Raw genomic sequence first — 72,089 nt, forward strand, 5'->3', positions numbered from 1 at the left:
TATTTATATAGGCTAACAGATACCCGGGAGTGAGTTACAGATTAGAATCTAATAGACGTTTTCGGGATGGTTTAAATATAGATAATCAGATAGGTGAGAATGAGTTACAGACTGGAATCTAATCGAGGTGTTCAGGGGGTTTAAATATAGAATCACAGATAACCAAGAGTGAGTATGACTGGAATCAAATCGAAGGTTTTGTGGTGGTTTATATATAGAATAACAGATACCCGGGAGTGAGTTACAGACTGGAATCAAATCGAGATGTTCGAGGTGGTTTATATATAGAATAACAGAGACCCGCGAGTGAGTTACAGACTGGAATCTAATAGAGTTGTTTGGTGGGTTTATATATAGAATCACTGATGGAGGAGAGTGAGTTACAAGCTGAAATCTAATCGAGAGATTCGGAGTTTAATTTATACAATCACAGATGCCCGAGATTGAGTTACAGACTGGAATCTAATTGAGGGGTTTGAGGGTTTTATAGATACAATCACAGATTCCCGAGATGAAGTTACAGACTGGAATCAATTCGAGAGGTTTGGGGGATTTATATATAGAATAACAGATACCCGGGAGTGAGTTAGAAAATGGAATCTAATCGAGGGGTTCGGGGTTGTTTATATATAGAATAACAGATACCCGGGAGTGAGTTACAGACTGGAATCTAATCGCGGGGTTCGGGGTGGATTATATATGGAATAGCAGATACCCGGGATTGAGTTATAGGCTGGATTCTAATCGAGGGGTTCGGTGGGTTCATATTTAGTATATCAGAAACCCGGCAGTGAGTTACAGACTGGAATCTAATCGAGGGCTTCGGGGTGGATTATATATAGAATAACATACCCGTGAGTGAGTTACAGACTGGAATCTAATCGTGGGGTTCAGGGGGTTTATATATAGAATAACAGATACCCGGGAGTGAGTTACAGACTGGAATCTAATCAAGGGGTTCGGGGTGGATTATATACAGAATAATAGATACCCAGGAGTGAGTTACAGACTGGAATCTAATCGTGGGTTTCAGGGGGTTTATTTATATAGTAACAGATACCCGGGAGTGAGTTTCAGACTGGAATCTAATCAAGGGGTTCGGGGTGGTTTATATATAGAATAACAGATACCCGGGAGTGAGTTACAGGCTGGAATCTAATCGAGGGGTTCAGGGGCTTTATATATGGAATAACAGATAACCGGGAGTGAGTTACAGACTGGAATCTAATCGAGGGGTTCGGGGTGGATTATATACAGAATAACATATACCCGGGAGGGAGTTACAGACTGGAATCTAATCGAGGGGTTCGGGGTGGTTTATATATAGAATAACAGATACCCGGCAGTGTGTTACAGACTGGAATCTAATCGAGGGGTTCGGGGTGGTTTATATATAGAATAAAAGATTCCCGGGATTGAGTTACAGGCTGGAATCTAATCGAAGGGTTCGTTGGGTTCATATTTAGTATAACAGATACCCGGGAGTGAGTTACAGACTTGAATCTAATCGAGGGGTTCAGGGGGTTTATATATAGAATAATAGATATCCGCGATTGAGTTACAGACTGGAATCTAATCGAGGGGTTCAGGGGGTTTATATATAGAATAATAGATACCCGCGATTGAGTAATAGACTGGAATCTAATCGAGGAGGTCAGTCAGCCCATCAAACTACTTTCGACACTCTGCAAGGAAAGTTTCACTGGTCTCACTCGTCCGTCCTTTCCCCGAAACCCTGAAAATATTTTCCCTTCAGCTTCACACCCAAAATTTGCTGAAAAGGGAAATTGGGGATGGTGGGGAGAGGGGGAGGCTGATGGAGTGAGAGAGAGAGTGTGAGAGAGAGAGAGAGAGAGGCAGAGAGATGGTGAGAGAGAGAGACAGATTGAGATAGAGAAAGAGAGACAAAACTCGCCGAGAGAGAGAGATACAGGGCGAGATAGAGAGAGGGGCAGGGTGTTGTAGTGAGAGAGAGACAGTGAAAGGCGAGGGGAGAAAGAGAGCGATGGAGAAAGAGACAGGCGTGAGAGAGAACGAATGTGACAGAGAGACAGTGGCAGAGCGAGGGAGAGAGAGAGCGACAGAGAGAGGTGGTGACAGGGATAGAGACGGGGCGATAGAGAGAGGGTCAGAGAATGACAGAGATAGAGTGAGAGACAGAGAGAGAGGGTGAAGGGCAGAGAGATGGGGTGAGAGAGAGAGGGAAATAGTGACAGTGAGATGGGGTGAGAAAGAAAGAGGGCGCGAGATAGAGAGGGAAATAGTGAGAGTGAGATGGGGTGAGAAAGAAAGAGAGAGAGGGCGAGAGAGAGGGTCAGAGAATGACAGAGAGATGAAATGATAGACAGAGAGGGTGAAGGGGAGAGAGATGGGGAGAGAGAGAGGGAGATAGCGACAATGAGATGGGCTGAGGGAGAAATAGAGAGAGGGCGAGGGAGAGAGATAGAGAGAGGCGATTGAGTGAAAGAAAAATGGGTGGGGTGAGGGAGAGGCAGAGAGAGGGGAGTGAGTGTCCGAAATAGCGATGGGATGAGAGAGAGTATCAGAGAGACGAGTCGAGGGAAGGAAAAAGCGGTAGGGGGAGAGAGACCTGATGAAATGGGGCGAGAACCATTCTCAATATTTAAAATGGAGGCAGATAACTTCTCCACCGTTAAAACGGAGGGAGTTCCCTTTTCCGTCTTTAAAATGGACGGAGATATCTGTGTCTCTGTCACGTTGAAAGTACTAATTTTCCATTCGTGAGGGGTCAACTCTGTCCTAAATGTCCCATTCCTGTGGGGACATAAAATGGCCACTGGGAACAAACCTAACATGTCTGCCTGGTGTTTGTAGACTAGATTCTCAGAGGAAGAGAGACAGGGAGAGAAGACACAGATCGAGTGAATGAGAAATAGAGACTCTCAGACCAAGTGGGTGACTGAGAGCCAGACAGTGAATAAAGGATATTGGTCATAGCACATGGAAAGAGCAAGAGGCCATTTAACCCTCCAACCCTGTTCCGACATTCAATGAGATCCTGGCTGATCTGTGATTGAAGCCCTTGGTCTCATATCTCTGCAGCGTGTTAGCTAACAGAAATCTATCAGCCTCAGTTTTAAACATGGACTAGTGGCTCAGCATCAATTTCCGTTCATGTGAGAGAGATCCAAACTAATACCACACTTGGTGTTTTAAAGTGTTTCTTAGTTTCTCTCCTGAAATTCTAAAATTCTAAACATAGTTGAAAAACCATGACCCCAAGGCCCAGACTCCCCAAACCAGCGGGAATAGTTAGTCTTTTTCAAACCTCTACTTCCATTATTATCCTGAAATATTTCATCAAATCACCCCCTCACCTAAATTCCAGTGTAAAGCTTCATCTACACTGTTCAACAAACACACCCAAACCAAATACAGTATGGGGTTCGATAGAGAGTAACATTCCCTCTGCTCTGTCCCATCAAACAGGCCCAGGGAAAGGGCAGCACAGGGTTAGATACCAAGTAAAGACAGGGCCTATTGAGTGATAAACAGAATTTCTCCATCTTTAAAATGGAGGGAGATATCTGTGTCTCTGTCACGTTGAAAGGACTAATTTACCATTCGTGAGGAGTCAACTCTGTCATAAATGTCCCAGTGCTGTGGGAACATAAAATGGCCACTGTGAACAAACCTAAAATGGCTGCCTGGTGTTTGGGGATTTTTCTTACAGAATCTGAGAGGGGGAGAGAGAGAGAGAGAGAGAGAGAGAGCAGACGCGGAATGAGGGAATGTTAAAGAGAGAGACACAGAGTGAGAGGGGATGAACAGGCAGACGATCAAAGAATGATATCGGTCATAACATTGGGACATTTCTGACCGAGTTGAATTATGGCAAACTAGTGGCATTCTATCCTATTATCTTAAATTGTTAATAAATACTGAGAAACAGACACAGACACGGGCTTTGCAGCAGCAGAAAGAATGTGAATCATTCCATCCCGGGGGTTTTTACTTCCAGATTCAGTTTTAGAAAATTCAGAATTCAAAATCACAGCAGCAAAGTGTGGGACTGAACCCCCGGATCCTTCAATATTCCAGGGAATACACATGGAATTTATGTCTCCATACCTGTGTCTCTGTCACGTTTAAAATACTAATGTTACATGAGTCAACTCTGTCCTAAATGTCCCATTGCTGTGGGGACATGAAATGGCCACTGTGAACAAACCTAAAATGGCTGCCTGGTGTTTGTAGACTAGATTCTCAGAGGAAGAGAGACAGGGAGAGAAGACACAGATCGAGTGAATGAGAAATAGAGACTCTCAGACCAAGTGGGTGACTGAGAGCCAGACAGTGAATAAAGGATATTGGTCATAGCACATGGAAAGAGCAAGAGGCCATTTAACCCTCCAACCCTGTTCTGACATTCAATGCGATCCTGGTTTTTATGTGTGTGTGCCTGCGTCTATGAGAAAGTATATATCTGTGCAAGTGTGTGCGTGTTTTTGTGTGTACATGAGAGAGAGAGAATGTATATATGTGTGTGTGTGTGAGAGAGCGTGTATGTGTGTGAGTTGGTGTGTGTGTGTGTGTTTGTGTGTGAGGAAGAATATATGTGTGTGTGAGATTGTGTGTGTTTGCGTGTATGAGAATGAATAGATCTACGAGTCTGTGTGTGAATCGGTGAGATAGAGAATCAGTGTCTGTGTGAGAGAGGATGTGTGTGCGTTTGAGAATACATCTGTGTGATTGTGACTATGTCTGTGTGAGCATGTGTATGAGAAAGAATATGTCTTTGTGAGTGTGTGAGAGAGAGTGTGTGTCTATGAGGAATAATATATCTGTGTAGCGTGAGTGTGAGAGAGAATGTGTGTGTGTATGTATGTGTGAAATAGAGAATATATGTGCGTGAGTGTGTCTGTGTGTGAGAGGGTGTGTGTGTGTGTCTGCGTTTATGAGAAAGAATATATCTGTGCAATTGTGTGTTTGAGAGCGTTTGTGTCCAAATTGAAATGTAGTGGATTCCTTCCACATCATTAAAATGGAGGGGGATCCCTTCCCCATTTTAAATTGTACGGAGATCCCTTCTATATATTTTAAATGGAGGGCGACACCTCCTACATCTTAAAAATAGAGTGAGGTCCCTTTTCCATCTTTAAAATGTTGGTAGATCCCTTCTCCGTCATTAAAATGGAGGGAGATGTTTTCTCAATCTTTAAAATGGAGGTAGATCCCTTCTCCGTCTTTAAAATGCAGGGATATCTCTGTCATAGAGTCACAGAGGTCAACAGCACAGAAAAAGGCCTTTCGGCCCATCAAGTCTGTGCCGATCGAACAAGAACCTAACAATTCTAATCCTATTTTACAGCACTAGGCCCACAGCCTTCTATGCCAAGGCATCGCAAGTGCACATCCAAATATTCTTAAATGTTATGAGGGTTTCTGCCTCTAACCCCCTTTCAGGCAGTGAGTTCCAGATTCCCACCACCCTCTGGGTGAAAAAATCCTTCCCTACTTCCCCTCTAACCCTCCTGCCCCCTGCCTTAAATCTATGCTCCGTGGTTATTGTTCCCTCCACCAAGGGGAAAAGTTCCTTCCTCTCTACCCTATCAATGCCCCTCATTATTTTATTCACCTCAATCATGTCCTTCCTCAATCTCCTCTGCTCATGGAAAAATAATCCAAGTCTATCCTATCTCTCCTCATATCTAACATTCTCCAGCCCAGGCAACATCCTGGTAAATCTCCTCTGCTCTCTCTCTAGTGCAATCACATCCTTCCTATAATGCGGACTCCAGAACTACACGCAATACTCTAGCTGTGGCCTAACCAGCGTTTTATGCAGTTCCAGCATGACTTCCCTGCTCTTATATTCTATGTCTCGGCTAATAAAGGGAAGTATCTCATATGCCTTCTTAAACACCTTATTTACCTGTCCCACTACCTTAAGGGACCAGTGGACATACACACCAAGGTCTCTCTAATGCGCATTAGATCCCAGGGTCCTACCATTCATCATATATTCCTGTGCCTTGTGTGTCCTGCCCAAGTGCATCACCTCACACTTATCCGGATTAAAGTCCTTGAACCACTGACCAGTCCGTCTATATCCGCCTGTAATCTAAGGCTCTCCTCCTCACTATTTACCACACCACCAATTATCGTGTCATCCACAAACTTGCTGATCAACCCTCCTACATTGAAGTCTAAATTGTTTATACATACCACACACAGCAAGGGACCCAACACCGACCCCAGGGGAACACCACTGGACACAGGGATCCAGTCACAAAAACACCCCTTGACCATCACCCTCTGCTTCCTGCCACTCAGCCAATTCTGGATCCAAATTGAAAAATTGCCTTGGATCCCATGGGCTCTTACCTTCGCTTTCGTTCTCCCTTGTGGGACCTTATCAAAAGCCTTGCTTATGTCCCACTAGGCTACGTCTTCTCCATCTTTAAAGTGGAGGAAGATCCATTCCCGTCTTTAAAATGGAGGGAGATCCATTGCCCAACTTGTGATGTGGAGGTGCTGGAACCTACAATGGAGGAAAGAGTGAAGCTTATTCGAGAATGAAATGTTAACCTGCGTGTGTAACACAGAAAGTTTACAACACAGAAGGAGGCCATTCAGCCCATCAATCTACTTTCGACACTCTGCAAGGAAAATTTCACTGGTCTCACTCGTCTGCCCTTTCCCCAAAATTATTATAATTGTTATTGAAGGTTGTTGCTCAGAAGCCAATGAAGACAAGGACAAGGCCAATTGTGTGAGGCATTTCTCATCATCTCTGACCTTATGAGGAAAGGATTCTGATTTTCTTATGAGGAAAGGTTGGACAGGCTGGGCCTGTATCCATTGGAGTTTAGAATTTGGAGAGGTGATCTTAGTGAAAGATGTAAGTTCCTGAGGGGTCTTAACAGGGTGGATGTGGAGAAGATGTTTCCCCTTGTGGGAGAGTTTGGAACTAGGGGCGAAGTTTAAAACTATTTTCAAACAATTTAAAAAATGGATGCTAAGCTCCAATTCACACTCAGTGATGCAGTCTATAAAAAAAGGGAATTATTTAAAAAGATCTGAAAATGTCTACGAAACACAGCACACCCCAAATGAAGCTGATTCCAACATCAAACACAGAAGGGGTGTAAATCTCAATTCCATCCCACGTAATCACACTGCCCCGGGAATCATATCCTTCCTATAGTGTGGCTCCCAGGACTGTACACAATACTCCATCTGAGGTCTAACTAGCGTCTTATATAAATTCAGCATAACCTCCCTGCTCTTGTACTCTAAGCCCCTATTAGTAAAGTCCAGGATACGATATGCTTTATGAACCACTCGCTCAACCTGTCCTGCCACCTTCAATGAAATATGCACATCTTCACCCAGGTCTTTCTGCTCCTGCACCCCCTTCAAAATTACACCGCTAATTTTGTTTTTCATGTCCATGTTTCTCCTACCAAAATGCATCACATCAAACGTCTCCACATTGAATATCATTGGCCACCTATCTGCCCACTCTCCCAACTTGTCAATGTCCTTTTGATGCTCTACACTGTCCCCCTCTCTGTTTATCATTCTCCCAAGTTTTGTGCCATCCACAAACTCTCAAATGGTCCCCTGCACACCAATATCTCAATCATTTATATACAGCAGGGAAATCCAGGGTTCCAATACTGACCCCAGTGAAACTCTACTACAATCCTACATCCAGCCGGAAAAATATCCGTGAACTCTCTGTTTCCTATCCATCAGCCAATTCTGTATCCACATTTCGCTGGTCTGAATCATCTGCCTTTTCACGGGACCCTGAAAAAAATTTCTATTCTGCTTTATATCCAATTATGGCACAAAAGAAGTGGGAGAGGGAGAGAGGGAGAGAGAGAGAGGGCGAGATAGATGGGATGAAAGAGGTACAGAGGTAGAAAGAGAGACAAGGCGAGAGGGAGAGAGATGGGGGCGACAGAGAGAGGAGCAGAGCAACGGAGGAAAGGAGTGAGAGAGAGGGAGAGATGGCCGGAATGAGAGATAGAGAGACAGAGCGGCGGAGAGACAGGGTGAGAGAGAAAGAGAGCTGGGGCGAGTGAGTGAGATAGAGAGAAGAGATAAAATGAAAGGAAAAGGGATGAGGTGAAAGAGAGAGAGGTGAAGAGAGGGGAGCGAGTTTAGGGTAAAGTGATGGGGTGAGAGAGAGAAACAGAGGAATGTGGTAGAGTGGCAGAGAGATGGGGTGGAAGAGGGAGAGAATGAAAATGATGGTGAGAGAAAGAGAAAGTGTAGGGGGAAACTGAAAATGTTCCGAAATTAATAAACATTTTTGAGTATAAAGAACAATATCCCGTGACATATCCCTTCTCTATCTTTAAATTGGAGGGATATCCTTTCACCATCTTTAAAATGGGGGGAGACCCCTTCCTCAACTTGTGATGTGGAAGTGCTGGAATCTAATCGTGGGGTTTGTGGGGTTTACATATAGAATAATAGATACCAAGGATTCAGTTACAGACTGGAATCTAATCGAGGTGTTCAGGGGGTTTATATATATTATAATAATTACCCGGGAGTAAGTTACAGGCGGGAATCTAATCGAGGTGTCAGGGGGTTTATATATAGAATAATAGATACCAAGGATTGACTTACAGACTGGAATCTAATCGAGGGGTTCAGGGGGTTTATATATTAAATAATAGATACCCGGGAGAGAGTTACAGACTGGAATCTAATCGAGGGGTTCGGGGGGTTTATATATAGAATAATGGATACCAAGGATTGAGTTACAGACTGGAATCTTATCAAGGTGTTCAGGGGGTTTATATACAGAATAATAGATACCCGGGTGTGAGTTACGGACTGGAATCTAATCGAGGGGTTCAGGGGGTTTATATATAGAATAACAGATACTCGGGAGTGAGTTACAGACTGGAATCTAATCGAGGGGTTCAGGGGGTTTATGTATAGAATAATAGATTCCCGGGAGTGAGTTACAGACTGGAATCACGAACTGTTGAAAATATCATTTTTCTTGTGATGTGCTGAAGTGCAGGTTACAGAGGCTGATTCATGGAATGGGTAGTGTGAGTTTTTAACCAGCTTTATTCCAAATATCAAATTTAATTTCTCATTGGAACTGTTTGATGTTTTCTTGGTCTTGAGACAAATGGTTAAGGACTCTTTGGACCCTCACTGTTTGCAGCTTTTCACCATTTATAATGTAACCTGTTCCATCCTTTTTAAAGTGGGCAGCCACACATTTGACTATAATGAAATCCATCTTTCACTATTTCACTCATTCACTTAAGGTGTACATATCTCTTTGGAATTGGAAGTGCAGGTTACAGATTGGATTGGATCTTTCTGCTTTCTGAATCATTAGCCAAGTATCACAGAGTTAAACATCAAAACTGACATTCTGAAACAGGAGAGGGCCCCACAACTTCAATTCTGTGATTCTCTGGCATCTCATTATCTGTATCTTACAATATGTCTGCCCCCTTCATGTCTCTGAAGACTTGGGAAAGTGTTTCAGACATTGGGGAACCATTTCTCTCTCTCGGGACATTTCCTCTGAAGCATTTCATTGTCTCGGGACATTTACAGTAAATGGCTCCATCAAAGGACATCATTAAAATTCACTCTTTAATCATCCAAAACCTTTTGTCCATTCAGACTCCCTGGCCCTACATCCTATTGTTTCAAAGCTAACTAACATTTCACAATGTAGGAATGTATGAATGCAAAGACTTTCTTCACACGTTTCCACAATACTAATGCTCACACTATTCAGGGTGAAATTTTCAAGACAACATTCATCAACTGACAGATTTCCAGCTCCAAATAGAAGCTTCAAGATACAGAAAGTGACACAGAAATGAAACATCCGATTTATCTGAATCTGCATCCGTTATTGGGCAGCGCGGGGTTAGATAGGAATTAAAGTTGTTATTAAATTGTACCCATCAAACACTGCCAGAACAGGTACAGCACGGGGTTCCATACAGAGTAAAGCTCCCTCAACAATTGAGTTATGAGATTAAAAAGCGTCATTCACATTTGAATTTGAGTACAATTTAAAAAGTGTTCAAATTAAAAGTTCATCAGCTGGAGAAAAGGGTAAAGCTCCAAATATTTTTCAACATGCCTGGCTATAAAAAACATGATTCATTTACATTAGTATCTTGAAGCATTTGATCAAATCACCCCTTAACCTCAATTCCAGTGTTTCAGAGTGAAGCTTTGACTACACTGTTCATCAAACACTCCCAACCCAATTACAGTATGGGGTCCATACAGAGTCAAATTCAAAAAATTGGTTCGATGGTGACAGGGGGAGAGACAGGGTGAAGGTTTTGAGAAAGGGATGAAGGGGGGGGGATGTGGTGAAAATCTTTTTAAATCAGCGAGTGGTGATGACCTGGAACCCGTGCAAAATGCGGTGTTTGGGGGATGAGTGTCTGATCAGTGTCTCCATAGTTGTGTCTCTGTCACGTTGAAAGTACCAACGTCACATTCCTGAGGAGTCAACTCTGTCAGAAATGTCCCAGTGCTGTGGGGACATAATATGGCCTCTGTGAACAAACCTAAAAGGCTGACCGGTGTTTGTGTCATTTATATAGATTCTGAGAGAGAGGAAGAGAGAGAGAGAGAGACAGACCGAGCGAGTGAGAAGAAGACAGAGACACAGATGGAGAGGGAGACCGAGAGACAGAGATTGAAGGAAGGATATGTATCATAGTACATTGGAAGAGGAAGATTCCATTTCACCCCACACCCTGTTTCTGACATTCAATGAGATCGTGACTGATCTCTGATCGACCTCCATATCTCTTTACACCTTTGCCTAACAAAAATCTATCATCCTCAGATTGAAACATTAACAAGAGACTTTGTGTCAATTGACGTTTGCAGAAACCTGTTTCAAATTAAAGCTTTGGCTACACTGTCATCAAACACTCCCAACCCAAATACAGTATGCGGTTCGATACAGGGTCAAATTCTCTTTGCTTTGTACAAGAAATTTTTAATTGTAGATTTTTATTTTTAATTTTAGGCTAACAGGACTGAAATTGTACGGCTTCCCAGTGTGAGATTTAAACTCCTGTTTATTTCAATCTTTAGCTCAGGAATTCACATTAAAACATGCAGAGAATTGAAACCTTCCTCATACAGTTGCCTGTTTGTTCCAGTGTTGGTATATTCCCGCTTTCTCCTGCGTTTTCACTTGTCAGAAGAAATTGAATTGTTGACATTGGATAATCAGCCCTTTCCCAAGAAAATATAAACTCCTGGGAAACTGCAACAGACACAATCTTATGCAGTGATCAAAATCCTGCACCTTTATTCATCAATCCCATTTCCTATCTCTGTAGAAACTCCCTTCCACTGACAGATTCTGAGATCCATACTCAATCTCAAAAACCACCACAGAAAAGTGACTGCTTATTTTAAACAGTGAATCTGAACTATTTGAAGTTCCGACTCAGACACAGAATCGCAGAAATTTTTACTCTGTGGGATGAAAATTATCAGAATAACTTTGCAACATACAGGTAACATAAATAGGATTTGACCATTTGATCAAGTCAACCCTGATGCTACTAGATTTCAGGGAATACAACCCGAATTTGTGCAATCTCACTTTGCAATTTAACCCTTGGAATCCAGGTCTCATTCTGGCAAAGCTGTGATGCACTCGAACTATCTAAAATGTCCCTGGAGTGTCGGATTAACCCGGGTCACTCACATACACCCAGGTCAGGCTCAAGACTCACCTGTCTCACTCGCTGAGACGCTCCTGTATCACTGGCCTTATTGTAGTCGGATGCCGCATTGGGAGCAGGACAGGTAGACGGGATTAGGATGACTGCTCATGTGGAGGGTAAACATAAGCAATCTATCAGAGATTCAGAACAGACCAGGGAGAATCAAACAAGAAACTGATGTTCAATTTATTAGGCCTGATTTGTGGATTGTTTTTGTTTTGGGCGACAATGTTGCCAACAAACACTCCCAGAAAGGATGCAGCAGGGGCTAGATACAGAGTAAAGCTCTCTCGATATTGTCCCCATCAAACACTCCCTGGACAGGAACAGAACAGGGTTAGATACAGAGAAAAGCGCCCTCGATACTGTCCCCATCAAACACTCCCAGGACAGGTACAGCACGGGGTTAGATACTGAGTAAAGCTCCATCTGCACTGTCCCCATCAAACACTCCCAGGGCAGGTACAGCACGGGGTTAGATACAGAGTAATGCTCCCTCTACACTGTCTCCATCAAACACTCCCAGGACTGGTACAGCACAGGGTTAGATACAGAGTAAACCTCCCTATACACTCTCCCCATCAACACACTCTCAGGACTGGTACAGCACGGGGTTAGATAGAGAGTAAATCTCCCTCTACACTGTGCCCATCAAACACTCCCAGGACTGGTACAGCACGAGGTTAGATACAGAGTAAAGCTCCCTCTACACTGTCCCCATCAAGCACTAACTGGGCAGTGACAGGACAGGGTTAGATACAGAGTAAATCTCCCTCTCTACTGTCCCCATCAAACACTCCCAGGACTGGTACAGCACGGGGTTAGATACAGAGTAAAGCTCCCCCTACACTGTGCCAATCATACACTCACAGGGCAGGTACAGCAAGGAATTAGATACAGACAAAAGCTCCCTCTAACCTGTCCCATCAATCACTCCCAGGACTGGTACAGCACGGGGTTAGATACAGAGTAAAGCTCCCGCTAAACTGTCCCCATCAATCACTCCCAGGACAGGTACATTACGGGGTTAGATACAGACTAAAGCTTCCTATACACTGTCCCAATCAAACACTCGCAGGACATGTACATCACAGTGTTAGATACAGAGTAAATCTCCCTCTACACCGTCCCCATCCACCAATCCCTGGGCAGGTACAGCACGGGTTTAGATACAGAGTAAAGCTTCCTCTACACTGTCCCCATCAAACACTCCCAGGACAGGTACAGCACGGGGTTAGATACAGAGTAAAGCTGCCCCTACACTGTGCACATCGTACACTCCCAGGGCAGGTACAGCACGGGGTTAGATACAGTCTAAATTTCCCTCTAAGCTGTCCCCATCAAACACTCTCAGGACGGGTGCAGCACAGGGTTAGATACAGAGTAAAGCTCCCTCGATACTGTATCCATCAAACACTCCCAGGACTAGTACAGCCCGGGGTTAGAAACAGAGAAAAACTCCCCCTACACTGTGCCCATCATACACTCCCATGGCAGTTACAGCACAGGGTTAGATACAGAGTAAATCTCCCTCTAACCTGTCCCCATCAAACACTCCCAGGACTGGTACTGCCCGGGGTAAGATTCAGAAAAAAGCTCTGTCTACACTGTCCCCATGAAGCACTCCCAGGGCAGGTACAGGACAGGTTTATATACTGACTAAAGCTCCCTCTAAACTGTCCCCATCAAAACCTCACAGGACAGGTACAGCACGGGGTTAGATACAGAGTAAAGCTCCCTTTACACCGTCCCCATCAAACACTCCCAGTGCAGGTACATTAGGGGGTTAGATACAGAGTAAAACTTCCTCTACACTGTCCCCACCAAACACTGCCAGGACAGGTACGGCACGGTGTTAGATACAGAGTAAATCTCCCACTATACCGTCCCCATCAAACACTCCCAGGCCTGGTACAGCTCGGGTTTATATACAGAATAAAGATCCCACTGCACTGTCATCATCAAACACTCCCAGGGCAACTACAGCACTGGGTTAGATACAGAGTAAAGCTACATCTATAATGTCCCCATCAAACACTCCCAGGACAGGTACAGCACAGGGTTAGGTACACAGAAAAGCTCCCTCTGCACTGTTCCCATCAAACACTCCCTGGACAGGAACAGAACAGGGTTAGATACAGAGTAAGGCTCCCTCTATACTGTCCCCATCAAACACTCCCAGGGCAGGAACAGCATTGGGTTTACATACAGAAAAAAGCTCCCTCTACACTGTCTCCATCAAACACTCCCAGGACAGGAACAGGACAGGGTTAGATACAGAGTAAAGCTCCCTCTATACTGTCCCCATCAAACACTCCCAGGACAGGAACAGGAAAGGGTTAGATACAGAGTAAAGCTACCTCTACACTTTCCCCATCAAACACTCCCAGGACTGCTACAGCACAGGGTTAGATACAGAGTAATGCTCCCTCTACACCGTCCCCATCAAACACTCCCAGGGCAGGTACAGCACGGGGCTAGATACAGATTAAAGCTCCCTCGATACTGTCATCATCAAACAATCCCAGGACAGGTACAGCACGGGATTAGATACAGAGTGAAGCTCCCTCTACACTGTCCCCATCAAACACTCCCAGGGCAGGGACATCACGGGATTATATACTGAATAAAGCTTCCTCTGCACTGTCCCCATCAAACACTCCCAGGACACGTACAGCACGGGGTTAGATACAGAGTAAAGCTCCCTCTATACTGTCCCCATCAAACACTCCCAGGACAGGTACAGCAAAGGGTTAGATACAGAGTAAAGCTTCCTCTACACTGTCCCCATGAAACACTCCCAGGATAGGTAAAGCACGGGGTTAGATACAGAATAAAGCTCCCTCTGCACTGTCCCCATCAAACCCTCCATGGACAGGTACAGCAATGGGATAGATTCAGAGTAAAGCTCCCTCTACACTGTCCCCATCAAACACTCCCAGGACACGAACAGGACATGGTTAGATAAGGAGTAAAGCTCCCTTGAATCTGTCCCCATCAAACACTTGCAGGACCGGTACAGCATGGGTTTAAATAAAGAATAAAGCTCCCTCTACACTGTGACCATCAAACACTCCCAGGGCAAGTACAGCACGGGGTTAGATACAGAGTAAAGCTCCCTCTATACTGTCCCCATCAAACACTGCAAAGACAGGTACAGCACTGGGTTAGATTCAGACTAAATCTCCCTCTACGCCGTCCCCATCAAACACTCCCAGGGCAGGTAAAGCACAGGGTTAGATACAGAGTAATGCTTCCTCTACACTGTTCCTATCAAACACTCCCAGGACTTTTACAGCACTGGGTTAGATACAGAGTATAGCTCCCTCTACACTGTCCCCATCAAACACTCCCAGGACAGGTACAGTGAAGACCCCCGACCCCTTCAGAACCTCAGAAAGACTGAGCGCTTTGCAGTGAATGAATGAATGTTTAAAATGCTCTCATTGTTAGTGAGTCACTTGCTTCACTGTCCCTGGATTCATTTTCGCAATTCGGCCATTTCGAAAAGATGTGACTGGGAGCTGGGCAGAGTCTACACATTGGAGACCCCCAGATCCTGTGTCTATTCACACCCCTTCCTCTTGTTTTGCTACCTCAGCCCCTCTGTTTCGACCCTCTTTCCAGACATTATGGCAAACTTGTGGCATTCTATCCTATTATCTTAAATTGTTAATAAATACTGAGAAACAGACACAGACACTGGCTTTGCAGCAGCAGAAAGAATGTGAATCATTCCATCCCGGGGGTTTTTACTTCCAGATTCAGTTTTAGAAAATTCAGAATTCAAATTCACAACAGCAAAGTGTGGGAGTGAACGCCCGGATCCTTCAATATTCCAGGGAATACTTGTGGAATTTATGTCTCCATACCTGTGTCTCTATCACGTTTCAAATATTAATGTTACATGAGTCAACTCTGTCCTAAGTGTCCCATTGCTGTGGGGACATATAATGGCCACTGTGAACAAACCTAAAATGTCTGCCTGGTGTTTGTAGACTAGATTCTCAGAGGAAGAGAGGTAGGGAGAGAGGGATAGAGAGCTGGGTAAGCGAGTGAGATAGAGAGAGGAGATCAAGCGATAAAGAAGGGATGAGTTGAGAGAGAGAGATGAAGAGAGCGGCGCGAGTGTAGGGTAAAGATATGGGGTGAGATAGAGAAACAGAGAAATGTATAGAGTGGCAGAGAGATGGGGTGGGAGAGGGAGAGAAGGAATGAGACAGGGTGAGAGAAAGAGAAAGTGTAGGGGGAAAATTAAAATGTTCAAAAATGTGTTAACATTAGTGAGTGTAAAGAACAATATCCTGTGAGATATCCCTTCTCCATCTTTAAATTAGAGGGAGAGCCTTTAACCAACTTTAAAATGGGGGGAGACCCCTTCCTCAACTTGTAATGTGGAAGTGCTGGAATCTAATCGAGGCGTTTGTGTTGTTTATATATAGAATAATAGATACAAAGGATTGAGTTACAGACTGGAATCTAATCGAGGGGTTCGGGTTGGTTTATTTATAGAATAAGAAATACCCGGGAGTGATTTACAGACTGGAATATAATCGAGGGGTTCGGGGTGGTTTATATACAGAATAACAAATACCCGGGAGTGAGTTATACACTGGAATCTAATTGAGGGGTTCAGGGGGTTTATATGTAGAATAATTGATTTGCGGGATTGAGTTACAGACTGGAATCTAATCGCGGGGTCGAGGGGGTTTATGTGTAGAATAATTGATTTCCGGGATTGAGTTACAGAGTGGAATCTAATCGAGGGGTTCAGGGGGTTTATATATAGAATAACAGACACCCGGGAGTGAGTTACAGACTGGAATCCAATCGAGGGGTTTATGGGGTTTATATATAAAATAATAGATTCTCGGGCTTGAATTATAGACTGGAATCTAATTGAGGAATTCAGGGGGTTTATATGTAGAATAATTGATTCGCGGGATTGAGTTACAGACTGGAATCTAATCCAGGGGTTCAGGGGGTTTATATGTAGAATAATTGATTCCCGGCATTGAGTTACAGACTGGAATCTAATCGAGGGGTTCAGAGGGGTTATATGTAGAATAATTGATTCCCGGAATTGAGTTACATACTGGAATCAAGAACAGTTGAAAATATCATTTTTCTTGTGATGTGCTGAAGTGCAGGTTACAGAGGCTGATTCATGGAATGGGTAGTGTGAGTTTTTAACCAGCTTTATCCCAAATATCAAATTTAATTTCTCATTGGAACTGTTTGATGTTTTCTTAGTCTTGACACAAATGGATAGGGACTCTTTGGACCCTCACTGTTTGCAGCTTTTTACCATTTATAATGTAACCTGTTCCATCCTTTTTAAAGTGAGGAGCCACACATTTGCCTATAATGAAATCCATCTTTCACTATTTCACCCATTCACTTAAGGTGTACATATCTCTTTGGAATTTGAAGTGCAGGTTACAGATTGGATTGGAACTTTCTGCATTAAGAATCATTAGCCAAGTTTCACAGAGTTAAACATCAAAACTGACATTCTGAAACAGGAGAGGGCCCCACAACTTCAATTCTGTGATTCTCTGGTATCTCATGATCTGTATCTTACAATATCTCTGCCACCTTCATGTCTCTGAAGACTTGGGAAAGTGTTTCAGACATTGGGGAACCACTTCTGTCAACCAGGATATTTCCTTTGAAGCATTTCATTGTCTCGGGACATTTACAGTAAACGGCTTCTTCAAAGGACATCATTAAAATTCACTCTTTAATCAACCAAAACCTTTTGTCCATTCAGGCTCCCTGGCCCTACATCCTATAGTTTCAAAGCTAACTTACATTTCACAATGTAGGAATGTGTGAATGCAAACACTTTCTTCACACGTTTCCACAATACTAAGGCTCACACTATTCAGGGTGAAATTTTCAAGACAACATTCATCAACTGACAGATTTCCAGCTCCAAATAGAAGCTTCAAGATACAGAAAGTGGCACAGAAATGAAACATCCGATTTATCTGAATCTGCATCCGTTATTGGACAGCGCGGGGCTAGATTAGAATTAAAGTTGTTCTTAAATTGTCCCCATCAAACGCTCCCAGAACAGGTACAGCATGGGGTTCCATACAGAGTAAAGCTCCCTCAACAATTGAGTTTGAGATTAAAAAGCGTCATTCACCTTTGAATTTGAGTTCAATTTTAAAAGTGTTCAAATTAAAAGTTCATCAGCTGGAGAAAAGGGTAAAGCTCCAAATATTTTTCAACATGCCTGGCTATAAAAAACATGATTCATTTACATTAGTATCTTGAAGCATTTGATCAAATCACCCCTTAACCTCAAATCCAGTGTTTCAGAGTGAAGCTTTGACTACCCTGTTCATCAAACACTCCCAACCCAATTACAGTATGGGGTCCATACAGAGTCAAATTCAAAAAATTGGTTCGATGGTGACAGGGGGAGAGACAGGGTGAAGGTTTTGAGAAAGGGATGAAGGGGGGGGGATGTGGTGAAAATCTTTTTAGATCAGTGAGTGGGGATGACCTGGAATCCGTGCAAAATGCGGTGTCTGGGGGATGAGTGTCTGATCAGTGTCTCCATAGTTGTGTCTCTGTCACGTTGAAAGTACCAATGTCACATTCCTGAGGAGTCAACTCTGTCAGAAATGTCCCAGTGCTGTGGGCACATAATATGGCCTCTGTGAACAAACCTAAAAGGCTGACTGGTGTTTGTGTCATTTATATAGATTCTGAGAGAGAGGAAGAGAGAGAGAGAGAGACAGATCGAGCGAGTGAGAAGAAGACAGAGACACAGATGGAGAGGGAGACCGAGAGACAGAGATTGAAGGAAGGATATTTATCATAGCACATTGGAAGAGGAAGATTCCATTTCTCCCCACACCCTGTTTCTGACATTCAATGAGATCCTGACTGATCTCTGATCGACCTCCATATCTCTTTACACCTTTGCCTAACAAAAATCTATCATCCTCAGATTGAAACATTAACAAGAGACTTTGTGTCAATTGACGTTTGCAGAAACTTGTTTCAAATTAAAGCTTTGGCTACACTGTCATCAAACACTCCCAACCCAAATACATTATGGGGTTCGATACAGGGTCAAATTCTCTTTGTACAAGAAATTTTTAATTGTAGATATTTATTTTTAATTTTAGGCTAACAGGACTGAAATTGTACGGCTTCCCAGTGTGAGATTTAAACTCCTGTTTATTTCAATCTTTAGCTCAGGAATTCACATTAAAACATGCAGAGAATTGAAACCTTCCTCATACGGTTGCCTGTTTGTTCCAGTGTTGGTATATTCCTTCTTTCTCTTGCGTTTTCACTTGTCTGAAGAAATTGAATTGTTGACATTGGATGATCATCCCTTTCCCATGAAAATGTAAACTCCTGGGAAACTGCAACAGACACAATCTAATGCAGTGAACAAAATCCTGCACCTTTATTCATCAATCCCATTTCCTATCTCTGTAGAAACTCCCTTCCACTGACAGATTATGAGATCCATACTCAATCTCAAAAACCACCACAGAAAAGTGACTGCTTATTTTAAACAGTGAATCTGAACTATTTGAAGTTCTGACTCAGACACAGAATCACAGAAATTTTGACTCTGTGGGATGAAAATTATTAGAATAACTTTGCAACATACAGGTAACATCAATAGGATTTGACCATTTGATCAAGTCACCCCTGATGCTACTAGATTTCAGGGAATACAACCCGAGTTTGTGCAATCTCACTTTGCAATTTAACCCTTGGAATCCAGGTCTCATTCTGGCAAAGCTGTGATGCACTCGAACTGTCTAAACTGTACCTGGAGTGTCGGATTAACCCGGGTCACTCACATACACCCAGGTCAGGTTCAAGACTCACCTGTCTCACTCACTGAGACGCTCCTGTATCACTGGCCTTATTGTAGTCGGATGCCGCTTTGGGAGCAGGACAGGTAGACGGGATTAGGAAGACTGCTCATGTGGAGGGTAAACACGAGGGATCTATCAGAGAATCAGAACAGACCAGGGAGAATCAAACAAGGAAACTGATGTTCAATTTATTAGGCCTGATTTGTGGATTGTTTTTGTTTTGGGCGAGAATGTTGCCAACAAACACTCCCAGAAAGGATGCAGCAGGGGCTAGATACAGAGTAAAGCTCCCTCGATACTGTCCCCATCAAACACTCCCTGCACAGGAACAGAACAGGGTTAGATACAGAGTAAAACTCCCTCGATACTGTCCCCATCAAACACTCCCAGGGCAGGTACAGCACGGGGTTAGATACAGAGTAAAGCTACCTCTACACTGTCCACATCAAACACTCCCAGGCAATACACCACGGGGTTAGATACAGAGTAAAGCTCCCTCTATACTGTCCCCATCAAACACTCCCTGGACAGGAACTGGACAGGGTTAGGAACAGATTAAAGCTCCCTCTATACTGTCCCTATCAAACACTCCCAGGACTGGAACAGATCAGGGTTAGATACAGAGTAAAGCTCCCTCTACACTGTGGCCATCATACACTCCCAGGGCATGTACAGCACGGGGTTAGATACAGAGTAAATCTCCCTCTACACTGTCTCCATCAAACACTCCCAGGACTGGTACAGCTCAAGGTTATATAAGAGTAAATCTACCTCTATACTGTCCCCATCAAACACTCCCAGGACTGGTACAGCACGGGGTTAGATACAGAGTAAAGCTCCCCCTACACTGTGCCCATCATACACTCCCAGAGCAGGTACAGCACGGTGTTAGATACTGAGTAAATCTCCCTCTACACCGTCCCCATCAAACACCCCCAGGGCAGGTACAGAACGGGGTTAGATACAGAGTAAATCTCCCTCTATACTGTCCCCATCAAAGACTATCAGGACAGGGAGTGGTGATAGGGAGAGTGGGTTGGTGTGAGAGGGTTGGGCTGAGAGGGAGAGTGGGATGGGATGAGAGGGAGAGTGGGTTAGGGTGAGAGGGAGAGTGGGTTGGGGTGAGAGGGAGAGTGGGTTGGGGTGAGAGGGAGAGTGGGTTGGGGTGAGAGGGAGAGTGGGTTGGGGTGAGAGGCAGAGTGGGTTGGGGTGAGAGGGAGAGTGGGTTGGGGTGAGAGGGAGAGTGGGTTGGGGTGAGAGGCAGAGTGGGTTGGGGTGAGAGGGAGAGTGGGTTGGGGTGAGAGGGAGAGTGGGTTGGGGTGAGAGGGAGAGTGGGTTGGGGTGAGAGGGAGAGTGGGTTGGGGTGAGAGGGAGAGTGGGTTGGGGTGAGAGGGAGAGTGGGTTGGGGTGAGAGGGAGAGTGGGTTGGGGTGAGAGGGAGAGTGGGTTGGGGTGAGAGGGAAGGTGGGTTGGGGTGAGAGGGAGAGTGGGTTGGGGTGAGAGGGAGAGTGGGTTGGGGTGAGAGGGAGAGTGGGTTGGGGACTGTGATTACTGCCAGTGTTTTGGGGGTTTGTGTGAGATCAGGGTTTGGAACTGGAGTAACACAACCAACAGGGGAAAGAAATATAGATTTATTATTAAACCAAAAGTAATGATAGGCCCTTGTTGAAACCAAGTCTGTCCTGGGGTTAACCCTCAGTGGACAGGAGCAGCAAGGGGTCCTGTCTGGAAAGAGAGAGGTAGAGCGAAAGCTGGAGTGACAGAGACAGGGAAATTCCACCTCCTCCCCCAGAAACGTCGTGTGTTCCCTGCTGCAGTTCAGGAAAAGCTGCAGGCCGTTTCTGCACAGGGGGATCCCACAGGCAGCAATGTAATGCTATCCGGATGGGAACAGGGAGACACATTTCCTTCCCCAGCCTCATGCCTGCTGTAACCCTCCCTCTTCCCCCTCTCCCCCACCCCCCGGGCACCATGTGTGCTCTGAGTCCGGACACATCCCCAGAAAGGTCTAAACTCCTTCTCTTCAAACCGGGAACAAGCTGCTGCTTCCTGGGGGAGACTTATGAAACTCCGTCCCAGCATCGATTTTTACAAACCAGGCGTCCCCGGGAGGGTGTGACTGAGGCTTTTCTGCAGAGACTGGGAGCTGGGTACTGACTCCACACTGGAGACCCTCCCCTAACCCCCCCCAGACCCTGTGTCTCTTCTGCACCCCCAACCCCTGCCTCTGTTTCACTGTCTTTTCCTGTTTCCCTCAATCTCCCCCCTCTCTCTCTGTTGTAATGTAGGGACACATCCTAGAGAGACTGAATTCAAATGACTGTTCCACCTCCCAATTCATCGCCCTGCCTAAAACACCAGCATTATTCAGGAATTAGCACAAACTTTTACACACTCTCACAGTTAGGACTTGGTAAAGGGCTCCTGAGGGACAGGAAATCAGTCCAATCAGCACATTTTTAATCAATTAACTGGTTGTGGCACAGTATGAAACACTGCAGGGAATTTGTGCACAGCAAGATCCCAAAGGGTGCAGTCAGCTCTGCACAGCACTTTTTAAATGGGGCAATATTTACACAGAGAGAGAGAGGCAGCAAGTTGGGGAGGGACCAAGACAGTGAAGACCCCCGACCCCTTCAGAACCTCAGAAAGACTGAGCGCTTTGCAGTGAATGAATGAATGTTTAAAATGCTCTCATTGTTAGTGAGTCACTTGCTTCACTGTCCCTGGATTCATTTTCGCAATTCAGCCTTTTCAAAAAGATGTGACTGGGAGCTGGGCAGTGTCTACACATTAGAGACCCCCAGATCCTGTGTCTATTCACACCCCCTCCTCTTGTTTTGCTACCTCAGCCCCTCTGTTTCAACCCTCTTTCCAGACATTATGGCAAACTTGTGGCATTCTAAACTATTATCTTAAATTGTTAATAAATACTGAGAAACAGACACAGACACGGGCTTTGCAGCAGCAGAAAGAATGTGAATCATTCTATCCCGGGGGTTTTTACTTCCAGATTCAGTTTTAGAAAATTCAGAATTCAAATTCACAGCAGCAAAGTGTGGGAGGGAACGCCCGGATCCTTCAATATTCCAGGGAATACACGTGGAATTTATGTCTCCATACCTGTGTCTCTGTCCCGTTTAAAATACTAATGTTACATGAGTCAACTCTGTCCTAAATGTCCCATTGCTGTGGGGACATAAAATGGCCACTGTGAACAAACCTGAAATGGCTGCCTGGTGTTTGTAGACTAGATTCTCAGAGGAAGAGAGGTAGGGAGAGAGGGATAGAGAGCTGGGTAAGGAAGTGAGATAGAGAGAGGAGATGAAGCGATAAAAAAGGGATGAGATGAGAGAGAGAGGTGAAGAGAGGGGAGCGAGTGTAGGGTAAAGATATGGGGTGAGATAGAGAAACAGAGAAATGTATAGAGTGGCAGAGAGATGGGCTGGGAGAGGGAGAGAAGAAATGAGACAGGATGAGAGAAAGAGAAAGTATAGGGGGAAACTGAAAATATTCAAAAATGTGTTAACATTATTGAGTGTAAAGAACAATATCCTGTGAGACATCCCTTCTCCATCTTAAAATTAGAGGGAGAGCCTTTAACCAACTTTAAAATGGGGGGAGACCCCTTCCCCAACTTGTGATGTGGAAGTGCTGGAATCTAATCGAGGGGTTCGGGGGGGTTTATATATAGAATAACAGATACCCGGGAGTGAGTTGCAGACTGGATTCTAATCGAGGGGTTCGGGGTGGTTTATATATAGAGTATCATACCCGGGAGTGAGTTACAGACTGGAATCTAATCGAGGGGTTCGGGGTGGTTTATATATTGAATAACAGATACCCGGGTGTGAGTTACAGACTGGAATCTAATCGAGGGGTTCGGGGGGGTTTATATATTGAATAACAGATACCCGGGAGTGAGTTCCTGATTGGAATCTAATCGAGGGCTTCGGGGTGGTTTATATATAGAATATCATACCCGAGAGTGAGTTACAGGCTGGAATCTAATCGAGGGGTTCGGGGTGGATTATATATAGAATAACAGATACCCGGGAGTGAGTCACAGGCTGGAATCTAATCGAGGGGTTCGGGGTGGTTGATATACAGAGTAACACATACCCGGGAGTGAGTTACATACTGGAATCTAATCGAGGGGTTCGGGGTGGATTATATATAGAATAACAGATACCCGGGAGTGAGTTACAGACTGGAATCTAATCGAGGGGTTCAGGGGGTTTATATATAGAATAACGGATACCCGGGAGTGAGTTACAGACTGGAATCTAATCGAGGGGTTCAGGGGGTTTATATATAGAATAACAGATATCCGGGACTGAGTTACAGACTGGAATCTAATCGAGGAGGCCATTCAGCCCATCAAATTACTTTCGACACTCCGCAAGAAAAGTTTCACTGGTCTCACTCGTCCGCCCTTTCACCGAAACCCTGAAAATATTTTCCCTTCAGCTTCACACCCAAAATTTGCTGAAAAGAGAAATTCGGGATGGTGGGGAGAGGGGAAGGCTGATGGAGTGAGAGTGAGAGTAAATGAGAGAGAGAGGCAGAGAGATGGTGAGAGAGACAGATTGAGATAGAGAAAGAGAGACAAAACTCACCGAGAGAGAGAGAGGGACAGGATGAGATAGAGAGAGGGGCAGGGTGTTGTAGTGAGAGAGAGACAGTGAATGGCGAGGCAAGAAAGAGAGCGATGGAGAAAGAGACAGGCTTATCTTAAACAGTTAATAAATACTGAGAAACAGACACAGACATGGGCTTTGTAGAAGCAGAATGAATGTGAATCATTCCATCCCGGGGGTTTTTACTTCCAGATTCAGTAATAGAAAATTCAGAATTCAAATTCACAGCAGCAAAGTGTGGGGCTGAACGCCCGGATCCTTCAATATTCCTGGGAATACACAGGGAATTCATGTCTCCATACCTGTGTCTCTGTCACGTTTAAAATACTAATGTTACATGAGTGAGGAGTCAACTATGTCCTAAGTGTCCCATTGCTGTGGGGACATAAAATGGCCACTGTGAACAAACCTAAAATGGCTGCCTGGTGTTTGTAGACTAGATTCTCAGAGGAAGAGAGGTAGGGAGAGAGAGAAAGAGAACTGGGTAAGCGAGTGAGATAGAGAGAGGAGATCAAGCGATAAATAAGGGATGAGTTGAGAGAGAGATGAAGAGAGGGGAGCGAGTGTAGGGTAAAGATATGGGGTGAGAGAGAGAAACAGAGAAATATATAGGGTGGCAGAGAGATGGGGTGGGAGAGGGAGAGAAGGAACGAGACAGGATGAGAGAAAGTGTAGGGGGAAACTGAAAATGTTCAAAAATTTGTGAACATTATTGAGTGTAAAGGACAATATCCTGTGAGACATCCCTTCTCCATCTTAAAATTAGAGGGAGAGCCTTTAACCAACTTTAAAATGGGGGAGACCCCTTCCTCTACTTGTGGTGTGGAAGTGCTGGAATCTAATCGAGGGGTTCGGGGGGGTTTATATATTGAATAACAGATACCCGGGAGTGAGTTCCTGATTGGAATCTAATCGAGGGCTTCGGGGTGGTTTATATATAGAATATCATACCCGAGAGTGAGTTACAGGCTGGAATCTAATCGAGGGGTTCGGGGTGGATTATATATAGAATAACAGATACCCGGGAGTGAGTCACAGGCTGGAATCTAATCGAGGGGTTCGGGGTGGTTGATATACAGAGTAACACATACCCGGGAGTGAGTTACATACTGGAATCTAATCGAGGGGTTCGGGGTGGATTATATATAGAATAACAGATACCCGGGAGTGAGTTACAGACTGGAATCTAATCGAGGGGTTCAGGGGGTTTATATATAGAATAACGGATACCCGGGAGTGAGTTACAGACTGGAATCTAATCGAGGGGTTCAGGGGGTTTATATATAGAATAACAGATATCCGGGACTGAGTTACAGACTGGAATCTAATCGAGGAGGCCATTCAGCCCATCAAATTACTTTCGACACTCCGCAAGAAAAGTTTCACTGGTCTCACTCGTCCGCCCTTTCACCGAAACCCTGAAAATATTTTCCCTTCAGCTTCACACCCAAAATTTGCTGAAAAGAGAAATTCGGGATGGTGGGGAGAGGGGAAGGCTGATGGAGTGAGAGTGAGAGTAAATGAGAGAGAGAGGCAGAGAGATGGTGAGAGAGACAGATTGAGATAGAGAAAGAGAGACAAAACTCACCGAGAGAGAGAGAGGGACAGGATGAGATAGAGAGAGGGGCAGGGTGTTGTAGTGAGAGAGAGACAGTGAATGGCGAGGCAAGAAAGAGAGCGATGGAGAAAGAGACAGGCTTATCTTAAACAGTTAATAAATACTGAGAAACAGACACAGACATGGGCTTTGTAGAAGCAGAATGAATGTGAATCATTCCATCCCGGGGGTTTTTACTTCCAGATTCAGTAATAGAAAATTCAGAATTCAAATTCACAGCAGCAAAGTGTGGGGCTGAACGCCCGGATCCTTCAATATTCCTGGGAATACACAGGGAATTCATGTCTCCATACCTGTGTCTCTGTCACGTTTAAAATACTAATGTTACATGAGTGAGGAGTCAACTATGTCCTAAGTGTCCCATTGCTGTGGGGACATAAAATGGCCACTGTGAACAAACCTAAAATGGCTGCCTGGTGTTTGTAGACTAGATTCTCAGAGGAAGAGAGGTAGGGAGAGAGAGAAAGAGAACTGGGTAAGCGAGTGAGATAGAGAGAGGAGATCAAGCGATAAATAAGGGATGAGTTGAGAGAGAGATGAAGAGAGGGGAGCGAGTGTAGGGTAAAGATATGGGGTGAGAGAGAGAAACAGAGAAATATATAGGGTGGCAGAGAGATGGGGTGGGAGAGGGAGAGAAGGAACGAGACAGGATGAGAGAAAGTGTAGGGGGAAACTGAAAATGTTCAAAAATTTGTGAACATTATTGAGTGTAAAGGACAATATCCTGTGAGACATCCCTTCTCCATCTTAAAATTAGAGGGAGAGCCTTTAACCAACTTTAAAATGGGGGAGACCCCTTCCTCTACTTGTGGTGTGGAAGTGCTGGAATCTAATCGAGGGGTTGGGGGTGGTTTCTATATAGAATAACATACCCGGGAGTGAGTTACAGACTGGATCTAATCGAGGGATTCGGGATGGTTTATATATAGAATAACATATACCCGGGAGTGAGTTACAGGCTGGAATCTAATCGAGGGGTTCGGGGTGGTTCATATACAGAATAACAAATAACAGGAGTTTTTTACAGACTGGAATCTAATCGAGGGGTTCCGGGTGGATTATATATAGAATAACAGATAACCGGGAGTGAGTTACAGACTGGAATCTAATCGAGGGGTTCAGGGTGGTTTATATGTAGAATAACAGATACCCGGGAGTGACTTACAGACTGGAATCTAATCGAGGGGTTCGGGGTGGTTTTTATGTAGAATAACAGATACCCGGGAGTGACTTACAGGCTGGAATCTTATTGAGGGGTTCGGGGTGGATAATATATAGAATAACAGATACCTCCGATTGAGTAACAGACTGGAATCTAATCGAGGAGGCCATTCAGCCCATCAAACTACTTTCGACACTCTGCAAGGAAAGTTTCCCTGGTCTCTCTCGTCCGCCCTTTCCCCGAAACCCTGAAAATATTTTCCCTTCAGCTTCACGCCCAAAATTTGCTGAAAAGGGAAATTGGGGATGGTGGGGAGAGGGGGAGGCTGATGGAGTGAGAGAGAGAGTATGTGAGAGAGAGAGGCAGAGAGATGGTGAGAGAAAGGCAGATTGAGATAGAGAAAGAGAGACAAAACTCGCCGAGAGAGAGAGAGAGACAGGGCGAGAGAGAGAGAGGGGCAGGGTGTTGTAGTGAGAGAGAGACAGTGAAAGGCGAGGCGAGAAAGAGAGCCATGGAGAAAGAGACAGGCGTGGGAGAGAACGAATGTGACAGAGAGTCAGTGGCAGAGCGAGGGAGAGAGAGCGACAGAGAGAGGTGGTGATAGGGATAGAGACGGGGCGATAGAGAGAGGGTCAGAGAATGACAGAGATAGAATGAGAGACAGAGAGAGAGGGTGAAGGGCAGAGAGATGGGGTGAGAGAGAGAGGGAAATAGTTACAGTGAGATGGGATAAGAAAGAAAGAGAGAGAGCGTGAGAGAGAGAGAGAGATGGAATTAGTGAGAGTGAGATGGGGTGAGAGAGAGAGGGTGAAGGGCAGAGAGATGGGGTGAGAGAGAGAGGGAAATAGTTACAGTGAGATGGGGTGAGAAAGAAAGAGAGAGAGCGCGAGAGAGAGAGAGAGAGAGAGGGAAATAGTGAGAGTGAGATGGGGTGAGAAAGAAAGAGAGATAGGATGAGAGAGAGAGAGTGAGGGAAATAGTGAGTGAGATGGGGTGAGAAAGAAAGAGAGAGAGCGCGAGAGAGAGAGAGAGCGGGAAATAGTGAGAGTTAGATGGGGTGAGAAAGAAAGAGAGAGAGGGCGAGAGAGAGAGGGTCAGAGAATGACAGAGAGATAAAATGAAAGACAGAGAGGGTGAAGGGGAGAGAGATGGGGCGAGAGAGAGGGAGATAGCGACAATGAGAAGGGCTGAGGGAGAAAGAGAGAGAGGGCAAGAGAGAGAGATAGAGAGAGGCGATTGAATGAAAGAAAAATGGGTGGGGTGAGGGAGAGGCAGAGAGAGGGAAGTGAGTGTCCGAAATAGCGATGGGATGAGAGAGAGTATCAGAGAGACGAGTCGAGGGAAGGAAAAAGCGGTAGGGAGAGAGAGACCTGACGAAATGGGGCGAGAACCATTCTCAATATTTAAAATGGAGGCAGATAACTTCTCCACCGTTAAAACGGAGGGAGTTCCCTTTTCAATCTTTAAAATGGACGGAGATATCTGTGTCTCTGTCACGTTGAAAGTACTAATTTTCCATTCGTGAGGAGCCAAATCTGTCCTAAATGTCCCATTGCTGTGGGGACATAAAATGGCCACTGGGAACAAACCTAACATGTCTGCCTGGTGTTTGTAGACTAGATTCTCAGAGGAAGGGAGACAGGGAGAGAAGACACAGATCGAGTGAATGAGAAATAGAGACTCTCAGACCAAGTGGGTGACTGAGAGCCAGACAGTGAATAAAGGATATTGGTCATAGCACATGGAAAGAGCAAGAGGCCATTTAACCCTCCAACCCTGTTCTGACATTCAATGAGATCCTGGCTGATCTGTGATTGAACCACTTGGTCTCATATCTCTGCAGCGTGTTAGCTAACAGAAATCTATCAGCCTCAGTTTTAAACATGGACTAGTGGCTCAGCATCAATTTCCGTTCATGTGAGAGAGATCCAAACTAATACCACACTTGGCGTTTTAAAGTGTTTCTTAGTTTCTCTCCTGAAATTCTAAAATTCTAAACATAGTTGAAAAACCATGACCCCAAGGCCCAGACTCCCCAAACCGGCGGGAATAGTTAGTCTTTTTCAAACCTCCACTTGCATTATTATCCTGAAATATTGCATCAAATCACCCCCTCACCTAAATTCCAGTGTAAAGCTTCATCCACACTGTTCAACAAACACACCCAAACCAAATACAGTATGGGGTTCGGTAGAGAGTAACATTCCCTCTGCTCTGTCCCATCAAACAGGCCCAGGGAAGGGGCAGCACAGGGTTAGATACCAAGTAAAGACAGGGCCTATTGAGTGATAAACATAATTTCTCCATCTTTAAAATGGAGGGAGATATCTGTGTCTCTGTCACGTTGAAAGGACTAATTTACCATTCGTGAGGAGTCAACTCTGTCATAAATGTCCCAGTGCTGTGGGCACATAAAATGGCCACTGTGAACAAACCTAAAATGGCTGCCTGGAGTTTGGGGATTTTTCTTACAGAATCTGAGAGAGGGAGAGAGAGAGAGAGAGAGCAGATGCGGAATGAGGGAATGTTAAAGAGAGAGACACAGAGTGAGAGGGGATGAACAGGCAGACGATGAAAGATTGATATCGGTCATAACATTGGGACATTTCTGACTGAGTTGAATTATGGCAAACTAGTGGCATTCTATCCTATTATCTTAAATTGTTAATAAATACTGAGAAACAGACACAGACACGGGCTTTGCAGCAGCAGAAAGAATGTGAATCATTCCATCCCGGGGGTTTTTACTTCCAGATTCAGTTTTAGAAAATTCAGAATTCAAAATCACAGCAGCAAAGTGTGGGACTGAACCCCCGGATCCTTCAATATTCCAGGGAATACACGTGGAATTTATGTCTCCATACCTGTGTCTCTGTCACGTTTAAAATACTAATGTTACATGAGTCAACTCTGTCCTAAATGTCCCATTGCTGTTGGGACATAAAATGGCCACTGTGAACAAACCTAAAATGGCTGCCTGGTGTTTGTAGACTAGATTCTCAGAGGAAGAGAGACAGGGAGAGAAGACACAGATCGAGTGAATGAGAAATAGAGACTCTCAGACCAAGTGGGTGACTGAGAGCCAGACAGTGAATAAAGGATATTGGTCATAGCACATGGAAAGAGCAAGAGGCCATTTAACCCTCCAACCCTGTTCTGACATTCAATGCGATCCTGGTTTTTATGTGTGTGTGCCTGCGTCTATGAGAAAGTATATATCTGTGCAAGTGTGTGCGTGTTTTTGTGTGTACATGAGAGAGAGAGAATGTATATATGTGTGTGTGTGTGAGAGAGCGTGTATGTGTGTGAGTTGGTGTGTGTGTGTGTGTTTGTGTGTGAGGAAGAATATATGTGTGTGTGAGATTGTGTGTGTTTACGTGTATGAGAATGAATAGATCTACGAGTCTGTGTGTGAATCGGTGAGATAGAGAATCAGTGTCTGTGTGAGAGAGGATGTTTGTGCGTTTGAGAATACATCTGTGTGATTGTGACTATGTCTGTGTGAGCATGTGTATGAGAAAGAATATGTCTTTGTGAGTGTGTGAGAGAGAGTGTGTGTCTATGAGGAATAATATATCTGTGTAGCGTGAGTGTGAGAGAGAATGTGTGTGTGTATGTATGTGTGAAATAGAGAATATATGTGCGTGAGTGTGTCTGTGTGTGAGAGGGTGTGTGTGTGTGTCTGCGTTTATGAGAAAGAATATATCTGTGCAATTGTGTGTTTGTGTGTTTGAGAGCGTTTGTGTCCAAATTGAAATGTAGTGGATTCCTTCCACATCATTAAAATGGAGGGGGATCCCTTCCCCATTTTAAATTGTACGGAGATCCCTTCTATATATTTTAAATGGAAGGCGACACCTCCTACATCTTAAAAATAGAGTGAGGTCCCTTTTCCATCTTTAAAATGTTGGTAGATCCCTTCTCCGTCATTAAAATGGAGGGAGATGTTTTCTCAATCTTTAAAACGGAGGTAGATCCCTTCTCCGTCTTTAAAATGCAGGGATATCTCTGTCATAGAGTCACAGAGGTCAACAGCACAGAAAAAGGCCTTTCGGCCCATCAAGTCTGTGCCGATCGAACAAGAACCTAACAATTCTAATCCTATTTTACAGCACTAGGCCCACAGCCTTCTATGCCAAGGCATCGCAAGTGCACATCCAAATATTCTTAAATGTTATGAGGGTTTCTGCCTCTAACCCCCTTTCAGGCAGTGAGTTCCAGATTCCCACCACCCTCTGGGTGAAAAAATCCTTCCCTACTTCCCCTCTAACCCTCCTGCCCCCTGCCTTAAATCTATGCTCCGTGGTTATTGTTCCCTCCACCAAGGGGAAAAGTTCCTTCCTCTCTACCCTATCAATGCCCCTCATTATTTTATTCACCTCAATCATGTCCTTCCTCAATCTCCTCTGCTCATGGGAAAATAATCCAAGTCTATCCTATCTCTCCTCATATCTAACATTCTCCAGCCCAGGCAACATCCTGGTAAATCTCCTCTGCTCTCTCTCTAGTGCAATCACATCCTTCCTATAATGCGGACTCCAGAACTACACGCAATACTCTAGCTGTGGCCTAACCAGCGTTTTATGCAGTTCCAGCATGACTTCCCTGCTCTTATATTCTATGTCTCGGCTAATAAAGGGAAGTATCTCATATGCCTTCTTAAACACCTTATTTACCTGTCCCACTACCTTAAGGGACCAGTGGACATACACACCAAGGTCTCTCTAATGCGCATTAGATCCCAGGGTCCTACCATTCATCATATATTCCTGTGCCTTGTGTGTCCTGCCCAAGTGCATCACCTCACACTTATCCGGATTAAAGTCCTTGAACCACTGACCAGTCCGTCTATATCCGCCTGTAATCTAAGGCTCTCCTCCTCACTATTTACCACACCACCAATTATCATGTCATCCACAAACTTGCTGATCAACCCTCCTACATTGAAGTCTAAATTGTTTATACGTACCACACACAGCAAGGGACCCAACACCGACCCCAGGGGAACCCCACTGGACACAGGGATCCAGTCACAAAAACACCCCTTGACCATCACCCTCTGCTTCCTGCCACTCAGCCAATTCTGGATCCAAATTGAAAAATTGCCTTGGATCCCATGGGATCTTACCTTCGCTTTCGTTCTCCCTTGTGGGACCTTATCAAAAGCCTTGCTTATGTCCCACTAGGCTACATCTTCTCCATCTTTAAAGTGGAGGAAGATCCATTCCCGTCTTTAAAATGGAGGGAGATCCATTGCCCAACTTGTGATGTGGAGGTGCTGGAACCTACAATGGAGGAAAGAGTGAAGCTTATTCGAGAATGAAATGTTAACCTGCATGTGTAACACAGAAAGTTTACAACACAGAAGGAGGCCATTCAGCCCATCAATCTACTTTCGACACTCTGCAAGGAAAATTTCACTGGTCTCACTCGTCTGCCCTTTCCCCAAAATTATTATAATTGTTATTGAAGGTTGTTGCTCAGAAGCCAATGAAGACAAGGACAAGGCCAATTGTGTGAGGCATTTCGCATCATCTCTGACCTTATGAGGAAAGGATTCTGATTTTCTTATGAGGAAAGGTTGGACAGGCTGGGCCTGTATCCATTGGAGTTTAGAATTTGGAGAGGTGATCTTAGTGAAAGATGTAAGTTCCTGAGGGGTCTTAACAGAGTGGATGTGGAGAAGATGTTTCCCCTTGTGGGAGAGTTTGGAACTAGGGGCGAAGTTTAAAACTATTTTCAAACAATTTAAAAAATGGATGCTAAGCTCCAATTCACACTCAGTGATGCAGTCTATAAAAAAAGGAATTATTTAAAAAGATCTGAAAATGTCTACGAAACACAGCACACCCCAAATGAAGCTGATTCCAACATCAAACACAGAAGGGGTGTAAATCTCAATTCCATCCCACGTAATCACACTGCCCCGGGAATCATATCCTTCCTATAGTGTTGCTCCCAGGACTGTACACAATACTCCATTTGAGGTCTAACTAGCGTCTTATATAAATTCAGAATAACCTCCCTGCTCTTGTACTCTATGCCCCTATTAGTAAAGTCCAGGATACGATATGCTTTTTGAACCACTCGCTCAACCTGTCCTGCCAACTTCAATGATCTATGAACATCTCCACCAGCTTTTTCTGCTCCTGCACCCCATTCATAATTTCACCCCTAATTTTATTTTTCCTGTCCATGTTCCTCCTACCAAAATGCATCACATCAAACGTCTCCACATTGAACATCATTGGCCACCTATCTGCCCACTCTCCCAACTTGTAAATGTCCTTTTGATGCTCTACACTGTCCCCCTCTCTGTTTATCATTCTCCCAAGTTTTGTGCCATCCACAAACTCTCAAATGGTCCCCTGCACACCAATATCTCAATCATGTATATACAGCAGGGAAATCCAGGGTTCCAATACTGACCCCAGTGAAACTCTACTACAATCCTACATCCAGCAGGGAAAATATCCGTGAACTCTCTGTTTCCTATCCATCAGCCAATTCTGTATCCACATTTCGCTGGTCTGAATCATCTGCGTTTTCACGGGACCCTGAAAAAATTTTCTATTCAGCTTTATATCCAATTTTGGCTCAAAAGAAGTGGGAGAGGGAGAGAGGGAGAGAGAGAGAGGGCGAGATAGATGGGATGAAAGAGGTACAGAGGTAGAAAGAGAGACAAGGCGAGAGGGAGAGAGATGGGGGCGACAGAGAGAGGAGCAGAGCAACGGAGGAAAGGAGTGAGAGAGAGGGAGAGATAGCCGGAATGAGAGATAGAGAGACAGAGCAGTGGAGAGACAGGGTGAGAGAGAAAGAGAGCTGGGGCGAGTGAGTGAGATAGAGAGAAGAGATAAAATGAAAGGAAAAGGGATGAGGTGAGAGAGAGAGAGGTGAAGAGAGGGGAGCGAGTTTAGGGTAAAGTGATGGGGTGAGAGAGAGAAACAGAGAAATGTGGTAGAGTGGCAGAGAGATGGGGTGGGAGAGGGAGAGAATGAAAATGAAGGTGAGAGAAAGAGAAAGTGTAGGGGGAAACTGAAAATGTTCAGAAATTAGTTAACTTTATTGAGTATAAAGAACAATATCCTGTGACATATCCCTTCTCCATCTTTAAGTTGGAGGGAGATCCTTTCTCCATCTTTAAAATGGGGGGAGACCCCTTCCTCAACTTGTGATGTGGAAGTGCTGGAATCGAATCGAGGGGTTTGTGGGGTTTATATATAGAATAATAGATACCCGGGAGTGAGGTACAGACTGGAATCTAATCGAGGGGTTTGTGGGGTTTTTATATAGAATAATAGATACCCGGGAGTGAGGTACAGACTGGAATCTAATCGAGGGGTTCAGAGGGTTTATATATAGAATCATAGATACGCGGGAGTGAGTTACAGACTGGAATCTAATCAAGGGGATTGTGGGGTTTATATATAGAATAATAGATACCCAGGAGTGAGTTACAGACTGGAATCTAATCGAAGTGATCAGGGGGTTTATATATATAATAATAATTACCCAGGTGTGAGTTACAGACTGGAATCTAATCGAGGTGTTCAGGGGGTTTATATAAAGATTAATCGATACCCGGGATTGAGTTCCAGACTGGAATCTAATCGAGGTGTTCAGGGGGTTTATATAAAGAATAATAGAGACCCGGGAGTGAGTTACAGACTGGAATCTAATCGAGGGGTTCAGGGGGTTTATATATAGAATAATAGATACCCGGGATTGAGTTACAGACTGGAATCACAAACTGTTGAAAACATATTTTTTCTTGTGATGTGCTGAAGTGCAGGTTACAGAGGCTGATTCATGGAATGTGTAGTGTGAGTTTTTAACCAGCTTTATCCCAAATATCAAATTTAATTTCTCATTGGAACTGTTTGATGTTTTCTTAGTCTTGACACAAATGCATAGGGACTCTCTGGACCCTCACTGTTTGCAGCTTTTCACCATTTATAATGGAACCTGTTCCATCCTTTTTAAAGTGAGGAGCCACACATTTGCCTACAATGAATCCCATCTTGCACTATTTCACCCATTCACTTAAGGTGTACATATCTCTTTGGAATTTGAAGTGCAGGTTACAGATTGGATTGGAACTTTCTGCTTTAAGAATCATTAGCCAAGTTTCACAGAGTTAAACATCAAAACTGACATTCTGAAGCAGGAGAGGGCCCCACAACTTCAATTCTGTGATTCACTGGTATCTCATGATCTGTAACTTACAATAGCTCTGCCCCCTTCATGTCTCTGCGGACTTGGAAAGTTATTCAGACATTGGGGAACCATTTCATTGTCTCGGGACATTTACAGTAAACGGCTCCTTCAAAGGACATCATTAACATTCACTCTTTAATCATCCAAATCCTGTTGCCCATTCAGACTCCCTGGCCCCACATCCTATTGGTTCAAAGGTAACTTACATTTCACAATGTAGGAATGTGTGAATGCAAACACTTTCTTCACACGTTTCCACAATACTAAGGCTCACACTATTCAGGGTGAAATTTTCAAGACAACATTCATCAACTGACAGATTTCCAGCTCCAAATGGAAGCTTCAAGATACAGAAAGTGACACAGAAATGAAACATCCGATTTATCTGAATCTGCATCCGTTATTGGACAGCGCGGGGTAAGATAGGAATTAAAGTTGTTGTTAAATTGTCCCCATCAAACGCTCCTAGAACAGGTACAGCATGGGGTTCCATACAGAGTAAAGCTCCCACAACAATTGAGTTATGAGATTAAAAAGCGTCATTCACCTTTGAATTTGAGTTCAATTTAAAAAGTGTTCAAATTAAAATTCATCAGCTGGAGAAAAGGGTAAAGCTCCAAATATTTTTCAACATGCCTGGCTATAAAAAACATGATTCATTTACATTAGTATCTTGAAGCATTTGATCAAATCACCCCTTAACCTCAATTCCAGTGTTTCAGAGTGAAGCTTTGACTACACTGTTCATCAAACACTCCCAACCCAATTACAGTATGGGGTCCATACAGAGTCAAATTCAAAAAATTGGTTCGATGGTGACAGGGGGAGAGACAGGGTGAAGGTTTTGAGAAAGGGATGAAGGGGGGGGATGTGGTGAAAATCTTTTTAAACCAGCGAGTGGTGATGACCTGGAACCCGTGCAAAATGCGGTGTCTGGGGGATGAGTGTCTGATCAGTGTCTCCATAGTTGTGTCTCTGTCACGTTGAAAGTACCAATGTCACATTCCTGAGGAGTCAACTCTGTCAGAAATGTCCCAGTGCTGTGGGCACATAATATGGCCCCTGTGAACAAACCTAAAAGGCTGACTGGTGTTTGTGTCATTTATATAGATTCTGAGAGAGGAAGAGAGAGAGAGAGAGAGAGCGAGTGAGAAGAAGACAGAGACACAGATGGAGAGGGAGACCGAGAGACAGAGATTGAAGGAAGGATATTTATCATAGTACATTGGAAGAGGAAGATTCCATTTCTCCCCACACCCTGTTTCTGACATTCAATGAGATCCTGACTGATCTCTGATCGACCTCCATATCTCTTTACACCTTTGCCTAACAAAAATCTATCATCCTCAGATTGAAACATTAACAAGAGACTTTATGTCAATTGACGTTTGCAGAAACTTGTTTCAAATTAAAGCTTTGGCTACACTGTCATCAAACACTCCCAACCCAAATACATTATGGGGTTCGATACAGGGTCAAATTCTCTTTGTACAAGAAATTTTTAATTGTAGATATTTATTTTTAATTTTAGGCTAACAGGACTGAAATTGTACGGCTTCCCAGTGTGAGATTTAAACTCCTGTTTATTTCAATCTTTAGCTCAGGAATTCACATTAAAACATGCAGAGAATTGAAACCTTCCTCATACGGTTGCCTGTTTGTTCCAGTGTTGGTATATTCCTTCTTTCTCTTGCGTTTTCACTTGTCTGAAGAAATTGAATTGTTGACATTGGATGATCATCCCTTTCCCATGAAAATGTAAACTCCTGGGAAACTGCAACAGACACAATCTAATGCAGTGAACAAAATCCTGCACCTTTATTCATCAATCCCATTTCCTATCTCTGTAGAAACTCCCTTCCACTGACAGATTATGAGATCCATACTCAATCTCAAAAACCACCACAGAAAAGTGACTGCTTATTTTAAACAGTGAATCTGAACTATCTGAAGTTCTGACTCAGACACAGAATCACAGAAATTTTTACTCTGTGGGATGAAAATTATTAGAATAACTTTGCAACATACAGGTAACATCAATAGGATTTGACCATTTGATCAAGTCACCCCTGATGCTACTAAATTTCAGTGAATACAACCCGAGTTTGTGCAATCTCACTTTGCAATTTAACCCTTGGAATCCAGGTCTCATTCTGGCAAAGCTGTGATGCACTCGAACTGTCTAAACTGTCCCTGGAGTGTCGGATTAACCCGGGTCACTCACATACACCCAGGTCAGGTTCAAGACTCACCTGTCTCACTCGCTGAGACGCTCCTGTATCACTGGCCTTATTGTAGTCGGATGCCGCGTTGGGAGCAGGACAGGTAGACGGGATTAGGAAGACTGCTCATGTGGAGGGTAAACACGAGGGATCTATCAGAGAATCAGAACAGACCAGGGAGAATCAAACAAGGAAACTGATGTTCAATTTATTAGGCCTGATTTGTGGATTGTTTTTGTTTTGGGCGAGAATGTTGCCAACAAACACTCCCAGAGATGATGCAGCAGGGGCTAGATACAGAGTAAAGCTCCCTCGATACTGTCCCCATCAAACACTCCCTGCACAGGAACAGAACAGGGTTAGATACAGAGTAAAACTCCCTCGATACTGTCCCCATCAAACACTCCCAGGGCAGGTACAGCACGGGGTTAGATACAGAGTAATGCAACCTCTACACTGTCCACATCAAACACTCCCAGGAAATACACCACGGGGTTAGATACAGAGTAAAGCTCCCTCTATACTGTCCCCATCAAACACTCCCTGGACAGGAACTGGACAGGGTTAGGAACAGATTAAAGCTCCCTCTATACTGTCCCTATCAAACACTCCCAGGACTGGAACAGATCAGGGTTAGATACAGAGTAAAGCTCCCTCTACACTGTGGCCATCATACACTCCCAGGGCATGTACAGCACGGGGTTAGATACAGAGTAAATCTCCCTCTACACTGTCTCCATCAAACACTCCCAGGACTGGTACAGCTCAAGGTTATATAAGAGTAAATCTACCTCTATACTGTCCCCATCAAACACTCCCAGGACTGGTACAGCACGGGGTTAGATACAGAGTAAAGCTCCCCCTACACTGTGCCCATCATACACTCCCAGAGCAGGAACAGCACGGGGTTAGATACTGAGTAAATCTCCCTCTACACCGTCCCCATCAAACACCCCCAGGGCAGGTACAGAACGGGGTTAGATACAGAGTAAATCTCCCTCTATACTGTCCCCATCAAAGACTACCAGGACAGGGAGTGGTGATAGGGAGAGTGGGTTGGTGTGAGAGGGTTGGGCTGAGAGGGAGAGTGGGTTAGGGTGAGAGGGAGAGTGGGTTGGGGTGAGAGGGAGAGTGGGTTGGGGTGAGAGGGAGAGTGGGTTGGGGTGAGAGGGAGAGTGGGTTGGGGTGAGAGGCAGAGTGGGTTGGGGTGAGAGGGAGAGTGGGTTGGGGTGAGAGGGAGAGTGGGTTGGGGTGAGAGGCAGAGTGGGTTGGGGTGAGAGGGAGAGTGGGTTGGGGTGAGAGGGAGAGTGGGTTGGGGTGAGAGGGAGAGTGGGTTGGGGTGAGAGGGAGAGTGTGTTGGGGTGAGAGGGAGAGTGGGTTGGGGTGAGAGGGAGAGTGGGTTGGGGTGAGAGGGAGAGTGGGTTGGGGTGAGAGGGAGAGTGGGTTGGGGTGAGAGGGAGAGTGGGTTGGGGTGAGAGGGAGAGTGGGTTGGGGTGAGAGGGAGAGTGGGTTGGGGTGAGAGGGAGAGTGGGTTGGGGTGAGAGGGAGAGTGGGTTGGGGAATGCGATTACTGCCAGTGTTTTGGGGGTTTGTGTGAGATCAGGGTTTGGAACTGGAGTAACACAACCAACAGGGGAAAGAAATATAGATTTATTATTAAACCAAAAGTAATGATTGGCCCTTGTTGAAACCATGTCTGTCCTGGGGTTAACCCTCAGTGGACAGGAGCAGCAAGGGGTCCTGTCTGGAAAGAGAGAGGTAGAGCGAAAGCTGGAGTGACAGAGACAGGGAAATTCCACCTCCTCCCCCAGAAACGTCGTGTGTTCCCTGCTGCAGTTCAGGAAAAGCTGCAGGCCGTTTCTGCACAGGGGGATCCCACAGGCAGCAATGTATTGCTATCCGGATGGGAACAGGGAGACACATTTCCTTCCCAGCCTCATGCCTGCTGTAACCCTCCCTCTTCCACCTCTCCCCCACCCCCCGGGCACCATGTGTGCTCTGAGTCCGGACACATCCCCAGAAAGGTCTAAACTCCTTCTCTTCAAACCGGGAACAAGCTGCTGCTTCCTGGGGGAGACTTTTGAAACTCCGTCCCAGCATCGATTTTTACAAACCAGGCGTCCCCGGGAGGGTGTGACTGAGGCTTTTCTGCAGAGACTGGGAGCTGGGCACTGACTCCACACTGGAGACCCTCCCCTAACCCCACCCGGACCCTGTGTCTCTTCCGCACCCCCAACCCCTGCCTCTGTTTCACTGTCTTTTCCTGTTTCCCTCAATCTCCCCCCTCTCTCTCTGTTGTAACGTAGGGACACATCCTAGAGAGACTGAATTCAAATGACTGTTCCACCTCCCAATTCATCGCCCTGCCTAAAACACCAGCATTATTCAGGAATTAGCACAAACTTTTACACACTCTCACAGTTAGGACTTGGTAAAGGGCTCCTGAGGGACAGGAAATGAGTCCAATCAGCACATTTTTAATCAATTAACTGGTTGTGGCACAGTATGAAACACTGCAGGGAATTTGTGCACAGCAAGATCCCAAAGGGTGCAGTCAGCTCTGCACAGCACTTTTTAAATGGGGCAATATTTACACAGAGAGAGAGAGGCAGCAAGTTGGGGAGGGACCAAGACAGTGAAGACCCCCGACCCCTTCAGAACCTCAGAAAGACTGAGCGCTTTGCAGTGAATGAATGAATGTTTAAAATGCTCTCATTGTTAGTGAGTCACTTGCTTCACTGTCCCTGGATTCATTTTCGCAATTCAGCCTTTTCTAAAAGATGTGACTGGGAGCTGGGCAGTGTCTACACATTAGAGACCCCCAGATCCTGTGTCTATTCACACCCCCTCCTCTTGTTTTGCTACCTCAGCCCCTCTGTTTCAACCCTCTTTCCAGAAATTATGGCAAACTTGTGGCATTCTAAACTATTATCTTAAATTGTTAATAAATACTGAGAAACAGACACAGACACGGGCTTTGCAGCAGCAGAAAGAATGTGAATCATTCTATCCCGGGGGTTTTTACTTCCAGATTCAGTTTTAGAAAATTCAGAATTCAAATTCACAGCAGCAAAGTGTGGGAGGGAACGCCCGGATCCTTCAATATTCCAGGGAATACACGTGGAATTTATGTCTCCATACCTGTGTCTCTGTCACGTTTAAAATACTAATGTTACATGAGTCAACTCTGTCCTAAATGTCCCATTGCTGTGGGGACATAAAATGGCCACTGTGAACAAACCTGAAATGGCTGCCTGGTGTTTGTAGACTAGATTCTCAGAGGAAGAGAGGGAGGGAGAGAGGGATAGAGAGCTGGGTAAGCGAGTGAGATAGAGAGAGGAGATCAAGCGATAAAAAAGGGATGAGATGAGAGAGAGAGATGAAGAGAGGGGAGCGAGTGTAGGGTAAAGATATGGGGTGAGAGAGAGAAACAGAGAAATGTATAGAGTGGCAGAGAGATGGGCTGGGAGAGGGAGAGAAGGAACGAGACAGGATGAGAGAAAGAGAAAGTATAGGGGGAAACTGAAAATATTCAAAAATGTGTTAACATTATTGAGTGTAAAGAACAATATCCTGTGAGACATCCCTTCTCCATCTTAAAATTAGAGGGAGAGCCTTTAACCAACTTTAAAATGGGGGAGACCCCTTCCTCAATTTGTGATGTGGAAGTTCTGGAATCTAATCGAGGGGTTCGGGGGGGTTTATATATAGAATATCATACCCGGGAGTGAGTTACAGACTGGAATCTAATCGAGGGGTTCGGGGTGGTTTATATATTGAATAACAGATACCCAGGTGTGAGTTACAGACTGGAATCTAATCGAGGGGTTCGGGGGGGTTTATATATTGAATAACAGATACCCGGGAGTGAGTTCCTGATTGGAATCTAATCGAGGGCTTCGGGGTGGTTTATATATAGAATATCATACCCGAGAGTGAGTTACAGGCTGGAATCTAATCGAGGGGTTCGGGGTGGATTATATATAGAATAACAGATACCCGGGAGTGAGTCACAGGCTGGAATCTAATCGAGGGGTTCGGGGTGGTTGATATACAGAGTAACACATACCCGGGAGTGAGTTACATACTGGAATCTAATCGAGAGGTTCGGGGTGGATTATATATAGAATAACAGATACCCGGGAGTGAGTTACAGACTGGAATCTAATCGAGGGGTTCAGGGGGTTTATATATAGAATAACGGATACCCGGGAGTGAGTTACAGACTGGAATCTAATCGAGGGGTTCAGGGGGTTTATATATAGAATAACAGATATCCGGGACTGAGTTACAGACTGGAATCTAATCGAGGAGGCCATTCAGCCCATCAAACTACTTTCGACACTCCGCAAGAAAAGTTTCACTGGTCTCACTCGTCCGCCCTTTCACCGAAACCCTGAAAATATTTTCCCTTCAGCTTCACACCCAAAATTTGCTGAAAAGAGAAATTCGGGATGGTGGGGAGAGGGGAAGGCTGATGGAGTGAGAGTGAGAGTAAATGAGAGAGAGAGGCAGAGAGATGGTGAGAGAGACAGATTGAGATAGAGAAAGAGAGACAAAACTCACCGAGAGAGAGAGAGGGACAGGACGAGATAGAGAGAGGGGCAGGGTGTTGTAGTGAGAGAGAGACAGTGAATGGCGAGGCAAGAAAGAGAGCGATGGAGAAAGAGACAGGCTTATCTTAAACAGTTAATAAATACTGAGAAACAGACACAGACATGGGCTTTGTAGAAGCAGAATGAATGTGAATCATTCCATCCCGGGGGTTTTTACTTCCAGATTCAGTTTTAGAAAATTCAGAATTCAAATTCACAACAGCAAAGTGTGGGGCTGAACGCCCGGATCCTTCAATATTCCTGGGAATACACAGGGAATTCATGTCTCCATACCTGTGTCTCTGTCACGTTTAAAATATTAATGTTACATGAGTGAGGAGTCAACTCTGTCCTAAATGTCCCATTGCTGTGGGGACATAAAATGGCCACTGTGAACAAACCTAAAATGGCTGCCTGGTGTTTGTAGACTCGATTCTCAGAGGAAGAGAGGTAGGGAGAGAGGGAAAGAGAGCTGGGTAAGCGAGTGAGATAGAGAGAGGAGATCAAGCGATAAACAAGGGATGAGTTGAGAGAGAGAGATGAAGAGAGGGGAGCGAGTGTAGGGTAAAGATATGGGGTGAGAGAGAGAAACAGAGAAATATATAGGGTGGCAGAGAGATGGGGTGGGAGAGGGAGAGAAGGAACGAGACAGGATGAGAGAAAGTGTAAGGGGAAACTGAAAATGTTCAAAAATGTGTGAACATTATTGAGTTTAAAGGACAATATCCTGTGAGACATCCCTTCTCCATCTTAAAATTAGAGGGAGAGCCTTTAACCAACTTTAAAATGGGGGAGACCCCTTCCTCTACTTGTGGTGTGGAAGTGCTGGAATCTAATCGAGGGGTTGGGGGTGGTTTCTATATAGAATAACATACCCGGGAGTGAGTTACAGACTGGATCTAATCGAGGGATTCGGGATGGTTTATATATAGAATAACATATACCCGGGAGTGAGTTACAGGCTGGAATCTAATCGAGGGGTTCGGGGTGGTTCATATACAGAATAACAAATAACAGGAGTGAGTTACAGACTGGAATCTAATCGAGGGGTTCCGGGTGGATTATATATAGAATAACAGATAACCGGGAGTGAGTTACAGACTGGAATCTAACCGAGGGGTTCAGGGTGGCTTATATATAGAATAACAGATACCTGGCAGTGAGTTACAGACTGGAATCTAATCGAGGGGTTCGGGGTGGTTTATATGTAGAATAACAGATACCCGGGAGTGAGTTACAGGCTGGAATCTTATTGAGGGGTTCGGGGTGGATAATATATAGAATAACAGATACCTCCGATTGAGTAACAGACTGGAATCTAATCGAGGAGGCCATTCAGCCCATCAAACTACTTTCGACACGCTGCAAGGAAAGTTTCCCTGGTCTCTCTCGTCCGCCCTTTCCCCGAAACCCTGAAAATATTTTCCCTTCAGCTTCACGCCCAAAATTTGCTGAAAAGGGAAATTGGGGATGGTGGGGAGAGGGGGAGGCTGATGGAGTGAGAGAGAGAGTATGTGAGAGAGAGAGGCAGAGAGATGGTGAGAGAAAGGCAGATTGAGATAGAGAAAGAGAGACAAAACTCGCCGAGAGAGAGAGAGAGACAGGGCGAGAGAGAGAGAGGGGCAGGGTGTTGTAGTGAGAGAGAGACAGTGAAAGGCGAGGCGAGAAAGAGAGCCATGGAGAAAGAGACAGGCGTGGGAGAGAACGAATGTGACAGAGAGTCAGTGGCAGAGCGAGGGAGAGAGAGCGACAGAGAGAGGTGGTGATAGGGATAGAGACGGGGCGATAGAGAGAGGGTCAGAGAATGACAGAGATAGAATGAGAGACAGAGAGAGAGGGTGAAGGGCAGAGAGATGGGGTGAGAGAGAGAGGGAAATAGTTACAGTGAGATGGGATGAGAAAGAAAGAGAGAGAGCGCGAGAGAGAGAGAGAGATGGAATTAGTGAGAGTGAGATGGGGTGAGAGAGAGAGGGTGAAGGGCAGAGAGATGGGGTGAGAGAGAGAGGGAAATAGTTACAGTGAGATGGGGTGAGAAAGAAAGAGAGAGAGCGCGAGAGAGAGAGAGAGAGAGAGGGAAACAGTGAGAGTGAGATGGGGTGAGAAAGAAAGAGAGATAGGATGAGAGAGAGAGAGTGAGGGAAATAGTGAGTGAGATGGGGTGAGAAAGAAAGAGAGAGAGCGCGAGAGAGAGAGAGAGCGGGAAATAGTGAGAGTGAGATGGGGTGAGAAAGAAAGAGAGAGAGGGCGAGAGAGAGAGGGTCAGAGAATGACAGAGAGATAAAATGAAAGACAGAGAGGGTGAAGGGGAGAGAGATGGGGCGAGAGAGAGGGAGATAGCGACAATGAGATGGGCTGAGGGAGAAAGAGAGAGAGGGCAAGAGAGAGAGATAGAGAGAGGCGATTGAATGAAAGAAAAATGGGTGGGGTGAGGGAGAGGCAGAGAGAGGGGAGTGAGTGTCCGAAATAGCGATGGGATGAGAGAGATCCTCAGAGAGACGAGTCGAGGGAAGGAAAAAGCGGTAGGGAGAGAGAGACCTGACGAAATGGGGCGAGAACCATTCTCAATATTTAAAATGGAGGCAGATAACTTTGCCACCGTTAAAACGGAGGGAGTTCCCTTTTCCGTCTTTAAAATGGACGGAGATATCTGTGTCTCTGTCACGTTGAAAGTACTAATTTTCCATTCGTGAGGAGTCAAATCTGTCCTAAATGTCCCATTCCTGTGGGGACATAAAATGGCCACTGGGAACAAACCTGAAATGGCTGCCTGGTGTTTGTAGACTAGATTCTCAGAGGAAGAGAGACAGGGAGAGAAGACACAGATCGAGTGAATGAGAAATAGAGACTCTCAGACCAAGTGGGTGACTGAGAGCCAGACAGTGAATAAAGGATATTGGTCATAGCACATGGAAAGAGCAAGAGGCCATTTAACCCTCCAACCCTGTTCTGACATTCAATGAGATCCTGGCTGATCTGTGATTGAACCCCTTGGTCTCATATCTCTGCAGCGTGTTAGCTAACAGAAATCTATCAGCCTCAGTTTTAAACATGGACTAGTGGCTCAGCATCAATTTCCGTTCATGTGAGAGAGATCCAAACTAATACCACACTTGGCGTTTTAAAGTGTTTCTTAGTTTCTCTCCTGAAATTCTAAAATTCTAAACATAGTTGAAAAACCATGACCCCAAGGCCCAGACTCCCCAAACCGGCGGGAATAGTTAGTCTTTTTCAAACCTCCACTTGCATTATTATCCTGAAATATTGCATCAAATCACCCCCTCACCTAAATTCCAGTGTAAAGCTTCATCCACACTGTTCAACAAACACACCCAAACCAAATACAGTATGGGGTTCGATAGAGAGTAACATTCCCTCTGCTCTGTCCCATCAAACAGGCCCAGGGAAGGGGCAGCACAGGGTTAGATACCAAGTAAAGACAGGGCCTATTGAGTGATAAACAGAATTTCTCCATCTTTAAAATGGAGGGCGATATCTGTGTCTCTGTCACGTTGAAAGGACTAATTTACCATTTGTGAGGAGTCAACTCTGTCATAAATGTCCCAGTGCTGATGGGAACATAAAATGGCCACTGTGAACAAACCTAAAATGGCTGCCTGGAGTTTGGGGATTTTTCTTACAGAATCTGAGAGAGGGAGAGAGAGAGAGAGAGAGAGCAGATGCGGAATGAGGGAATGTTAAAGAGAGAGACACAGAGTGAGAGGGATGAACAGGCAGACGATGAAAGATTGATATCGGTCATAACATTGGGACATTTCTGACTGAGTTGAATTATGGCAAACTAGTGGCATTCTATCCTATTATCTTAAATTGTTAATAAATACTGAGAAACAGACACAGACACGGGCTTTGCAGCAGCAGAAAGAATGTGAATCATTCCATCCCGGGGGTTTTTACTTCCAGATTCAGTAATAGAAAATTCAGAATTCAAATTCACAGCAGCAAAGTGTGGGACTGAACGCCCGGATCCTCCACTATTCCAGGGAATACACGTGGAATTTATGTCTCCATACCTGTGTCTCTGTCACGTTTAAAATATTAATGTTACATGAGTCAACTCTGTCCTAAGTGTCCCATTGCTGTGGGGACATAAAATGGCCACTGTGAACAAACCTAAAATGGCTGCCTGGTGTTTGTAGTCTAGATTCTCAGAGGAAGAGAGACAGGGAGAGAGGGAAAGAGAGCTGGGTAAACGAGTGAGATAGAGAGAGGAGATCAATCGATAAAAAAGGGATGAGGTGAGAGAGAGAGATGAAGAGAGGGGAGCGAGTGTAGGGTAAAGATATGGGGTGAGAGAGAGAAACAGAGAAATATATAGGGTGGCAGAGAGACGGGGTGGGAGAGGGAGAGAAGGAACGAGACAGGGTAAGAGAAAGAGAAAGTGTAGGGGGAAACTGAAAATGTTCAAAAATTTGTTAACATTATTGTGTAAAGAACAATATCCTGTGAGATATCCCTTCTCCATCTTTAAATTAGAGGGAGAGCCTTTAACCAACTTTAAAATGGGGGGGACCCCTTCCTCAATTTGTGATGTGGAAGTGCTGGAATCTAATAGAGGGGTTCGGGGTGGTTTATATATAGAAAAACATACCCGGGAGTGAGTTGCAGACTGGAATCTAATCGAGGGGTTCGGGTTGGTTTATATATAGAATAACAGATACTCGGGAGTGAGTTACAGACTGGAATCTAATCGAGGGGTTCGGGGTGGTTTATATACAGAATAACAAATACCAGGGAGTGACTTACAGACTGGAATCTAATCGAGGGGTTCGAGTTGGTTTATACATAGAATAACAGATGCCCGGGAGTGAGTTACAGACTGGAATCTAATCGAGGGGTTTGGGGTGGTTAATATATAGAATAACAGATGCCCGGGAGTGAGTTACAGACTGGAATCTAATCGAGGGGTTCGGGGTGGATTATATATGGAATAACAGATACCCGGGAGTGAGTTACAGGCTGGAATCTAATCGAGGGGTACAGGGGGTTTATCTATAGAATAACAGATATCCGGGAGTGAGTTACAGACTGGAATCAAATCGAGGGGTTCAGGGGGTTTATATATAGAATAACAGATATCCGGAAGTGAGTTACCGACTGGAATCTAATCGAAGAGGCCATTCAGCCCATCAAACTACTTTCGACACTCTGCAAGGAAAGTTTAACTGGTCTCACTCATCCGCCCTTTCCCCGAAACCCTGAAAATATTTTCCCTTCAGCTTCACACCCAAAATTTGCTGAAAAGGGAAATTGGGGATGGTGGGGAGAGGGGGAGGCTGATGGAGTGAGAGAGAGAGAGAGGCAGAGAGATGGTGAGAGAGAGACAGATTGAGATAGAGAGAGAGAGACAAAACTCGCCAAGAGAGAGAGAGAGACAGGGCGAGCAAGAGAGAGGGGCAGGGTGTTGTAGTGAGAGAGAGACAGTGAAAGGCGAGGCGAGAAAGAGAGCGATGGAGAAAGAGACAGGCTTATCTTAAACAGTTAATAAATACTGAGAAACAGACACAGACACGGGCTTTGTAGAAGCAGAATGAATGTGAATCATTCCATCCCGGGGGTTTTTACTTCCAGATTCAGTAATAGAAAATTCTGAATTCAAATTCACAGCTGCAAGGTGTGGGACTGAACACCCAGATCCTTCAATATTCCAGGGAATACACAGCGAATTCATGTCTCCATACCTGTGTCTCTGTCACGTTTAAAATATTAATGTTACATGAGAGAGGGGTCAACTCTGTCCTAAATGTCCCATTCCTGTGGGGAAATAAAATGGCCACTGTGAACAAACCTAACATGTCTGCCTGGTGTTTGTAGACTAGATTCTCAGAGGAAGAGAGACAGGGAGAGAAGACACAGATCGAGTGAATGAGAAATAGAGACTCTCAGACCAAGTGGGTGACTGAGAGCCAGACAGTGAATAAAGGATATTGGTCATAGCACATGGAAAGAGCAAGAGGCCATTTAACCCTCCAACCCTGTTCTGACATTCAATGAGATCCTGGCTGATCTGTGATTGAAGCCCTTGGTCTCATATCTCTGCAGCGTGTTAGCTAACAGAAATCTATCAGCCTCAGTTTTAAACATGGACTAGTGGCTCAGCATCAATTTCCGTTCATGTGAGAGAGATCCAAACTAATACCACACTTGGTGTTTTAAAATGTTTCTTAGTTTCCCTCCTGAAATTCTAAAATTCTAAACATAGTTGAAAAACCATGACCCCAAGGCCCAGACTCCCCAAACCGGCGGGAATAGTTAGTCTTTTTCCAACCTCTACTTGCATTATTATCCTGAAATATTTCATCAAATCATCCCCTCACCTATATTCCAGTGTAAAGCTTCATCTACACTGTTCAACAAACACACCCAAACCAAATACAGTATGGGGTTCGATAGAGAGTAACATTCCCTCTGCTCTGTCCCATCAAACAGGCCCAGGGAAGGGGCAGCACAGGGTTAGATACCAAGTAAAGACAGGGCCTATTGAGTGATAAACAGAATTTCTCCATCTTTAAAATGGAGGGAGATATCTGTGTCTCTGTCACGTTGAAAGGATTAATTTACCATTCGTGAGGAGTCAACTCTGTCATAAATGTCCCAGTGCTGTGGGAACATAAAATGGCCACTGTGAACAAACCTAAAATGGACGCCTGGAGTTTGGGGATTTTTCTTACAGAATCTGAGAGAGGGAGAGAGAGAGAGAGAGAGAGCAGATGCGGAATGAGGGAATGTTAAAGAGAGAGACACAGAGTGAGAGGGGATGAACAGGCAGACGATGACAGATTGATATCGGTCATAACATTGCGACATTTCTGACTGAGTTGAATTATGGCAAACTAGTGGCATTCTATCCTATTATCTTAAATTGTTAATAAATACTGAGAAACAGACACAGACACGGGCTTTGCAGCAGCAGAAAGAATGTGAATCATTCCATCCCGGGGGTTTTTACTTCCAGATTCAGTTTTAGAAAATTCAGAATTCAAATTCACAGCAGCAAAGTGTGGGACTGAACGCCCGGATCCTCCACTATTCCAGGGAATACACGTGGAATTTATGTTTCCATACCTGTGTCTCTGTCACGTTTAAAATATTAATGTTACATGAGTCAACTCTGTCCTAAATGTCCCATTGCTGTGGGGACATAAAATGGCCACTGTGAACAAACCTAAAATGGCTGCCTGGTGTTTGTAGTCTAGATTCTCAGAGGAAGAGAGGCAGGGAGAGAGGGAAAGAGAGCTGGGTAAGCGAGTGAGATAGAGATAGGAGATCAAGCGATAAAAAAGGGATGAGGTGAGAGAGAGAGAGATGAAGAGAGGGGAGCGAGTGTAGGGTAAAGATATGGGGAGAGAGAGAGAAACAGAGAAATATATAGGGTGGCAGAGAGACGGGGTGGGAGAGGGAGAGAAGGAACGAGACAGGGTAAGAGAAAGAGAAAGTGTAGGGGGAAACTGAAAATGTTCAAAAATTTGTTAACATTATTGTGTAAAGAACAATATCCTGTGAGACATCCCTTCTCCATCTTTAAATTAGAGGGAGAGCCTTTAACCAACTTTAAAATGGGGGGGACCCCTTCCTCAATTTGTGATGTGGAAGTGCTGGAATGTAATAGAGGGGTTCGGGGTGGTTTATATATAGAAAAACATACCCGGGAGTGAGTTGCAGACTGGAATCTAATCGAAGGGTTCGGGTTGGTTTATATATAGAATAGCAGATACTCGGGAGTGAGTTACAGACTGGAATCTAATCGAGGGGTTCGGGGTGGTTTATATACAGAATAACAAATACCAGGGAGTGACTTACAGACTGGAATCTAATCGAGGGGTTCGAGTTGGTTTATATACAGAATAACAGATGCCCGGGAGTGAGTTACAGACTGGAATCTAATAGAGGGGTTTGGGGTGGTTTATATATAGAATAACAGATGCCCGGGAGTGAGTTACAGGCTGAATCTAATCGAGGGGTTCGGGGTGGATTATATATAGAATAACAGATACCCGGGAGTGAGTTACAGGCTGGAATCTAATCGAGGGGTACAGGGGGTTTATCTATAGAATAACAGATATCCGGGAGTGAGTTACAGACTGGAATCAAATCGAGGGGTTCAGGGGGTTTATATACAGAATAACAGATATCCGGAAGTGAGTTACCGACTGGAATCTAATCGAAGAGGCCATTCAGCCCATCAAACTACTTTCGACACTCTGCAAGGAAAGTTTAACTGGTCTCACTCATCCGCCCTTTCCCCGAAACCCTGAAAATATTTTCCCTTCAGCTTCACACCCAAAATTTGCTGAAAAGGGAAATTGGGGATGGTGGGGAGAGGGGGAGGCTGATGGAGTGAGAGAGAGAGTGAGAGAGAGAGAGAGGCAGAGAGATGGTGAGAGAGAGACAGATTGAGATAGAGAGAGAGAGACAAAACTCGCCAAGAGAGAGAGAGAGACAGGGCGAGCAAGAGAGGGGGGCAGGGTGTTGTAGTGAGAGAGAGACAGTGAAAGGCGAGGCGAGAAAGAGAGCGATGGAGAAAGAGACAGGCTTATCTTAAACAGTTAATAAATACTGAGAAACAGACACAGACACGGGCTTTGTAGAAGCAGAATGAATGTGAATCATTCCATCCCGGGGGTTTTTACTTCCAGATTCAGTAATAGAAAATTCTGAATTCAAAATCACAGCTGCAAGGTGTGGGACTGAACACCCAGATCCTTCAATATTCCAGGGAATACACAGCAAATTCATGTCTCCATACCTGTGTCTCTGTCACGTTTAAAATATTAATGTTACATGAGAGAGGGGTCAACTCTGTCCTAAGTGTCCCATTCCTGTGGGGACATAAAATGGCCACTGTGAACAAACCTAACATGTCTGCCTGGTGTTTGTAGACTAGATTCTCAGAGGAAGAGAGACAGGGAGAGAAGACACAGATCGAGTGAATGAGAAATAGAGACTCTCAGACCAAGTGGGTGACTGAGAGCCAGACAGTGAATAAAGGATATTGGTCATAGCACATGGAAAGAGCAAGAGGCCATTTAACCCTCCAACCCTGTTCTGACATTCAATGAGATCCTGGCTGATCTGTGATTGAAGCCCTTGGTCTCATATCTCTGCAGCGTGTTAGCTAACAGAAATCTATCAGCCTCAGTTTTAAACATGGAATAGTGGCTCAGCATCAATTTCCGTTCATGTGAGAGAGATCCAAACTAATACCACACTTGGTGTTTTAAAATGTTTCTTAGTTTCCCTCCTGAAATTCTAAAATTCTAAACATAGTTGAAAAACCATGACCCCAAGGCCCAGACTCCCCAAACCAGCGGGAATAGTTAGTCTTTTTCAAACCTCTACTTGCATTATTATCCTGAAATATTTCATCAAATCATCCCCTCACCTATATTCCAGTGTAAAGCTTCATCTACACTGTTCAACAAACACACCCAAACCAAATACAGTATGGGGTTCGATAGAGAGTAATATTCCCTCTGCTCTGTCCCATCAAACAGGCCCAGGGAAGGGGCAGCACAGGGTTAGATACCAAGTAAAGACAGGGCCTATTGAGTGATAAACAGAGTTTCTCCATCTTTAAAATGGAGGGAGATATCTGTGTCTCTGTCACGTTGAAAGGACTAATTTACCATTCGTGAGGAGTCAACTCTGTCATAAATGTCCCATTGCTGTGGGGACATAAAATGGCCACTGTGAACAAACCTAAAATGGCTGCCTGGTGTTTGTAGACTAGATTCTCAGAGGAAGAGAGGTAGGGAGAGAGGGATAGAGAGCTGGGTAAGCGAGTGAGATAGAGAGAGGAGATCACGCGATAAAAAAGGGATGAGTTGAGAGAGAGATGAAGAGAGGGGAGCGAGTGTAGGGTAAAGATATGGGGTGAGAGAGAGAAACAGAGAAATATATAGGGTGGCAGAGAGATGGGCTGGGAGAGGGAGAGAAAGAACGAGAAAGGGTGAGAGAAAGAGAAAGTGTAGGGGGAAACTGAAAATGTTCAAAAATTTGTTAACATTATTGAGTGTAAAGAACAATATCTTGTGAGACATCCCTTCTCCTTCTTTAAAATAGAGGGAGAGCCTTTAACCAACTTTAAAATGGGGGGAGACCCCTTCCTCAATTTGTGATGTGGAAGTGCTGGAATATAATTGAGGGGATCGGGGTGGTTTATATATAGAATAACAGATACCCGGGAGTGAGTTACAGACTGGAATCTAATCGAGGGGTTTGGGGTGGTTATATATAGAATAACATATACCCGGGAGTGAGTTACAGACTGGAATCTAATCGAGGGGTTTGGGGTGGTTATATATAGAATAACATACCGGGAGTGAGTTACAGACTGGAATCTAATCGAGGGGTTTGTGGTGTTTTATATACAGAATAACAGATACCCGGGAGTGAGTTACAGTCTGCAATCTAATCGAGGGGTTCGGGGTTGTTTAAATACAGAATAAAAAATACCCGGGAGTGAGTTACAGACTGGAATCTAATAGAGGGGTTCGGGGTGGATTATATATAGAATAACAGATAACCGGGAGTGAGTTACAGACTGGAATCTAATCGAAGGGTTCGGGGTGGCTTATATATAGAATAACAGATACCCGGGAGTGAGTTACAGACTGGAATCTAATCGAGGGGTTCGAGTTGGTTTATATATAGAATAACAGATACCCGGGAGTGAGTTACAGACTGGAATCTAATCGAGGGGTTCGGGGTGGATTATATATATAGAATAACAGATACCCGGGAGTGAGTTACAGACTGGAATCTAATCGAGGGGTTCGGGGTGGTTTATATATAGAATAACAGATACCCGGGAGTGAGTTACAGACTGGAATCTAATCGAGGGGTTCGGGGTGGATTATATATATAGAATAACAGTTACCCGGGATTGTGTTACAGACTGGAATCTAATCGAGGGGTTCGGGGTGGTTTATATATAGAATAACAGATATCCGGGAGTGATTTACAGACTGGAATCTAATCGAGGACTTCAGGGGGTTTATTTATAGAATAACAGATACCCAGGAGTGAGTTACAGACTGGAATCAAATCGAGGGGTTTGGTGGGTTTATATATAGAATCAGATACCCGAGTGTGAGATACAGACTGGAATCAAATCGAGGGGTTTGGGGGATTTATATATAGATTAATAGATAGCCGAGAGTGAGTTACATACTGGAATCAAATCGAGGGGTTCGGGGGGTTTATATATAAATCATATGAATATAATATATATAGAATAACAGAACCCCGGGTATGATAACAGACTGAAATCTTGTCGAGGGATTTGGGACATTTATATACAGAATAACAGTTACACGGGAATGAGTTACAGACTGGAATCATATCGAGGGGTTTGGGGCGGTCTATATATAGAATAACAGATACCCGGGAGTGAGTTACAGACAGGAATCTAATCGAGGGGTTTGGGGTGGTCTATATATAGAATAACAGATACCCGGGAGTGAGTTACAGACTGGAATCTAATCGAGGGGTTCGGGGTGGTTTATATATAGAATAACAGATGCCCGGGAGTGAGTTACAGGCTGCAATTTAATCGAGGGGATCGGGGTGGTTTATATATTAATCATGTAGATATAATATATATCGAATAAAAGATATCCGGGAGTGAGTTACATAACGGAATCTCAGCGAGGGGATTGAAGGGTTTATATATAAAATAATAGATACCCGGGATTGAGTTACAGACTGGACTCTAATTGAGGGGTGCAGGGGGTTTATATATAGAATAATAGATACCCGGGAGTGAGTTACAGACTGGAATCTAATCGAGGGGTTCAGGGGGTTTATATATAGAATCATAGATACCCGGGATTGAGTTGCAGGCTGGAATCTGATCGAAGGGTTCAGGGGGTTTATATATAGAATAATAGCCACGCGGGATTGAGTTACAGACCGGAATCTAATCGAGGGGTTCAGGGGGTTTATATATAGAATAACAGATACCCGGGATTGAGTTACAGACTGGAATCTAATCGAGGGTTTTGGGGGATTTATATATAGAATAACAGATACCCGAGAGTGATTTACAGACTGGAATCAAATCGAGGGGTTCGGGGGGGTTTATATATAAATGATATGAATATAATATATATAGAATAACAGAAGCCCGGGAATGAGTAACAGACTGAAATCTAGTCGAGGGGTTTGGGACATTTATATACTGAATAACAGTTAGACGGGAATGAGTTACAGACTGGAATCAAATCGAGGGGTTTGGGGTGGTCTATATATAGAATAACAGATACCGGGGAGTGAGTTACAGACTGGAATCTAATCAAGGGGTTCAGGGGGTTTATATATAGAATCATAGATACCCGGGAGTGAGTTACAGACTGGAATCTAATAGAGGGGATCAGGGGGTTTATATATAGAATAATAAATACACGGGTTTGAGTTACAGGCTGGAATCAAGAACAGTTTAAAATATCATTTTTCTTGTGATGTGCTGAAGTGCAGGTTACAGAGGCTGATTAATGGAATGGGTAGTGTGAGTTTTTAACCAGCTTTATCCCAAATATCAAATTTACTTTCTCATTGGAACTGTTTGATGTTTTCTTAGTCTTGACACAAATGGATAGGGACTCTTTGGACCCTCACTGTTTGCAGCTTTTCACCATTTATAATGTAACCTGTTCCATCCTTTTTAAAGTGGGCAGCCACACATTTGCCTACAATGAAATCCATCTTTCACTATTTCACCCATTCACTTAAGGTGTACATATCTCTTTGGAATTTGAAGTGCAGGTTACAGATTGGATTGGAACTTTCTGCTTTCTGAATCATTAGCCAAGTTTCACAGAGTTAAACATCAAAACTGACATTCTCAAACAGGAGAGGGCCCCACAACTTCAATTCTGTGGTTCTCTGGTATCTCATGATCTGTATCATACAATATCTCTGCCCCCTTCATGTCTCTGCAGACTTGGGAAAGTGTTTCAGACATTGGGGAACCATTTCTGTCAACCAGGATATTTGCTTTGAAGCATTTCATTGTCTCGGGACATTTACAGTAAACGGCTTCTTCAAAGGACATCATTAACATTCACTCTTTAATCAACCAAATCCTGTTGTCCATTCAGACTACCTGGCCCTACATCCTATTGTTTCACAATTAACTTACATTTCACAATGTAGGAATGTGTGAATGCAAACACTTTCTTCACACGTTTCCACAATACTAAGGCTCACACTATTCAGGGTGAAATTTTCAAGACAACATTCATCTACTGACAGATTTCCAGCTCCAAATAGAAGCTTCAAGATACAGAAAGTGGCACAGAAACGAAACATCTGATTTATCTGAATCTGCATCCGTTATTGGACAGCGCGGGGTTAGATAGGAATTAAAGTTGTTCTTAAATTGTCCCCATCAAACACTCCCAGAACATGTACAGCATGGGGTTTGATACAGAGTAAAGCTCCCTCAACAGTAGAGTTATGAGGTTAAAAAGCCTCATTCTCCTTTGAATTAGATTTCAAAATAAACACAGTGTTCAAATTAAAAGTTCATCAGCTGGAGAAAAGGGAAAAGCTCCAAATATTTTTCAACATGCCTGGGTATAAACAACATTGTCCTGTCATATCGTTTATCCATGGAATCTAATCGAGGGATTTTGGGGATTTATATACAGAATAACAGACCCGGGAGTGAGTTACAGACTGGAATCCAATCGAGGGGTTCGGGGTAGTTTATATATAAAATAACAGACACCTGGGAGTGAGTTACAGACTGGAATCTAATAGAGGTGTTTGGTGGGTTTATATATAGTGCCAATGTCACATTCCTGTGGAGTCAACTCTGTCAGAAATGTCCCAGTGCTTTGGGGACATAATATGGCCTCTGTGAACAAACCTAAAAGGCTGACTGGTGTTTGTGTCATTTATATATACTCTGAGAGAGAGGAAGAGAGAGAGAGAGAGAGACCGAGCAAGTGAGAAGAGAGAGACTCACATCGAGAGGGAGATCAAGAGACAGAGATTGAAGGAAGGATATTTATCATAGTACATTGGAAGAGGAAGATTCCATTTCTCCCCGCACACTGTTTCCGACATTCAATGAGATCCTGGCTGATCTCTGATCTTCCTCCATATCTCTTTACACCTTTGCCTAACAAAAATCTATCAGCCTCAAATTGAAACATGAACAAGAGACTTTGCGTCAATTACCGTTTGCAGAAAATTGTTTCAAACTAAAGCTTTGGCTATACTGTTCATCAAACACTCCCAACCCAAATACAGCATGGGGTTCGATACAGAGTTAAATTACCTCTGCTCTAACCCAAGAAATTTTTAGTTGTAGGTTTTTATTTTTAATTTTTGGCTAACAGGACTCAAATTGTCCAAGTGTGAGATTTAAACTCCTGTTTAGTTTTATCTTTAGCTCAGGAATTCACATTAAAACATGCAGAGAATTGAAACCTTCCTCATACAGTTGCCTGTTTGTTCCAGTGTTGGTATATTCCCTCTTTCTCTTGCGTTTTCACTTGTCTGAAGAAATTGAATTGTTGACATTGGATAATCATCCTTTTCGCATGAAAATGTAAACTCCTGGGAAACTGCAACAGACACAATCTTATGCAGTGAACAAAATCCTGCACCTTTATTCATCAATCCCATTTCCTATCTCTGTAGAAACTCCCTTCCACTGACAGATTCTGAGATCCATTCTCAATCTCAAAAACCACCACAGAAAAGTGACTGCTTATTTTAAACAGTGAATCTGAACTATTTGAAGTTCTGACTCAGACACAGAATCGCAGAAATTTTGACTCTGTGGGATGAAAATTATCAGAATAACTTTGCAACATACAGATAACCTATAGTGACAGGTGGATACTTGTCTGTTCAAAAGGGATTCGATAAGATGCCTCACAAAGATTGTTACTCAGGACAAGAGCTCATACATTCCCCTAATCTCCCCCCTCCATTCCTCTCAGGATTTGACAATTTGATCAAGTCACCCCTGATGCTACTAAATTTCAGGGAATACAACCCGAGTTTGTGCAATCTCACTTTGCACTTTAACCCTTGGAATCCAGGTCTCATTCTGGCAAAGCTGTGATGCACTCGAACTGTCTAAACTGTCCCTGGAGTGTCGGATTAACCCGGGTCACTCACATATACCCAGGTCAGGTTCAAGACTCACCTGTCTCACTCGCTGAGAGGCTCCTGTGTCACTGGCCTTATTGTAGTCGGATGCCGCGTTGGGAGCAGGACAGGTAGACGGGATTAGGAAGACTGCTCATGTGGAGGGTAAAGACGAGGAATCTATCAGAGAATCAGAACAGACCAGGGAGAATCAAACAAGGAAACTGATGTTCAATTTATTAGGCCTGATTTGTGGATTGTTTTTGTTTTGGGCGAGAATGTTGCCAACAAACAGTCCCAGAAAGGAAGCAGCAGGGGCTAGATACAGAGTAAAGCTCCCTCGATACTGTCCCCATCAAACACTCCCAGGACAGGTACAGCACGGGGCTAGATACAGATTAAATCTCCCTCGATAATGTCACCATCAAACGCTCCCAGACAAGGTACAGCACGGGATTAGATAGAGAGTGATGCTCTCTCTACACTGTGCCCATCAAACACTCCCAGGGCTGGTACAGCACGGGTTAAGATACAGAATAAAGCTCCCTCTGCACAGTCCCCATCAAACACTCCCAGGACAGGTACAGCACAGAGTTAGAAACAGATTAAAGCTCCGTCTATACTGTCCCCATCATACATTCCCAGGACAGGAACAGGACAGGTTTAGATCGAGAGTAAAGCTAACTCTATACTTTCCCCGTCAAACACTCCCAGGACTTGTACAGCACATGGTTAGATACAGAGTAAATCTTCCTCTACACTGACCCCATCAAACACTCACAGGACACGTACAGCACGGGGTTAGATACAGAATAAATCTCCCTCTACACTGTCCCCATCAAACACTCCCAGGGCAGGTAAAGCACTGGGTTAGATACAGAGTTAAGCTCCCTCGATACTGTCCCCATCAAACACTCCCAGGACATGTACAGCACGGGGTTAGATACAGAGTAAAGCTCCCTCTATACTGTCCCCATCAAACACTCCCTGGACAGGTACAGCACGGGGTTAGATACGGATAAAGCTCCCTCGATACTGTCCCCATCAAGCACTCCCAGGAAAGGTACAGCACGGGGTTAGATACAGAGTAAAGCTCCCTCTATACTGTCCCCATCAGAAACTCCCAGGACAGTACAGCACGGGGTTAGATACGGATAAAGCTCCCTCGGTACTGTTCCCATCAAGCACTCCCAAGACAGGTTAGCACGGGGTTAGATACAGAGTAAAGCTCCCTCTATACTGTACCCATCAAACACTACTAGGACAGGAACAGCACGGGGTTAGATACAGAGTAAAGCTCCCTCGATACTGTACCCATGAAACACTCCCAGGACTGGTACAGCACGGGGTTAGATATAGAGTAAAGCTCCCTCTATACTGACCCATCAAACACTCCCATGAAAGGTACAGCACAGAGTTAGACACAGAGTAAAGCTCCCTCTGCACTGTTCCAATCAAACACTCCCTGGACAGGAACAGGACAGGGTTATATACAGAGTAAACCTCCCTCTATACTCTCCCCATCAAACACTCACAGGACTGGTACAGCACGGGGTTAAATACAGAGTAAAGCTCACTCTACACTTTCCCCATCAAACATTCCCATGTCCGGTACAGCACAGGGTTAGATACAGTGTAAACCTCCCTCTATACTCTCCCCATCAAACACTTCCAGGGCAGGTACAGCACGGGGTTAGATGCAGAGTAAACTCCCTCTACACCTGTCTCCATCAAACACTCCCATGAATGGTACAGCTCAGGGTTAGATACAGAGTAAAGGTCCCCCTACACTGTGCCCAACATAAAATCCCATGGCAGGTACAGCATGCACGAGGTTACATACAGAGTAAATTTCCCTCTATGCTGTCCCCATCAAACACTACCAGGACAGGAACAGCACGGGGTTAGATTCAGAATAAAGCTCCCTCTGCACTGTCCGCATCAAACACTCCCAGGACAGGTAAAGCACTGGGTTAGATACAGAGTAAAGATCCCTCTACACTGTCCCCATCAAACACTCCCAGGACAGGTACAGCACGGGGTTAGATACCGAGTAAAGCTCCCTCTACACTGTCCACATCAAGCACTCCCAGGGCAGGTACAGGACAGGGTTACATACGGAGTAAAGCTCCATCCAAACAGTCCCCATCAAACACTCCCAGGACAGGTACAGCAAGGGTTTAGATACAGAGTAAAGCACCCACTACACCGTCCCAAACAAACAGTCCCAGGGCAGGTACATTACGGGGTTAGATACAGAGTAAAGCTTCCTCTACACTGTCTCCATCAAACGTTCCCAGGACAGCTACAGCACGGTGTTAGATAAAGAGTAAATCTCCTTCTACACCGTCCCCATCAAACACTCCCAGGGCAGCAACAGGACACGGTTAGATACAGAGTAAAGCTACCTCTACACTTTCCCCATCAAACACACCGAGGGCAGGTAAAGCAATGGGTTAGATACAGAGTAAAGCTCCCTCTACACTGTGCCAATCAAACATTCCCAGGGCAGGTACAGCACGGGCTTAGATAAAGAATAAAGGACCCTCTACACTGTCTCCATCAAACACTCCCAGGACAGGTACAGCACAGGCTTAGATACAGTGAAAACCTCCCTCTATACTCTCACCATCAAACACTCCCAGGACTGGTACAGCACTGTATCTAACCCCTCTACACTTTCCCCATCAAACACACCGAGGGCAGGTAAAGCAATGGGTTAGATACAGAGTAAAGCTCCCTCTACACTGTGCCAATCAAACATTCCCAGGGCAGGTACAGCACGGGCTTAGATAAAGAATAAAGGACCCTCTACACTGTCTCCATCAAACACTCCCAGGACAGGTACAGCACAGGCTTAGATACAGTGAAAACCTCCCTCTATACTCTCACCATCAAACACTCCCAGGACTGGTACAGCACGGGGTTAGATACAGAGTAAAGCTCCCTCTAGGCTGTCCCCATCAAACACTCCCAGGACTGGTGCAGCACAGGGTTAGATACAGAGTAAAGCTCCCTCTACACTGTCCCCATCATGCACTCACAGGGCAGGTACAGGACAGGGTTAGATATAGAGTAAATCTCCATCTACACCGTCCCGATCAAACACTCCCAGGGGAGGTACAGCCCGGGTTTAGATACAGAGTAAAGCTCCCTCTACACCGTCCCCATCAAACACTCCCAGGACAGGTACAGCACAGGGTTAGATACAGAGTAAAGCTCCCTCGATACTGTCACAATCAAACCCTTTGTGCAATCTCACTTTGCAATTTAACCCTTGGAAACCAGGTCTCATTCTGGCAAAGCTGTGATGCACTCGAACTGTCTAAACTGTCCCTGGAGAGTCGGATTAACCCGGGTCACTCACATACACCCAGGTCAGGGTCAAGATTCACCTGTCTCACTCACTGAGACGCTCCTGTATCACTGGCCTTATTGTAGTCGGATGCCGCGTTGGGAGCAGGACAGGTAGACGGGATTAGGATGACTGCTCATGTGGAGGGTAAACACGAGGAATCTGTCAGAGAATCCCAACAGACCAGGGAGAATCAAACAAGTAAACTGATGTTCAATTTATTAGGCCTGATTTGTGGATTGTTTTTGTTTTGGGCGAGAATGTTGCCAACAAACACTCTCAGAGATGATGCAGCAGGGGCTAGATACAGAGTAAAGACCCCTCGATACTGTCACCATTAAACGCTCTCACGACAGGCACAGCACGGGATTAGACACAGAGTAAAACTCCCTCTATACCGTCCCCATCAAACACGCCCAGGACAGTTACAGCACAGGGTTAGATACAGAGTAAAGCTCCCTCTACACTGTCCCCATCAAACACTCCCAGGGCAGGTGCAGCACGGGGTTAGATACAGAGTAAAGCTCCCTCTACACTGTCCCCATCAAACACTCCCAGGGCAGGTGCAGCACGGGGTTAGATACAGAGTAAAGCTCTCTCTGCACTGTCCCCATCAAACACTCCCAGGGCAAGTACAGCACGGGGTTAGATACAGAGTAAAGCTCCCTCTGCACTGTCCCCACCGAACACTCCCTGGACAGGAACAGGACAGGGTTAGATACAGAGTAATGCTCCCTCTACACTGTCCCCATCTAACACTCCCAGGGCAGGTACATTACGGGGCTAGATACAGATTAAATCTTCCTCTACACTGACCCAAAAAAAAACTCCCAGGACAGGTAGAGCACTGGGTTAGATACAGAGTAAAGCTCCCTCTAGACTGTCCCCATCAAACACTCCCTGGAAGGAACAGGACAGGGTTAGATACAGAGTAAAGGTCCCTCTACACTGTCCCCATCAAACACTCCCTGGACAGGAACAGGACAGGGTTAGATACAGAGTAAAGCTCCCTCTACACTTTCCCCATCAAACACTCCCAGTGCAGGTAAAGCACTGCGTTAATTACAGAGTACAGATTCCTCTAAACTGTCCCCATCAAACACTCCCAGGACAGGAACAGGACAGGGTTAGATACAGAGTAAAGCTCCCTCTACACTGTGCCCATCAAACACTCCCAGGACAGGTACAGCACAGGGTTAGATACAGAGTAAAGCTCCCTCGATACTGTACCCTTCAAACAATCCCAGGACAGGTACAGCACGGGGTTAGATACAGAGTTAAGCTCCCTCTACACTGTCCCCCTCAAACACTCTTAGGGCAGGTACAGCACGGGGTTAGATACAGAGTAAAGCACCCTCGATACTGTACCCTTCAAACAATCCCAGGACAGGTACAGCACGGGGCTAGATACAGAGTTAAGCTCCCTCTACACTGTCACCATCAAACACTCCCAGGATATGGTACAGCACGGGGTTAGATACAGAATAAAGGTCCCACTGCACTGTCCCGATCAAACACTCAAAGGGAAAGTACAGCACGGGGTTAGATACAGAGTAAAGCTCCTGCTATACTGTCCCCATCAAACACTACCAGGACAGGTACATCACAGAGTTAGATACAGAGTAAAGCTCCCACTGCACTGTCCCATCAAACACTCCCAGGACAGGTACAGCACGGGGTTAGATACAGAGTAAAGCTCCCTCTACACTGTCCCCATAAAACACTCCCAGGACAGGGACAGGACAGGTTTAGATACAGAGTAAAGCTACCGCTACACTTTCCCCATCAAACACTCCCAGGGCAGGTAAAGCACTGCGTTAGATCCAGAGTAAAGTTCCCTCGACACTGTCTCCATCAAACACTCCCAGGACAGTTACAGCACGGGGTTAGATATAGAGTAAAGCTCCCTCTACAATGTCCCCATCAAACACTCCCAGGGCAGGTACAGCACGGGGCTAGATACAGATTAAATCTCCCTCGATAATGTCACCATCAAACGCTCCCAGACAAGGTACAGCACGGGATTAGATACAGAGTAAAGCTCGCTCGATACTGTCGCCATCAAACACTCCCAGGCCTGTTACAGCACGGGGTTAGATACAGTGTAAAGCTCCCTCTACACTGTCCCCATCAAACACTCCCAGGACAGGAACAAGACAGGGTTAGATACAGTGTAAAGCTCCCACTTCATTGTGTCCATCAAACACACCCAGGGCAGGAACAACAAGGGGTTAGAGACAGAATAAAGCTCGCTCTGCACTATCCCCATCAAACACTTCCAGGGCAATCACAGCACGGGGTTAGATACAGCGTAAAGCTCCCTCTATACTGTCCCCATCAAACACTCCCAGGACAGGTACAGCACAGAGTTAGATAAGGGGTAAAGCTCCATCTACACTGTCGCCATCAAACACTCCCAGGACAGGTACAGCACGGGGTTAGATACAGAGTAAAGCTCCCTCTACACTGTCCCCATCAAACACTCCCAGTACAGGAACAGGACAGGGTTAGATACAGAGTAAATCTCCCATTACACTGACCCATCAAACACTCCCAGGACAGGAACAGGACAGGGTTAGATATAGAGTAAAGCTCCCTCAATACTGTCCCCATCAAAAACTCCCAGGACAGGTACAGCACGGGGTTAAATACAGAGTAAAGCTCCCTCTACACCGTCCCCATCAAACACTCCCAGGACAGGTACAGCACAGGGTTAGATACAGAGTAAAGCTCCCTCGATACTGTCACAATCAAACACTTTGTGCAATCTCACTTTGCAATTTAACCCTTGGAAACCAGGTCTCATTCTGGCAAAGCTGTGATGCACTCGAACTGTCTAAACTGTCCCTGGAGTGTCGGATTAACCTGGGTCACTCACATACACCCAGGTCAGGGTCAAGATTCACCTGTCTCACTCACTGAGACGCTCCTGTATCACTGGCCTTATTGTAGTCGGATGCCGCGTTGGGAGCAGGACAGGTAGACGGGATTAGGATGACTGCTCATGTGGAGGGTAAACACGAGGAATCTGTCAGAGAATCCCAACAGACCAGGGAGAATCAAACAAGTAAACTGATGTTCTATTTATTAGGCCTGATTTGTGGATTGTTTTTGTTTTGGGCGAGAATGTTGCCAACAAACACTCTCAGAGATGATGCAGCAGGGGCTAGATACAGAGTAAAGACCCCTCGATACTGTCACCATTAAACGCTCTCACGACAGGCACAGCACGGGATTAGACACAGAGTAAAACTCCCTCTATAGTGTCCCGATCAAACACTCCCAGGACAGGTACAGCACAGGGTTAGATACAGAGTAAAGCTTCCTCTACACTTTCCCCATCAAACACTCCCAGGACAGGAATAGAAAAGGGTTAGATACAGAGTAAAGCTCCCTCTATACTGTCACCATCAAACACTCCCAGGACAGGTACAGCAAGGGGTTAGAGACACAGTAAAGCTCCCTCTACACTGTTCCCATCAAACACTCCCAGGACAGGAACAGGACAGGGTTAGATACAGAGTAAAGCTCCCTCTACACTTTCCCCATCAAACACTCCCAGTGCAGGTAAAGCACTGCGTTAATTACCGAGTACAGATTCCTCTAAACTGTCCCCATCAAACACTCCCAGGACAGGAACAGGACAGGGTTAGATACAGAGTAAAGCTCCCTCTACACTGTGCCCATCAAACACTCCCAGGACAGGTACAGCACAGGGTTAGATACAGAGTAAAGCTCCCTCGATACTGTACCCTTCAAACAATCCCAGGACAGGTACAGCACGGGGTTAGATACAGAGTTAAGCTCCCTCTACACTGTCCCCCTCAAACACTCCTAGGGCAGGTACAGCACGGGGTTAGATACAGAGTAAAGCACCATCGATACTGTACCCTTCAAACAATCCCAGGACAGGTACAGCACGGGGCTAGATACAGAGTTAAGCTCCCTCTACACTGTCACCATCAAACACTCCCAGGATATGGTACAGCACGGGGTTAGATACAGAATAAAGGTCCCACTGCACTGTCCCGATCAAACACTCAAAGGGAAAGTACAGCACGGGGTTAGATACAGAGTAAAGCTCCTGCTATACTGTCCCCATCAAACACTACCAGGACAGGTACATCACAGAGTTAGATACAGAGTAAAGCTCCCACTGCACTGTCCCATCAAACACTCCCAGGACAGGTACAGCACGGGGTTAGATACAGAGTAAAGCTCCCTCTACACTGTCCCCATAAAACACTCCCAGGACAGGGACAGGACAGGTTTAGATACAGAGTAAAGCTACCGCTACACTTTCCCCATCAAACACTCCCAGGGCAGGTAAAGCACTGCGTTAGATCCAGAGTAAAGTTCCCTCGACACTGTCTCCATCAAACACTCCCAGGACAGTTACAGCACGGGGTTAGATATAGAGTAAAGCTCCCTCTACAATGTCCCCATCAAACACTCCCAGGGCAGGTACAGCACGGGGCTAGATACAGATTAAATCTCCCTCGATAATGTCACCATCAAACGCTCCCAGACAAGGTACAGCACGGGATTAGATACAGAGTAAAGCTCGCTCGATACTGTCGCCATCAAACACTCCCAGGCCTGTTACAGCACGGGGTTAGATACAGTGTAAAGCTCCCTCTACACTGTCCCCATCAAACACTCCCAGGACAGGAACAAGACAGGGTTAGATACAGTGTAAAGCTCCCACTTCATTGTGTCCATCAAACACACCCAGGGCAGGAACAACAAGGGGTTAGAGACAGAATAAAGCTCGCTCTGCACTATCCCCATCAAACACTTCCAGGGCAATCACAGCACGGGGTTAGATACAGCGTAAAGCTCCCTCTATACTGTCCCCATCAAACACTCCCAGGACAGGTACAGCACAGAGTTAGATAAGGGGTAAAGCTCCATCTACACTGTCGCCATCAAACACTCCCAGGACAGGTACAGCACGGGGTTAGATACAGAGTAAAGCTCCCTCTACACTGTCCCCATCAAACACTCCCAGTACAGGAACAGGACAGGGTTAGATACAGAGTAAATCTCCCATTACACTGACCCATCAAACACTCCCAGGACAGGAACAGGACAGGGTTAGATATAGAGTAAAGCTCCCTCAATACTGTCCCCATCAAAAACTCCCAGGACAGGTACAGCACGGGGTTAAATACAGAGTAAAGCTCCCTCTACACCGTCCCCATCAAACACTCCCAGGACAGGTACAGCACAGGGTTAGATACAGAGTAAAGCTCCCTCGATACTGTCACAATCAAACACTTTGTGCAATCTCACTTTGCAATTTAACCCTTGGAAACCAGGTCTCATTCTGGCAAAGCTGTGATGCACTCGAACTGTCTAAACTGTCCCTGGAGTGTCGGATTAACCTGGGTCACTCACATACACCCAGGTCAGGGTCAAGATTCACCTGTCTCACTCACTGAGACGCTCCTGTATCACTGGCCTTATTGTAGTCGGATGCCGCGTTGGGAGCAGGACAGGTAGACGGGATTAGGATGAATGCTCATGTGGAGGGTAAACACGAGGAATCTGTCAGAGAATCCCAACAGACCAGGGAGAATCAAACAAGTAAACTGATGTTCTATTTATTAGGCCTGATTTGTGGATTGTTTTTGTTTTGGGCGAGAATGTTGCCAACAAACACTCTCAGAGATGATGCAGCAGGGGCTAGATACAGAGTAAAGACCCCTCGATACTGTCACCATTAAACGCTCTCACGACAGGCACAGCACGGGATTAGACACAGAGTAAAACTCCCTCTATAGTGTCCCGATCAAACACTCCCAGGACAGGTACAGCACAGGGTTAGATACAGAGTAAAGCTTCCTCTACACTTTCCCCATCAAACACTCCCAGGACAGGAATAGAAAAGGGTTAGATACAGAGTAAAGCTCCCTCTATACTGTCACCATCAAACACTCCCAGGACAGGTACAGCAAGGGGTTAGAGACACAGTAAAGCTCCCTCTACACTGTTCCCATCAAACACTCCCAGGACAGGAACAGGACGGGGTTAGATACAGAGCAAAGCTCCCTCTATAATGTCCCCATCAAACACTCCCAGGACAGGAACAGGACAGGGTTAGATACAGAGTAAAGCTACCGCTACATTTTCCCCGTCAAATTTTCCCAGGGCAGGTAAAGCACTGCTTAAGATATGGAGTAAAGCTCCGTCTATACCGTCCCCATCAAACACGCCCAGGACAGTTACAGCACAGGGTTAGATACAGAGTAAAGCTCCCTCTACACTGTCCCCATCAAACACTCCCAGGGCAGGTACAGCACGGGATTAGATACAGAGTATAACTCCCTCTACACTGTCCCCATCAAACACTCCCAGGGCAGGTGCAGCACGGGGTTAGAAACAGAATAAATCTCCCTCTGCCCTGTCCCCATCAAACACTCCCAGGGCAAGTACAGCACGGGGTTAGATACAGAGTAAAGCTCCCTCTGCACTGTCCCCATCAAACACTCCCAGGACAGGAACAGGACAGGGTTAGATACAGATTAAAACTCCCTCTACACTGTCCCCATCTAACACTCCCAGGGCAGGTATATTACGGGGCTAGATACAGAGTAAATCTTCCTCTACACTGACCCAAACAAACACTCCCAGGACAGGTAGAGCACTGGGTTAGATACAGATTAAAGCTCCCTCTAGACTGTCCCCATCAAACACTCCCTGGACAGGTACAGTACGGGGTTAGATACAGAGTAAAGCTCCCTCTACACTGTCCCCATCAAACACTCCCTGGACAGGAACAGGACAGGGTTAGATACAGAGTAAAGCTACCTCTACACTTTCCCCATCAAACACTCCCAGTGCAGGTAAAGCACTGCGTTAATTACAGAGTACAGATTCCTCTAAACTGTCCCCATCAAACACTCCCAGGACAGGAACAGGACAGGGTTAGATACAGAGTAAAGCTCCCTCTACACTGTGCCCATCAAACACTCCCAGGACAGGTACAGCACAGGGTTAGATACAGAGTAAAGCTCCCTCGATACTGTACCCTTCAAACAATCCCAGGACAGGTACAGCACGGGGTTAGATACAGAGTTAAGCTCCCTCTACACTGTCCCCCTCAAACACTCCTAGGGCAGTTACAGCACGGGGCTAGATACAGAATAAAGCTCCCTCGATACTGTCACCATCAAACACTCCCAGGATATGGTACAGCACGGGGTTAGATACAGAATAAAGGTCCCACTGCACTGTCCCGATCAAACACTCAAAGGGAAAGTACGGCACGGGGTTAGATACAGAGTAAAGCTCCTGCTATACTGTCCCCATCAAACACTACCAGGACAGGTACATCACAGAGTTAGATACAGAGTAAAGTTCCCACTGCACTGTCCCATCAAACACTCCCAGGACAGGTACAGCACGGGGTTAGATACAGAATACAGCTCCCTCTATACTGACCCATTAAACACTCCCAGGACAGGAACAGGACAGGTTTAGATACAGAGTAAAGCTCCCTCTACAATGTCCCCATCAAACACTCCCAGGGCAAGTACAGCACGGGGCTAGATACAGATTAAATCTCCCTCGATAATGTCACCATCAAACGCTCCCAGACAAGGTACAGCACGGGATTAGATACAGAGTAAAGCTCGCTCGATACTGTCGCCATCAAACACTCCCAGGCCTGTTACAGCACGGGGTTAGATACAGTGTAAAGCTCCCTCTACACTGTCCCCATCAAACACTCCCAGGACAGGAACAGGACAGGGTTAGATACAGTGTAAAGCTCCCTCTTCACTGTGTCCATCAAACACACCCAGGGCAGGTACAACAAGGGGTTAGATACAGAATAAAGCTCGCTCTGCACTATCCCCATCAAACACTCCCAGGGCAATCACAGCACGGGGTTAGATACAGCACAGAGTTAGATAAGGAGTAAAGCTCCATCTACACTGTCGCCATCAAACACTCCCAGGACAGGTACAGCACGGGGTTAGATACAGAGTAAAGCTCCCTCTACACTGTCCCCATCAAACACTCCCAGTACAGGAACAGGACAGGGTTAGATACAGAGTAAAGCTCCATCAATACTGTCCCCATCAAACACTCCCAGGACAGGAACAGCACGGGTTGAGATACAGAGCAAAGCTACCTCTACACTTTTCCCATCAAACACTCCCAGGGCAGGTAAAGCAATGGGTAAGATACAGAGTAAAGCTCCCTCTACAATGTCTCCATCAAACACTCCCAGTACCGCTACAGCACAGGGTTAGATACAGAGTGAAGCTCTCTCTACACTGTGCCCATCAAACACTCCCAGGGCAGATACAGCACGGGTTGAGATAAAGAATAATGCTCCCTCTTTACAGTCCCCATCAAACACTCCCAGGGCACGTACAGCACGGGGTTAGATACAGAGTAAATCTTCCGCTACACTGACACCATCAAACACTCCCAGGACAGGTAAAGCACTGGGTTAGATACAGAGTAAATCTCCCACTACACTGACCCATCAAACACTCCCAGGACAGGAACAGGACAGGGTTAGATACAGAGTAAAGCTCCCCCTACACTGTGCCCATCAAACACTCCCAGGGCATGTAAAGCACTGGGTTAGATACAGAGTAAAGCTCCCTCGATACTGTCCCCATCAAACACTCCCAGGACAGGTACTGCACGGGGTTAGATACTGAGTAAAGCTCCCTCGATACCGTCCCCATCAAAAACTCCCAGGACAGGTACAGCACGGGGTTAAATACAGAGTAAAGCTCCCTCTACAATGTCCCCATCAAACACACACAGGGCAGGTACAGCACGGGGTTAGATACAGAATAAAGCTCCCTCTGCACTGTCCCCATCAAACACTCCCAGGGCAAGTACAGCACAGGGTTAGATACAGAGTAAATCTTCCTCTACACTGATCCCATCAAACACACCCAGGACAGGTAAAGCACTGGGTTAGATACAGAATAAAGCTCTCTCTACACTGTGCCCATCATACAGTCCCAGGACAGGTACAGCACGGGGTTAGATACAGAGTAAAGCTCCCTCTAAACTGTCCCCATCAAACACTCACAGGACACGTACAGCACGGGGTTAGATACAAAGTAAAGCTTCCTCTACACTGTCCCCATCAAACACTCCTAGGCCAGGAACAGGACAGGGTTAGATACAGAGTAAAGCTCCGTCTATCTTGTCCCCATCAAACACTCCCAGGACAGGTACAGCACGGGGTTAGATACAGAGTAAATCTCCCCATACACCATATCCATCAAACACTACCAGGGCAGGGAAAGCACGGGATTAGATACAGAGTAAAGTTTCCTCTACACTGTGCCCATCAAACACTCCATGGGCAGGTACAGCACGTGGTTTGATACAGAATAAAGCTCCCTCTGCACTGTCCCCATCAAACACTCCCAGGGCAAGTACAGCACTTGTAGATACAGAGTAAAGCTCCCTCTATTCTGTACCCATCAAACACTCCCAGGACAGGTAAAGCACTGGGTTACACAGAGAGTAAAGCTCCCTCTACACTGCCTCCATCAAATACTCCCAGGACAGGTACAGGACAGGGTTAGATACAGAGTAAAGCACCCTCTATACTTTCCCCAAGAAACAGCGGTCCTGTCCTGTTATTAACATTCAATGGACACCAGCAGCAAGGGGTCCTGTCTGGGAAGAGAGAGGGAGAGAGAAAGCTGGAGTGACAGAGACAGGGAAATTGCACCCCCTACCCCAGAAACGTCGTGTGTTCCCTGTTGCTGTTCAGGAAAAGCTGCAGGCCGTTTCTGCACAGGGGGATCCCACAGGCAGCAATGTAATGCTATCCGGATGGGAACAGGGAGACACATTTCCTTCCCCAGCCTCATGCCTGCTGTAACCCTCCCTCTTCCCCCTCTCTCCCCCCCCCGGGCACCATGTGTGATCTGAGTCCGGACACATCCCCAGAAAGGCCTAAACTCTTTCTCTTCAAACCGGGAACAAGCTGCTGCTTCCTGGGGGAGACTTTTGAAATCTCCGTCCCAGCATCGATTTTTACAAACCAGGCGTCCCCGGGAGGGTGTGACTGAGGCTTTTCTGCAGAGACTTCGAGCTGGGCACTGACTCCACACTGGAGACCCTCCCCTAACCCCCCCCAGACCCTGTGTCTCTTCCTCACCCCTAATCCCCTGCCTCTGTTTCACTGTCTTTTCCTGTTTTCCTCAATCTCCCCCCTCTCTCTCTGTTGTAACGTAGGGACACATCCTAGAGAGACTGAATTCAAATGACTGTTCCACCTCCCAATTCATCGCCCTGCCTAAAACACCAGCATTATTCAGGAATTAGCACAAACTTTTACACACTCTCACAGTTAGGACTTGGTAAAGGGCTCCTGAGGGACAGGAAATCAGTCCAATCAGCACATTTTTAATCAATTAACTGGTTGTGGCACAGTATGAAACACTGCAGGGAATTTGTGCACAGCAAGATCCCACAGGGTGCAGCCAGCTCTGCTCAGCACTTTTTAAATGGGGCAATATTTACACAGAGAGAGAGAGGCAGCAAGTTGGAGAGGGACTAAGACAGTGAAGACCCCCAACCCCTTCAGAACCTCAGAAAGACTGAGCGCTTTGCAGTGAATGAATGAATGTTTAAAATGCTCTCATTGTTAGTGAGTCACTTGCTTCACTGTCCCTGGATTCATTTTCGCAATTCAGCCTTTTCTAAAAGATGTGACTGGGAGCTGGGCAGAGTCTACACATTGGAGACCCCCAGATCCTGTGTCTATTCACACCCCCTCCTCTTGTTTTGCCACCTCAGCCCCTCTGTTTCAACCTTCTTTCCAGACATTATGGCAAACTTGTGGCATTCTAAACTATTATCTTAAATTGTTAATAAATACTGAGAAACAGACACAGACACGGGCTTTGCAGCAGCAGAAAGAATGTGAATCATTCTATCCCAGGGGATTTTACTTCCAGATTCAGTTTTAGAAAATTCAGAATTCAAATTCACAACAGCAAAGTGTGGGACTGAACACCTGGATCCTTCAATATTCCAGGGAATACACGTGGAATTTATGTCTCCATACCTGTGTCTCTGTCACGTTTAAAATACTAATGTTACATGAGTGAGGGGACAACTCTGTCCTCAATGTCCCATTGCTGTGGGGACATAAAATGGCCACTGTGAACAAACCTAAAATGGCTGCCTGGTGTTTGTAGACTAGATTCTCAGAGGAAGAGAGGCAGGGAGAGAGGGAAAGAGAGCTGGGTAAGCGAGTGAGATAGAGAGAGGAGATCAAGCGATAAAAAAGGGTTGAGTTGAGAGAGAGTGATGAAGAGAGGGGATCGAGTGTAGGGTAAAGATATGGGGTGAGAGAGAGAAACAGAGAAATGTATAGAGTGGCAGAGAGATGGGGTGGGAGAGGGAGAGAAGGAACGAGACAGGATGAGAGAAAGAGAAAGTGTAGGGGGAAACTGAAAATGTTCAAAAATGTGTTAACATTATTGAGTGTAAAGAACAATATCCTGTGAGACATCCCTTCTCCTTCTTTAAATTAGAGGGAGAGCCTTTAAACAACTTTACAATGGGGG

Source organism: Cetorhinus maximus, unplaced genomic scaffold, assembly GCF_964194155.1.
Source record: "Cetorhinus maximus unplaced genomic scaffold, sCetMax3.hap1.1 HAP1_SCAFFOLD_94, whole genome shotgun sequence".
NCBI lineage: Eukaryota > Metazoa > Chordata > Chondrichthyes > Lamniformes > Cetorhinidae > Cetorhinus > Cetorhinus maximus.